At 41.6% G+C, this 72,089-nt stretch overlaps 1 protein-coding gene across 1 annotated transcript; it reads right to left on the minus strand.

Moving 5' to 3' along the window:
* Positions 1 to 4,263: 4,263 nt before the first annotated feature.
* Positions 4,264 to 57,024, minus strand: copz1 (COPI coat complex subunit zeta 1). Its single transcript, XM_039746692.1, has 9 exons — positions 56,906 to 57,024; positions 26,395 to 26,463; positions 24,564 to 24,645; positions 20,641 to 20,732; positions 19,348 to 19,403; positions 9,277 to 9,354; positions 9,135 to 9,186; positions 8,518 to 8,556; positions 4,264 to 4,848 (listed from the first exon to the last, which is right to left on the minus strand). Exons 1-9 carry the CDS (start codon positions 56,921 to 56,923, stop codon positions 4,801 to 4,803), a joined length of 534 nt encoding a protein of 177 aa, XP_039602626.1. The 5' UTR covers positions 56,924 to 57,024; the 3' UTR covers positions 4,264 to 4,800.
* Between the last annotated feature and the right edge of the window lie 15,065 nt (positions 57,025 to 72,089).

A 72,089-nucleotide genomic window follows, 5' to 3' on the forward strand; every position in this document is an offset into this window, starting at 1 on the left:
TCTGACATCATGTCACACAGAACTCCAAAAATGGGGCGGACAAAATTATTGGCGCCTTTTCCAAATTGTGGGTAAATCGTTTTATTTCAAGCATATGGTGCCCGTTTGAACTCACCTGTGCTGGCAATACAGCAGTCCCACCTGAGGCCAGTTAAAATGGAGACAAGTTGTGTTGTGTGTCTGACTGGACCACACTAAGCACGGAGAACAGAAAGAAGAGCAGAGAATTGTCTGAGGACTTGAGAACAAAACTTGTGGTAAAACATCAACAGTCTCAAGGCTACAAGTCCATCTCCAGAGATCTTCATGTTCCTTTGTCTGCTGTGTGCAACATAATCAAGAAGTTCACAACACATGGCACTGTAGCTCATCTCCCTGGACGTGGACGGAAGAGAAAAACTGATAAAAGACCGCAACGAAGGAGAGTCCGAATGGTGGATAAACAACCACAATCAACTTCAAAACGTATTCAAGCTGTTCTGCAGACTCAGGGTGCAACAGTGTCAGCTTGAACGATCTGAACGAAATGAAACGCTATGGCGGGAGAGCCAGGAGGACCCCACTGCTAACACAGAAACATAAAAAAGCCAGACTGGAGTTTGCCAAAATGTACTTGAGGAAGCCAAAATCCTTCTTGTGGACAGATGAGACCAAGGTGGAGCTTTTTGGTAAAGCTCATCATTCTACTGCTTACAGAAAACGGAGTGAGGCCTACGAAGAAAAGAACAACAGTACCTACAGTCAAACATGGTGGAGGGTCGAAGAGGTTTTGCTGCCTCTGGCACTGGAGGCCTTGACCGTGTGCAAAGTATCATAAAATCTGAAGACTAGCAAAAGATATTGGGGCACAATGTAGGGCCCAGTATCAGAAAGCTGGGTCTGCATCAGAGGTCATGGGTGTTCCAGCAGGACAATGACCCCAAACATACCTCTAGAAGCACCCAGAAATGGTTGAAGGCAAAGTGCTGGAGAGTTCTAAAGAGGCCAGCAATGAGTCCGGATCTAAATCTGATTGAACACTTATGGAGAGATCTCAAAACTGCTGTTGGGAGAAGGCGCCCTTCAAATCTGAGAGACCTTGAGCAGTTTGCGAAAGAAGAGTGGTGGGAACTTCAGCTGAGAGGCGTAACAAGCTTGCTGATGGTTATAGGAAGCGCCTGATTTCAGTTATTTCTTCCAAAGGGCGTGCAGCCAAATATTAAGTTGAGAGCCAATAATTGTGTCCAGCCCGGTTTTTGAGTTCTGTGTGACATGATGTCAGATTTGGCTTTTTTTTCTCTGTTTTTTGTGTTGTTCCAATGCACATAAAGGAAATAAAATGTGCATACCAAAGCATTTGGAATTACAACAATTGTCTGGGAGAAATGGTGCATTTTCGGGGAAAATTCCAGGGGTGCCGATAATTTCAGCCATGACTGTATATCCTGATTCATTAAGTGCACAGCTCTGTCTCATTGTGACACAAAAACTAAACTCCATAGTAGCTCTTTAACCATACTATAATTACTAAAACATACATATATATATATATATACACATATATATATATACATATATATATATATACACATATATATATATATATATATATATATATATATATATATATATACACATATATACATATATATATATATACACATATATACATATATATATACACATACACATATATATATATATATATATATATATATATATATATATATATATATATATATATATATATATATATATATATATATATATATACATATATATACATATACATATATATATACATATACATATACATATATATATACATATACATATATATATATATATATACACACATATATATATATATACACACATATATATACACACATATATACACACATATATATATATATATATATATATATATATATATGTGAACGCCCAGAAGGACCAGAGGAGGGTTTGTGCCTCCTCCAGACCGAGAGGGGGTGTCCGTCCTGGTTATGTTGGGGGCCTCGGGTAAAGGGCTTAGAAGCCCAGCCCTCTAGGGACCCATGGCCACCGCCAGGCGGCGCCCCAGTGCCTGATTATCCCGGGAACCCGGCACTTCCGCCACACCAGCAAGTGCCATGGACGGGGGGTTTAGACGACAGGGGGCACCCGGACGGCTTCCGGGTGCGCAGCTGGCACTTCCACCACATGGGGGTGTGTCCGTGGGAGATTGCCAGGAAGCAGCTGGAGCCCATCCGGGTTCCTATAAAAGGGGCCGCCTCCCTCTAGTCAGCAGTGGATGTCGGGCGGTAGTGGACAGAGCTGGAGTGAGGACTGGAGGCGGCCAGGAAGGAAAGGCACAAAAGACTGTGAAGCCTGGACAATTGGGGAATCGGTGCAAGAGGCACTGGGGTTTTGTGAGCACGTGACTTTTGTACATAATAGTTGTAAATAAACAGTGTGTGGTGACAATATGATGTCCATCTGTCTGTGTCCGGGTCAAAATAAAAAAATATATATATATATATATATATATATATATATATATATATATATATATATATATATATATATATATATATATATATATATATGTGTGTGTAAATGCTTTACTTTGTTTTGTATGTGATCTTCTATGTGCTCTGTGTGTGTCAATCACTATGTGCTTCCGTTCTTTCTCTTCCTCCGACAGGACACAGAATCCATTACATTCATGATATTACAGCTCTCTGAATAACTTAAATACCGAGATGTATACGTGATATCATTTTCATGACAATAGGAGTTAAAGCATGTTATTAAACATGGGAACATGGTGGCGCAGTGATTGTTCCTGCCTCACACAAGATGCTTGCTGCGCCGTGCGCGACCTTCGATGAAATGATTTATTGCAGCAGTCCTGTCTTTTTCAAACATACTAACTCCCAATTCCTGTCCTTCCTTTTCTTTCCCCAAATACCCAATCACCACACAATCAGCTCTGTAATGGACATTAAGCCATCTGTAAGCTTAGAACGGCGATTCTTCAAAACTTTTAAGGAACATTGAAATATCTTCATAGTACTTGTTTAATTATTCTGTCCTTCCAGTGTCGCGCCAGCATCAGCAAACATACAGCATGAGGCAGGAACAATCGGTGAAGTAACTAGCGCTGTGCCGTGTCCTCACATGTTTAATTATTAACAATATAGATTATTTAAATGAAGTTAAAGTTTTATCTGTATAATATAACCAACATATTTTGCTTCATTTCATCTTAAAAATGATATCGTCATCATATGTAAATACGCGCTTTATAAAGTGGCTCAGGTTGTGAGATATTATAACTGTAGTGCAAGTTTACAGTGAGGCGATTGTACTTATAAGACCTAACAGTTCTACAAGGAGCAATTGAGTGCATTTAAAGGGGGATGAAACTGTTTCTGAACCGCGAGGTCCGTACAGGAAAGGCTTTAAAACGTTTTGCCGTGGCTGAGACAGCGTATCCTTGAAGCTGTATCCTGATAATTCTCTTTCCGATCAGCTGCTGCTGTGATTCACACTCAGATACAGTGATATTAATACTCTGAGTGGTGCAGTGAGAGAAATATGGAAAAAGATGATCCGCTGTGGCAACTCCTAAAGCTAAAGCAGTTCTGGTATTTGGAATACTATGGCTGTTCCCTGGACCATTATATTGTTACAAGTTCATTACAATCAGATGTGTTACACTAATAAACAATATGTGGTTAGTTTCAGTGTATTTATAAAGCCGTGTCATGAAAATAATGAGTAATCACACAAGAACAGTAGCACTGCTTTGACGCTGGGTGCCGCCAGTCTGCAAAACCGAGCGGAGAACTTGCGTACGACAAGGTATGAGGTACCGTGGAAAAGTGTGTGGCTTTACACCAAGTGTAGGTTTTATACATCGCGATTTGAAAGTGGAAACGTTCTTATGCAACATTTCTGTGCGTGTGCACCGTTTATAGATGAGGCCCCAGGTTATAACAACATGAACAAGGTGAGGCTTTTAGTTAGGAAATGAGTTCAAACAAACAGCTGTTGTCTATGTGGCCTCCCAGGACTGAGACAGGGGACCACTAAAGGTTCACAGAACACAGTCTCTGATTATGGGCCAGTGACAGTGATGAGTAAGTTGGGTGTCAATTTAAAGGCTTTACGGCAGCCTGGTAAGTTTGTTACCCTGACACATGAGCTCCCCCTGCTGCCTGACTTCTACACACCCCATCGGACATGGAGTTTACCACCAGTCTTTTGAGAGTAAACCATTTTTAAAACATGCACACATTTTGGAGTTTCATAATCAAGATTTATTTCCTAGAAGTCAGGCTTCTCAGTTCAGTTCCTCCACAGGCTCCTGGTAAAGAGAGACTGGGTGATCCCAAGAGAGGAACTGACGTACACATTCAGAAAAGATGAAACAAGACTGGAGAACATGGCGAAGAGTGTGCTTACTGAACTATTGGTGACCAAAAGGAGAATGATAAAAAAAAAAAAAAAAAAAACAGTCCCATGCTGAAGCACCATCCGCCGCCTGTCACCAGGTCCACTGCAGTAGACAGCACCTCTGGGAAAGGAGGGCAGCCTGGCACAGTTTCATGTCAATCACAGGCCCCCTCCATCAAGACTGGAATGATTACTAGACAAACGGACATAAAAATCAAAAAAAGAAAGAAAGCAGGCCGGCAGGCAGCCAGACAAGGGTCTCCATGGTTTGGGAGTCTTGGGCGCTAGGAGGCCTCGCTAGCTGCTGCTCCATCAGTGCAGTGATTCACAGAGCCGCTGTTGCTCACCATGTCGATGAGGCTGCCGGCAAATCTCTTCCTATCGCAAGAGGGACCACTTGATCTGCTCCTTCGCCGACTGCAAAACCTGCAAAAGGGACAAAATTGAGTAGGTGAGAAGAAGAACAGCATCACTCCTTTAATACCCCCCATTTTCTTTTTAAAAATCCCCCATTCTCTTGCAGCAGATGCAAGTTAAAAGCAGGCAAGAAGTCAACATCCAACCACTGCTGTCACCCATGTCCTGACTGCAACTTGCATGTCAAGTACATGAAGTAGTGGGGTGTGGGGTCAGGAGCACAACTCACAGTGGCAATGTGCGCCATTATGAACAATGCTGCACATCCTGTCTCTGTGCACTAACACTGAGGACGTTCAGCCAACAAATCATTCGGTAGAAGCGTGCAAAGAAATGTGATGGGGGTTCTTTTAATGCCAACGGCAATACATCTGTAGAGTGCCACACGGGGACAGGGACAGCCAAGTCACAACTTTGCTTGCTTTTTAATTCTCTTGCTTTATAGTCTTTCAAGTGTGTGTTTATTCATTTACTGTATTTACACATCTACCCATTTATATATTTATTTAAAGAGCTTCTGTAAAAAGCCAAATCTTCTCCAGGACGACAAAGTTCCAAGTATTTATGTATATACATATACTGTACACACGTACACATATTCAGACTCCTTTTGTTTTTCACATTTTGCTATAAGCAGCCTTGTGCCTATCAAAGAAAACTTAATACATTTAAATGACAAAGCGAAAACGGGATATTCATTTTGGTACATTTGACAAAAAAAAAAACTGAAATGGCATGCCGACAGAGACCCTATTCAAGACCCTGTCATCAGCACTTAGTTGAAGCACCTTTAGAGTCTTCTTAGGTTTGACTTGACAAGCTTTGCACACCCCGATTTGGGGATTTTTCTGCCATTCATTTTCTGCAGGTTCTCTCATTCAGGTGGGATGGATAGCCATTTTCTGGTCTCTCTAGAGATGTTCAAATGGGTTCAGGTTCAGGCTCTGGATGGGCAACTTTGTGCCAAAGCCACTTCTGTGTTGCTTTTGTTTTGATCTGTTGGTAAAACTTTGTGCCAGTCAGATGTCCAGAGTGCTCTGGAGCAGGTTTTCATTCAGGATAATTCTATGCATTCATGTTTCCCCCTCAACTCTACTAATCTCCATGCTTAACTGCTGGAATAGTACTGAGCTTGTGATGAGTTGGAGCTATCAGCTTGTCGGTCACCTCTCTTACCAGGGTCGTTCGCCTACAACTGTTCAGTTTGGCAGAGTGCTTAGCTCTAAGAAGAGTCCCAAATGTCACCCTTATAAAATGGATGGAAACCACTGTGCTGTTGGAAATCTTGAAGGCTGAAGAAATTTCCCTGTGGCCTAAACACAGTCTTGTCTCTATAAGCTCTGCAGGCAGTACCTTCAACCACATGGCTTGTTTGCCTCTAGACTTTCTATAGATAGGTGTGTGTCTTTTCTGAACAGGCCAATTGACTGAAAACACCACCGAAGGATTCCAAACATCTCAGTTATGATCAAGAGAGAATTGGATACATTTGAGCCAAAGCAAAAGGTCCGATTACTTGTGTTAATGTAATATTTTTTTTTTATTAATACATAAGCAAAACCTTCTAAAATACTATCTTTGCCTTGTCATTCTAGGGTATTGAGTGCTGTTTGACAAGTCCAAAAAAGAAAAAGGCTGCAATATAACAAAATATTTCAAAAAGTGAAGGGATCTGACTACTTTGTGAATGTACTACACACACACACACACACACATACATACATTACATACACATATACACACATACATACACACACATAGAAACATGGACAAAAATTTGTATCAAAGAATAAATAAAGATTCTGATGATTTCAGTTGATACCTGTGAAAATGTACTTATACTGTGCATCCGGAAAGTATTCCAAAATGGATTAAATTCATTTTTTTCAGACAATTTTGTTTCTTATGGCCTGAGAGTCCTTCAGGTGCCTTTTGTCAAACTCCAGGCGGGCTGCCATGTGCCTTTTACTAAGGAGTGGCTTCCGTCTGGCCACTCTACCATACAGGTCTGATTGGTGGATTGCTGCAGAGATGGTTGTCCTTCTGGAAGGTTCTCCCCTCTCTCCACAGAGGACCTCTGGAGCTCTGACAGAGTGACCATCAGGTTCTTGTTCACCTCCCTGACTAAGGCCCTTCTCCCCCGATCGCTCAGTTTAGATGGCCGGCCAGCTCTAGGAAGAGTCCTGGTGGTTTCGAACTTCTTCCACTTACAGATGATGGAGGCCACTGTGCTCATTGGGACATTCAAAGCAGCAGACATTTTTCTGTAACCTTCCCCAGATTTGTGCCTCGAGACAATCCTGTCTCGGAGGTCTACAGACAATTCCTTTGACTTCATGCTTGGTTTGTGCTCTGACATGAACTGTCAACTGTGGGACCTTCTATAGACAGGTGTGTGCCTTTCCAAATCATGTCACATCAACTGAATTGACCACAGGTGGACTCCAATTAAGCTGCAGAAACATCTCAAGGATGATCAGGGGAAACAGGATGCACCGGAGCTCAATTTGGAGCTTCATGGCAAAGGCTGTGAATACTTCTGTACATGTGCTTTCTCAGTTTTTTTTATTTTTAATAAATTTGCAAAAACCTCAAGTAAACTTTTGTCATGTTTTCATTATGGGGTGTTGTGTGTAGAATTCTGAGGAAAAAAATGGATTTAATCCATTTTGGAATAAGGCTGTAACATAACAAAATGTGGAAAAGGTGATGCGCTGTGAATACTTTCTGGATGCACTGTATATACTTTTCAGAATGGAACATTTTATTAACAAACTAGGCAAAACACAAAATTGCACTTTACAGGATTTACGTTTTTAGACTATGTGTTGTAAGACTTGCCAAATATAAAGAAATTAACAAGAATATTCAAGCATTGATGGAAATCAGCCAGTGTTCTCATGAATCATGCAAACACTCAAAAACCGAACCAAGTTTTAAACCTACAGGTAATTATTTTTTACTGATGTCACACACGTACGCATGGGAGGCAGCTAAAGGGCTTGAATGAGGGAAAATCCGAATTAGACTGGAATGTGGCAGAGTGCACGGATTCATTTTCTTGCTTTCCTGCAGACCATTCATGGGGAATTCCGCCTGGCCCTGTTGACGTCACTTCTGGGTCCGAACCCATCGAGGAAGACCTTCCCAGTTCCGGCCCCCTTCATGTCATGTCCGGGCCCGAGCCTATGGTTGAAGACCCTTCTGGTCTTGGCCCCTTTGATGTCACTTCCTATATTGACCTTTAAAAGCCTTCACCCTTTTCCCTATTCCATCAGTTCTGTTTTGGACTCTGGTTTGTGCACATCAGTGCTATCATTTGTTTTTGCAATTTAGCAGCTAGGAAAACAATATACGGATGGCTGCCCCAAACCTTGCCATGGCTCTTGTGCGAGTTTGTGACAGTGACCAATCCCAAGTGTTATGCAATACTTGGCATAACAACAGACATTCTAAACTTGAAGATGAGAACTAAAAATCAGACCAGATGCAGTATGGTGTGACCGAGTTATTGTAGAACACACGTGCTACTTCTGAGGACTGTCTTGCCAGTTGAAGCCATTTAGTGGCAAGACACATTCATACTACAATTTAAAGAAATGAAGGACTTGATTAACAAAAACAATGTCCGCTAATGATTTTCCCAGTTCTCTCTCTCACGGAGGTGAAACCTCTTACCTGAGTGACTGTCTGTTCCGTTAGAGGTACGTCATCTCCCTGTAATTCAAAAGAAAAAGAAAACAGTGAGGACTTACATTATATATTACATTATGTGCCATATTACATTATACCTTGAGCAGGACATGTCAACACAGAGGCTTCATTATCTTCATAAATATTTTCAACAGACCAGATATGGTTAAAGCAAAGGAACACTCCACCCAGGCAGGCATGTCTGTCTTCAATTCAAAAGCTTGATTCGGTTTCAAAGCACTCTCCCAATTATTCCATAAGTGATTTAACAAACAATATTTTAGCAAAAATACATGTGTTTGGGATGTTGTGAGCCTATGAGTGACATACGACATAAGAGATTTTATTCATAGGTTTTTGGATATTGCTTGCTGGTTGTTCAGATTTGTTAACCATAGAAGGATAGGGTTTTTTATTATTGTGGTTCTTCATAAGAAAATGAGATTTAAAAATTGCCTTGGATAGTGCAACAAAAATATGAGGTAACAATATTTTTGGGTGAAGTATTTTCTTTAAACTGGCATCCAAATAGCCTAAACCATGTCACACTTCAGTGACAATCAGGTCTATGAAACACGCAAGAGCAGAAAAGCGTAACCTACCCGTAATGCAACACGATGGACTACTTGCTGGGCGTCACTCTCAAGTATCACCCTGTGCATCAGGAAAGAGAAAGAGTCATAAAGCAAGCCCAAACCACATGTGCCCATCATGCTGCTGCCAAATATTCTATGCAATACTTGCCCTCCATCTACAATTTCATCCACAGCCAGAAACAGTCCCTCCATGTTTTCCAGCAGCGCTCTCTTCTCCACATTTTTCCTGTGGTACAGGAGACAAGGTGTGTTAGGGGCTAAAAACAGTTTAATGAGCCTACTGCAGAAGCTTACAATCACAAAAGTGGAAACCTAGCTCAGTTAGTTTTATGAAGGGAAGGAACAAGTTACACACAAAAACAAAAAGCACAGAACACTCCTTTCTGCATAGTTGTTGTAAGAGACAATCTTAGAAAGGTAAAGTTTTCAGTTAAACTCATATTAATGTTTGCTTAATTTGAATAGAACTTAAAATTTCTTTCATAGTCATAACTTATGGTATAGTCTTTTCCCCCCTGTAAGTTAGCAGGAGATAGAACCTTCCTACTGTAACTGAGAAACAGTGTGATAATAAGCTCAGTTGTTATTTAGAACAGGTCCCAGTACACAGGGACTTAAATGACTCATTTTAAACTTAGAAATGGGATAAGCATACAGTTTTCTGACCGTTTTGAAATGGTTCAGAAATGTTAAGTAAATAGTAACGATCTGAGATGTAAAAAGGTTAAGCTTAGAATTGAACTTTTCTTAACATTAATTTTTCCTTTTTTGCGATTTTCATTTTCTTTGTTTTTTTGTGTGAACCGTCTTACTTTGAAACTTAACTAAACTTCTAAAAACAAAAGATATTTTGTCTGTGGAATCATTTCTGCGTGTCGGGCTTTTGTTGAATCCCATTTTTTGAGTTGAAACTGCTGAACTTTGGTAATTTGGGGAAAACGCAGCTACAGTTGTTGTGAGGCTGCATTTGCTTTCATACAGTGTCCCCATGATGGTGCCTACTGTGAAATTAATTAAAACAACAATTAAGCTATAAAATATTTGTGCAACCAACTAGGTTAAAAACTCTTAAGGGTCTCAGAAATGGCACATTTGCAGATACAAGTCAGCACATAGAGCCACTGTTTTCATCTTATGAATGAAGCAAACCAGTTTTGACATGGATGAAATACAGTGGGCATAGAAAATAATCCCCCCTTTGAAATATCCCCATTTGTTTTGCTTTACAACCTTAAATGAAAACACACAAACCAATATTTTTTCCAGCTTTATTTACTCAATGCAATCTATAAGATCCAAGTGAAAGATATCACAAAAGAATTATAAAAAATAAAAAACATACTGAGATTAATAAAGGTTCTCTCCCCATCCCTCCGCTTTATCTCACTCAGGTGTCAGTGCCCACCATTCCCATTGCAGACCCTGGTTACTGACTTCCTCCCACCTATGCTCAGTTGTAAGGAGTGTGATCAGTGAAGCTGTTCCTGGAGCCTGCATTCCCTTGCTTGGCAGTGCAACTGACAGAATAAGAACTGACTATGGGTGGCAAGCCATTTTTAAAAGATCTCAGGGATAGAGTTGTGGACAGACATAAGGCAGGAGATGGAGACCAAAAATATCTCAAAAGCTTTATCAATCCCAAGGAGCTCAGTAAAATCCATAATAAAGAAGTGGCAAGTGTTTGGTACTACAAGGTCCATGGATCTGGCCGTCCCTTCAAACTGGATGGAAGAGCAAGGAGGAAACTGGTAAGAGAGGCGACCAAGAGGCCAATAGCCACTTAAAAGGAGTTACAGGACTTTATAGCAAAGAGTAGTCAATGTGTTCATGTGACAACAGTTTCACAAGCACTCCACAATTGTGGCTTGTCTGGGAGGTTCACAAGGAAAAAGCCACTTCTCCAGAAAGGCCACATTAAGGCTCGTTTGAGCTTTGCCAGAATGCACCTTGAATATTCTGATGCCAAGTAGAAAAAGGTCTTATGGTCAGATGGGGCCAAAATCAAACTATTTGGCCTCAATAGCAAACGGTACACCAATGCAGCTCACCATCCACAACACACCATAGTGACAGTAAAGCATGGAGGGGGCAGCATCCTGTTGTGGGGGTGTTTCTCTGCTGCATGGTCTGAGGCACTCATTAGGGTAGAAGGAAAAATGGATGAGGCAAAATGTTCACCTTTTAACACGACAACAACCCGAAGCACACAGCAAAATGGACCACACAGTGGTTGAAGAAAAAAAAAAAAGCGAATGTCCTTGTGTGGCAAGTCAGAGCCCAGACCTAAATCCCACTGAAAATCTGTGGAAAGATTTGAAGACAGCAGACCACCAATGCTCACCATCCAATTGAACCGAACTTGAACAGTTCTGTAAAGAAGAGTGGGGGGCAAATATTGAGTGGGCTCAATCTAGATGGGCGAAGCTGATAGAGAAGAATCAACAGACTCAAGGATGTCATTACAGCAAAAGGTGGTGCAGCAAAATGACATTGACATTGGGGGGGTGATCCTTTATTAATCTCAGTAGGTCTTGTGTTTGATTTTTTATAATTTTTCTGAACTGTAGCTGTGATATCCTTCACTTCGAAGTTATCAGTTGCATTGAATAAGTACAGCTGGAAGAAATATTGGTTTGTGTATATTTTCATTTAAGGCTATAAAGCAAAAAAAAAAAGGGATTATTTCAAAGTGGGGGATTCTTTTCTATACCTACTGTACGCTGTACTTGACACAATGCTGAGGCATAGTACAGTACCATTTTCGATCACATTGTACTTGTTTTAACTGCATACTGCAATGTGATTTTAGTGAAACAATATTGCTTCACTGTCATTTTACTAATAAATCAGATGTTATTAAAAGTAAACGTCTGTGTGTCTGTCTGGTTACTATGTCTCTGTCATTTCAACAGATGGCACATCACAAACATTAAATACTGCTTCCACTAATCCCGCACACCAAATGGCAGTTAAGCAGAGACCTATGCATTGCGTTTCTCATTTCAACAGATGGTGCATTACAAACATTTGTAGTAATGCAGTTATTACTACAACTATTTGTGAAGTGCCGTCTGTTGGAAAGATTAATGGAATGTAATTTACTACTAAGTTCGTAAGTCAAGGGTCCACTGTATTGCGTATTTAAGTTAATCAAATTTATAAAGAGTCTCCAGAAATCCACCCGCCGATGTACCGTATTTGCGTAATATAGTTTCAACACAAAGGTTTCATTTTACCAAACTTCTCCACAATCACTTCCTGGTTTCCATCAAAAATGCCGGCAGTCTCAAATTCTCGCCGATAAACATAATAAATATACCTGACACTTTTAAGGAAATTTAGAAAATTTTGCTTGGAGAAGGGGGTCGGCTTAAATACCGGTCATCGGCAAATACATGTAATTTAGTAGGTAGAGAAGGGGGTCGGCTAATATACCGGGATTTACGGTACATGCATTACAAAACACATTTTTGGCAATACTAACGCTGAGGTCTAAGGTGATTACTTTGGTTTCAACCATTCTTAGATGGCTATCATAGCTAGTGCATAATAAAGCATTGTGATTTCCCATTAATGGATGTCCTTTTGTTTAAGTTCAAATCCAAAAACAAACTTGCAAATGTCTACTGGAATAGAACTCATTCAATCCCCAAGACCTGCCTAAATAATAACATTTTAATAGATTTTTTTCTCTTTTAGGTATGTTTGCATACAATACATGACTGCAATTGTCATGTTTCTCTATCTGCATCAATCAACCTGGCCCCTGTGGAATAATTTGAATTTTTTATTTTGACCCACCTGTTCTTCAAAGAAATTTGTTATGACTGTTCAAAGTTTAGAAATATCAAAATCTCCCAAATCATCTTCTTAAAATGAAGGAAAGCAAATCTGCGTACCTTCAACTACAAATTAGTTTACTGTTTCAGTTTTATAATGACAGTGGTTATTTTCCTTTTTTTACTTGTCCGACAGCTGCTTAGGATTCCCCAATACAATGCCAGGACAAGCAGCTCATATAGCAGCAGCACCGTCCTCCTGCTGCTTCAGGTAAATTAACCATAAAATTACATTAAGAAAAAAAAAAGAATGGAATTGTAGCAGCACTAAGTGATACAAACATAGGATGGGTTTAGAAAGGGAGGTGCAGAGACCAGAGCCTCTGGGCACGCAACAAAGACCATGCTGTGGTATACAGTTTCTCTGGTGCACAAAGAAGCTGATTCTGCAGCAAACAGTAAGGACGGGGCAGTATAACGTACAACAGAGTGAGCTGGGGTTACAGTTTATCTGGGCCCAAACAGCCCCTTCTGCTTCTGTGTTATCTTCAGATTGGAATTTAATTCTTTAAAATTATTACCTTGGTATTTTAATTAAACAAAAATCAGTTCTTAGTTATTTATATAATTTTAATTAAAGGGAAATTTCATTTTCATTTTTTTTTTTTTTTGTAATTTATTGGGTACTACTCTGTTGCATATACTTTCAAAAATGTTAAAGTGAGAAGTCAAGTAAAATGACCCCTTTTATTGGATAACTAAAGAGATTAGAGGGGCAGCACGGTGGCACAGTGGGTAGCAGGGCTGTGGAGTCGGTAGATCAATGCTCCGACTCCGACGTTTCTAAATCTTCCGACTCCGACTCCTCTGTATGTATATCTTATGCTAATGTATTTTCTACATCCATTGAAGGAAAGGAAGGCAACATACATGTCATTTCACCACAGAACTACTGGCTAGGAAGCCAACACTCTACTATAATGCCAGATTAAAGACAAACACAATGAAAACAAGGTTTTGTTTTGTTTTTTTTTAAACAAGTGTCTGGATAGTAATAGCAGGCATAAAAATCAGGAACAGGAAATGTATTGGTTCAAAAATACAAACCACATTCTTTGGTAGTTTTAACTTTTAAAACAAAAAAAAAAAAAGCTTAACTATATGAACTAAAAACAATATCTGGAAAACCTATATTAAACTTGGAATACAGTTATAGTTAAAGGAAAGGAAATAAATATGGCAGCCTCCATATTCCTCTGACCTCGGGTTCCCTTTAACTGCAATCTAAAATCAGTGGGCTTTAGGCTAGGTTCACAGTTCCCTGTAACAGTGGAACACGACACAATGGAAAGCGGTGCCGCACCTTACCTGTGCATTACATCCCATATAGTGACGCATACAGTCAATGAAAAGCATGCTTCATGGTTACTTGACATGTTCGTTTTGTGGTAACATTATGCACTGCATGCATTGGGCTTTATTCTTACAGCAGAGAAGTAGTTCATTATGACTGTTTGTGAATTGGGACATTTCAACTTACTTTTTTAATTCCCATTTAAATTTAGTAGGAGTCGGAGTCGGTTAACTTTTTGCCGACTCCGACTCCAGGTACCCAAAATTATCTCCGACTCCACAGCCCTGGTGGGTAGTGCAGCTGCCTCGCAGTTAGGAGACCCGGGTTCACTTCCAGGGTCCACCCTGCGTGGAGTTTGCATGTTCTCCCCGTGTCTGCGTGGGTTTCCTCCCACAGTCCAAAGACATGCAGGTTAGGTGGATTGGCAATTCTAAATTGGCCCTAGTGTGTTTGTGTGTGTTCTGTGGTGGGTTGGCACCCTGCCTGGGATTGTTTCCTGCCTTGTGCCCTGTGTTGGCTGGGATTGGCTCCAGCAGACCCCCGTGACGCCGAGTTCGGATTCAGCGGGTTGGAAAATGGATGGATGGATAAAGAGATGACAATATACAAGCTTTCGAGGAAACTCAGGCCCCTTCTTCAGGCAAGATGTACCCGAGTTGCCTGAAAAGCTTGCATATTGTAATCTTTTTAGTTAGCCAATAAAAGGTATCATTTTGCTTGACGTCTCACTATATTCATAATGGCTAACACGGTACAACACCCTAGTACTACAAAAATGTTTAAGAAATTTGAACATTTAGTTACGTCACAGACCCTCCAGTACTAACACACATCAATTGATGCCATTTGTACATCACTTGAGGGGGACTCTGCTGCCTAAAACACTACTGAGCCATCACAAGACAATTTAGGCTACATTTTTTAACTACATGACATTGTAAAGTGCTGTTAAAATGCACATATTTAATGTACAGTGCCTTGCAAAAGTATTCACTTCCCTCAGTGTTTGTCCTTTTTTTGCTACATTACAATCGGGAATTAAAATTGATTTACATTTTGATTTTATGCAATGAACTTAATATAGTCGAAATTATCTTTCGTGTAATGAAAATACCTTTCATATATATTAAAAAAAAACCATGTAAAACCTAGTTGCTAGTGTGTATGTATTCAGTGCCTTTGCTATGAAACTCCTAAATAGGATTTGGTCCAACCGTGTGCAATCAAAGTTTTTACATGATAGACCAGTTCTGAAAGGCCCTTGATGCTGCAACACCACTAAGCAAGAAACATGAAGACCAAGGAGCACTCCAAATAGGTCAGAGACAAAGTTGTGGGGCAGTACAGATCAGGATTGGGCTATAAAGAAAAATATCACAAACTGACTATCCCACAGAGCACCGTTAAATACATTATAACTTAATGGGAAGAATACGGCACCACTACAAACCTGACAAGAGAAGGCCGGCCACCAACATGACTCACAGACCGGGAAAGGAGCACATTAAAATCAGAGGTGCAACAAGGACACCAAGGGTAAAACTGAATGAGCTGCAAAGACCCACAGCAGAGAAGGGAGTGAGTGTCTCTAGGACCACTTTAAGCCGTACACTCCACAGAGCAGGGCTTTATGGAAGAGTGGCCAGAAAAAAAGTCATTGCTTAAATAAATTAAAAAAAAAAGAAGAAAAAACCATTTGGAGTTTGCCCAACAGACTCAACCAAATACATGGGAGAAAGTTCTCTGGTCAGATGAGAGTAAAATTGGAGTTTTTGTACATCATAGGAAAAACCTAACAATTCCCATCATCCCAAGAACATGATTCCCACAGTGAAACATGGCAATGGCAGCATCATGCTGTGGGGACAGAGAAACTGGTCAGGTTTGGAAGGAAAGATGGATGGCACTAAATACCAGGCATTTCTTGAGGAAAATCTGTTTCAGATTGCCACAGATTTGAGACTGGGATGAAGTTTCACTTTCCATTGGGACAATGAATGACCCTTAATATACTACTAAAGTGACACTGGAGTGATTTAAAGGAAAACATTAGCATGCCACGGAATGAACTTGTCAAAGCCCAGACCTCAATCCAATGGAGAATCTGTGGCATGACCTGCAAGTGGCTGGACACCAATGTAAACTAATCGAACTTGAAGGAGCTGGAGTAGTTCGGCTTTGAGGAATGGGCACAAATCCCAGTGACTACGTGTGCTAAGCTACTAGAGACGTTTCCCAAGAGACCTGCAGGTGGAATTGAAGCAAAAGGTTGGTCTACAAAGGGGAGTGAACATCTATTGTACACTCCTGGTTTCTGTTTTTTTTGGTCTTAATTATTGTTTATGTCACAATAAAAATATTTTGCACCTTTAAAGTGGTAGGCATGTTGTGTACATTAAATGGTGCTTAACTCTCAACAATCCATTTTAATTCCAGGTTGTAATGCCACAGAAATGGGACAAACACCAAGGGGGTGAATACTTTAACAAGGCACTGTAACTATATTCTAATATTGTTATCTTTAAATATTTAATAAATAATGTGGTACCTGACTCATGGATGGACTTTTATATCAGTTAACTGTTACCAAACACATCGAACGTTACGTCATGCATATGTTTTCTAACTAGTTTTATTTGCTCCCACTCTTGTGAGTAGTGTGTCCACTGAATATAGCCTCAACACAAAAAGTAACTGGGTGAAGGCACAGCGATTGAGTACCTTTAATTAAGTAGTTAATGACAGAGTACAATAAGATGACAACTGAACCAAAAGTGCTGTTGGTTGACAATTTTTGACAACAGGCCGATCCAAATTCACAGCTGAAAGGAACAATCATGTGAAATGGTACAGGATAGGACAGAGCAGAGCAAATTTTATGCATACATGCTGGATATATCTGATATACCGTGGGGCTGTATGCTCCAAAATCACCTCCAAAACACACTGCGAGCTGTAATTGTGTTTCCCTCCTTTGGCTCCAAAAATACTAAAAGTAAAATACTAAAGTAAAATTAACATAAGCCAATAAGCACAATGGCTACAAAGGGGTCTGGAGAACCACAGATCAGTAGTGTTATTGTGCTTCCCTTGTGATCATAACACACTGCTACTTGCAGGGACCCATGGCATACAGTACATACCATACACAGGCTCAAATGAAAAACGTTCTCACAATAAAGGGTAAAATTAGATTAGATATACTTATCCCCAAGAACAAATGAAAACTTTAAAGCAGCTCAAGAGAAAAAAAAAAAATGTATATAGTTCAGTAAACAAAACGAGGCTCAGTGCATCAAAAAGCCCACTTTGGAAAGCTGTTCCTGCATATTGATATATGTGCACATGCATATACTTTAATATTTTTGAGAGACTCCATTATTTTTTTTTTCATATAAATATGACCTTCTTTATTACCTCATTTCTACTGTACTGCCTGTGGTATAACGGGTACACAGCTTCAAATAAAAAAAAAAAAAAATTTGAACAGTTTTTAAAACCAGAAAGCCGTGTCAGCCTCCATGGGTGAAAGTGCACAACCGAGGGAGTTAATTAGGTAATTGGGGAGAGTCGCACCTGCACGTGCGGGCGCGATCTTTCTCAATTGCTTCATTGGCTTCCTCCGGCGTGTGATTAAGGCACTGCGCCCACTGAGACTTATATGTACGGGCCGGCACAAGGGGAGAAAGATATGAAAGAATGGATCAGAAGATGGAGGTTAAAAGACGTGAAAGGCAGACGATCCGGACACCTGCATGGAGAAGGCAGCACGAACTGGGGCTCTGTGAGGGAGTGCTGGATGAGATGCTGCAGGGGCTGGTTCGCCCAACTGAATAGTCGTGTAGAGTGGAACGAGCAGGACAGAAGACCTGCCAATGGATCTGAGGGGCGACTGTGTGAGCGTGAAAGACGACGGGAGGTGTGCCGACCTCGGACGGTCTGGCTCATCAGTGTGGAGCAGCCAAGATGGGGGTCAGCAGAAAGGAGTTCGTGCTGCAGAGTCTCCACCAGCAACACAAGTGATGGGTGAGCCAGGGAGACAGAAGGAGGTGGGCTGAGATCGCGTGAAGAGAAAGACTGCATTTTTAACAGATTTATTTATTACGGATTTTATCCCCACTTTTCACTGGTTTTAAGGATTTGTGCACTTTTTTTTTTGAGAATACTGCACAGTTTACACTTTTGGTTTTACTTTTGATTGTTTTCAATAAAAACACTCAAGCACTTTCCACCATCCCTCAGTTTCACTGAGATTTGTCCTCTTTTGTCAGCTCGTCTCGGTCATAACTATCAACGGTGTTGGTTCAACAGACTCCCAATTGGTAAGAGGGAGTCTGGAGGGGACCGGCATCGTCACACTGCCATGATAAACTTTTACTTACAGGACATGGTTCATGGTATCTGGATTAGAAAATACAGATTTTTCAATTTACTTTCACATCCCAGGAGTCGCAAATTTCCAAACCATTTTATCACAAAGGCATTGCCATGCTAAAGAGCTGAAGGCTCGTGTTTTACCTCCTGATCATTCTACCCCACAGATGTCTAATTGGCCCCATACCATCTTCAACAGGCTGACAGGTAAACGTGAAAAATTCACACGGTCAGCTGCTGTTAAAAATGAAGAAAAATCTAGCAGGAGAGACAGTGCCAAGATTCTGTGTTACAAATTATTTTAAAGTTCTTTTTTCTGTCACACCTCCATAAAATACCATACCTCCAAATTTAGTTTAAGTTTTAAGACTCTTGTTTTAGGCTTTCTCTGGTGCCTAACCAGACAGGACTGTAACATGCAAAGAGGAGACTTTGTTTTCTTTATTACATTAACAGTTTAACTTCACACTGCAAGGTTCTAGGACATGACAGACAGATACAATTGAGATAAAACCAACTCTGAAATGTGGCAAACGCACCCTTTAAAAACTTGACCAGAAAAAATGATAGGAAAACCGAAAGCAAAAAAAGTATACACTGATTCACCCATGTTTTCTATAGCGGCTTTTGCTTAAATTTATTGTTACCTGTACAGAGTACAGCAAAGTTCTTATTTTAATGTCTGAAAGGAACTGAAGTAGGTTTCTCTTACCTCAACATCTGACTCAGTGAATCGAAGAGGCAGTTGAGGACAGACATAAGCATTAACTGCGGAGGGAAACAAAGAGCTAACAGTTAAGATTTCATTTGAAAGACGTGCAAGCAAAAAAAAAAAAAACACCCACTCCCACCCACAACAAAACAAAACTACTAAGGGCACTATAGCAGTTACCCAAACTCGGTCCTGTGGCCTCCCAAGTGACTGCAGGTTTTTGTTCCAATATGATTCCTGATCAGTGACAACACCTGACATCACTGATCTCATTTTGTTAGCTGGTATTTTTTTTCTCTTATTCTACATTCAGAAAAGCACAGTGGCATGATTTTTACATTTATAAGACATTTTGAAATATTTCTGCTTTTGCTAGAGATTTAAATGCTTAACTCTCTTTTTTTGATTTCATCTTATTTTGCCCTTTCCCTCTTCATTGTATCTTACTAATGACGTTTAAAAACGAGCGGAGCAGACACTCAGGCAAACAACACTGAATAAGCCAAGGCTGCACCTACTTTAGTGTCAGACCCACTGATTAGTAAATAATGGATTAATGAAACAATTAGAACACCTGGAAAAGGTACAATGAAAATCAAGATGTAAATATTGTTAAAAAGAACAAAATACATTATTTCCCACATAACTGCTTGGAACATTGATATATATTGTTCCCAAAACACACAACTTGAGAAATAACAGTTCACTTAATGAGACCAGGAGTCCAATTAAAAACAGTAGCTGGTTGGAACAAAAACCTGCAGCCACAGGGGGTCCCCCAGGACTGAGTTTGGGAAGCACTGCACTATAGTATTCACTGTAATTGTCTTTATAGCCGATTCCTGGACTGGTGTTCCACTCACCACAGCAGGACATGCTGCCATACAATAATTATACACTATGGTTGGATACAGCCTGATTAGAACAATCTAGATGAGAACAGGCTATTCAGCCCAACAAAGTTTACAGTCCTCTACACTTATTTCTTCCAAAAAAACATCAAGTCGAGTTTTGAAAGTCCCTAAAGTCTTACTGTCTACCACACTACTTGGTAGCTTAATGCAAGTATTCTTTTTGTAAAGTGAAACTTCCTAATGTTTGGGAGAAATTTAATCTTAACAAGTTTCCAACTGTGTCCCCGTGTTCTTGATGAACTCATTTTAAAGTCACCATCTCGATCCACCGTACTAATTCCCTTCATAATTTTAAACACTTCTGTCAGGTCTCCTCTTAATCTCGGCCGAGTTGCTCTTTTCTGATGTGGGTGAAGAATCTGAATGGCTTTGGCCTTACCTCGTTTTCATGGGAGCTGCCAATCACATAGAAGTACAGGTCAATGTTGCTCTTGTAGACGACAGTCAGCCCATCCAGCAAAGCGATTTCACCTGTGCAAGAGTAAATAGCAGATCAGGTTATAGATCAACATAAAACAAATCTTGTTTGGATTTACACAAACCATTTAGCTTTGATCATATGACATTTTACTTGTATCATTGCTACTGTCATGCAGTATCCATATTACCAATTGCTCGTTTGTTCTATGAATTCATTTCCGAGTACGCCAAGACTGGCAGTGGCTCCTAGCCTAGACAAGCTCCTTTTTGTTATTTTATAATTTTAGTTTTTTTTTTTTTTTGAACTGACATTCGACCTGTTAAAACTTGCAGGTCAAAGTTCCCTCTTCACATCTGAAAGCAGCACTTGCCTGCTTTGACTACTGTTAACCTGCTGTACTGTAAGACATCCATCAAGCAAGCTGTTACGACTCTCAGAAACCTGTTTTCAGATTCTGTTGTGCCTTTGGGTCTGCTAGACCTACTCCTGTGCAAATTTCTTCCAGTTTTCAAGTTCTCCATAACAGTGAGACGGGTATTATGCTCACTGACACCTTGGCTTTCTTTGCAGGTTCTCTAAAGACCAGACCTCCACTTTAAGGGTTATAATGTTATTTCTAGTTATGTAAATTGAATTATGATAGCAATATACAACAACAACATTTATTTATATAGCACATTTTCATACAAACAGTAGCTCAAAGTGCTTTACATAATAAAGAATAGAAAAATAAAAGACACAATAAGAAAAGAAAATAAGTCAACATTAATTAACATAGAATAAGAGTAAGGTCCAATGGCCAGTGCATATATACAGTGCAATATTGTCCAAATAATGCTTCAGAGGCTGTAAAGAAACAGCTTGATCCAACACTGCTTTTAAACAGACTGTTTGTAAGCGATCAACAAAATTTGGAAGACCAGAAGGAATTATTTGTATCAACCTGGCCATGATCCTCCATAGGAAAAAGTTGGACTGCCTTCTCTGAATGGGAGGAGAGTTACTGCCTCGAGGGAAGGAGTTTAAGTACCTTGGGGTCTTGTTCATGAGTGAGGGGAAAACCGATGGTAAGATCTACAGATGTGTAGGGGCGGTGATGCTGTCACTGGTGAAGAAGGAGCCAAGTCAGAAGACAAAGCTTTCAATTTACCAAGCAATCTATGTCCCTACCCCTCACCTATGGCCATGAGCTTTGGATAATGATCAAAAGAATGAGATCACAGGCAAAAGCGGCAGAATTCAGCTTCTTCCGCAGGGTGGCTGGACTCTCTGTTAGAGACGGGGTGGGAAGCGCAGACATTCCAGGGGGCACTCCGAGTAGAGCCACTGATCCTCCGCATTGAGGTGGTTCAGGCATCTGATATGGATGCCTCCCAGACAACTCCCTGTGGAGATTTTGCAGGCACAACCAGCTGGAAGGAGATCCCGGGGGAAGACCCAAGACTCACTGTGGTGATTACATCTCCCAGATGGCGAGGGAATGCCTTGGGATCCCCACAGTATGAGTTGGCAAGTGTGGCTAGGGAAAGGGATTCTGAGTATCATTGCTAAGACTGTTTCATGACCCAGTTTTGGAAAAGTGGTGGAAAATCAATGAATTAAATAATGAACAGCGTTTTACCAGTTTCCTCTGTACCATTTCAGGTGATTTAATAAGATCAAACTGCTTATGTTTCAATAAAAAGTGGAACTTTTGACCAGTAGTGAATATTAATAAATATTGCCGGAGATGGTTGAGGAGGCGACCCGGCTGGGACGCCCAGGAGGACCGGAGGAGGGCTTGCGCCTTCCCCGGACATGTGGGGGCGACCGCCCTGGTTCCTTTGAGGGCCATGGGTACAGAGCTTTGAAGCACAACCTTGTAGGGGCCCGTGGTCACCGCCAGGGGACGCCCCTATGCCTTTGGACCCCTGGACTTCAACACTTCCGCCAAACCCGGAAGCGCTTCGGGTAGAGGAGCAGGGTCACCCAGAGTGCTTCCGGGGATGCAGCCGGCACTTCCGCCACACTGGGGAGTGTCGGTGGAAGATTGCCGGGACACACCTGGAGTACATCCGGGTGATTATAAAAGGGGCCGCCTCCCATCATACAGGGGCTAGAGTCGGGGGGAAGAGGACGAGGTCTTGGAGGAGGCAAGGAGGCGGCCTGAAGAGTAAGAAGGCAGTGTGTTGTGGCCAAGCACAAATATGATTAATAAACGTGTTGTGGGTGACATGAACGTGTCCGCCTGTCTGTGTCTGGGCCGGCTACCACAATATAAAAAAAAATATACAAAAACCTTTACAATTCATTAATTCATTGAGAGCTAGAATCTATAAGAGGTACCAGTAAGTGAATAAAGTACATCTTTTAATAACAAAAAAGGAACATTTACAAAGTTTTAACTGAATTAAAATAAAAGCACATCCATAAACATGCAAACAGGAAAATTTTAAATTAAATCACACTCACAAAAGTCATGCTTCAGTGAAGATCCCATTTTCTAACTTGTTATAATAAGTAGGTGAGGATGGCGGGAATGCATTTATTTTGAGGGGATCACATCACAGCCTAAAGGCTGTGTCAGATTTACGTCTCTAAACAACTCGCACCAATTTTTAGATGGAATTCACGTCACTTAAGAGTTGCAGTTGCTGGTAATTTGTCACTCCTCGGTCGCTGGAGCTGGCCATAAATATTTTAGACTGTTTGGCTTACACATTAATTGCAAGGTGGAATACTGTGCCATGCATGGAGTGCAGAGTCATTCTGGCAGCTACTTGCTGCCGCAATACTAACATGAGCACTGCAATAAAGACAAAACACACACCCTAGACAACTCAGTTGCAGTGTGGCCTTTTTGAAACTTCACAGTGATTTATTTAATTCATTTTGCTTCAAGACTGGATGCCAGAATACCTTTACCCTATCCTTGAATTGGTGCCTATCTATGTATTATTTGACAAGTGATTGAGATTTCTGGGTGGCCTGTTCACCACTTTTAACAGGAAGGAAAAAACTGGGGAGGACATCGTTTTGCATTTACAGTACAGGCCAAACGTTTGGCCACACCTCCTCATTCAATGTGTTTTCTTTATTTTCATGACCATTTACATTGGTAGATTCTCACTGAAGGCATCAAAACTATGAATGAACACATGTGGAGTTATGTACTTAACAAAAAAGGTGAAATAACTGAAAACATGTTTTATATTCTAGTTTCTTCAAAATAGCCACCCTTTGCTCGAATTACTGCTTTGCACACTCTTGGCATTCTCTCGATGAGCTTCAACAGGTAGTCACCTGCATTTCACACACACACTTGAGTTATTAATGTTTAACAATGTTGTTACTGCCGTCACTGTCCCGGCACTTCCTTGTGCGCTTGTAGCGTCAGCAGCGTTATGTTGGGCTGCAACCCAATGTATTGTTTGGTCCCATATAGTACCGTCTGCTACAAGAAGCACGCGATATGAAAAAATAAGTTCTCTGCGACATTAATGCGTGTCCACCAAAACTGTTCATCATGTATAGTCAAAAAAATGTGTTATGATAATGTACCCTAGGAAAGGAACTATTAAAAAATAAGTATGCTAGAAATTACATCTTGCCTGAAGAAGGGGCCCGAGTTGCCTCGAAAGCTTGCATACTGTAATCTTTTTAGTTAGCCAATAAAAGGGGTCATTTTGCTTGACTTTTCACTACATCCATAATGGCTAACACGGTACAACACCCTAGTACTATTACCTTGCAAAAGGCAAGTAAAAAGAGGCAAATCAGGAACATAAAGCAGGAAGGACTTTGGTGCATTTAGGTAGGCAAAGTTATCATGAGTCACCAGTTGGTTAGCGTGCTCACACACCCATACACACAGTCACTCAGTCACTCTCCCTCTTCCTTACTGTCAGTGCGGTGGGTTTTGTTGAAGATGTTCTTTTCAAATGCCTTTTGCTCTTTAACCGTGGGGTATGTGTCATCATAGTACTGCAAAGACAAAATGTGCACTGGGCATTAGCAGATGTGTACTGGGGCACAGAACAAACAGTGGTTTACACAGCTACAGTGGTGTGAAAAACTATTTGCTCCCTTCCTGATTTCTTATTCTTTTGCATGTTTGTCACACAATGTGTGTTTCTGATCATCAAACACATCTAACCATTAGTCAAATATAACACAAGTAAACACAAAATGCAGTTTTAAAATGATGGTTTTTATTATTTAGGGGAAAAAAAATCCAAACCTACATGGCCCTGTGTGAAAAAGTAATTGCCCCCTGAACCTAATAACTGGTTGGGCCACCCTTAGCACCAATAACTGCAATCAAGCGTTTGCGATAACTTGCAATGAGTCTTTTACAGCGCTCTGGAGGAATTTTGGCCCACTCATCTTTGCAGAATTGTTGTAATTCAGCTTTATTTGAGGGTTTTCTAGCATGAACCGCCTTTTTAAGGTCATGCCATAGCATCTCAATTGGATTCAGGTCAGGACTTTGACTAGGCCACTCCAAAGTCTTCATTTTGTTTTTCTTCAGCCATTCAGAGGTGGATTTGCTGGTGTGTTTTGGGTCATTGTCCTGTTGCAGCACCCAAGATCGCTTCAGCTTGAGTTGACGAACAGATGGCCGGACATTCTCCTTCAGGATTTTTGGTAGACAGTAGAATTCATGGTTCCATCTATCACAGCAAGCCTTCCAGGTCCTGAAGCAGCAAAACAACCCCAGACCAACACACTACCACCACCATATTTTACTGTTGGCATGATGTTCTTTTTCTGAAATGCTGTGTTTCCTTTTACGCCAGATGTAACGGGACATTTGCCTTCCAAAAAGTTCAACTTTTGTCTCATCAGTCCACAAGGTATTTTCCCAAAAGTCTTGGCAATCATTGAGACGTTTCTTAGCAAAATTGAGACGAGCCCTAATGTTCTTTTGCTTAACAGTGGTTTGCGCCTTGGAAATCCGCCATGCAGGCCGCTTTTGCCCAGTCTCTTTCTTATGGTGGAGTCGTGAACACTGACCTTAATTGAGGCAAGTGAGGCCTGCAGTTCTTCAGACGTTGTCCTGGGGTCTTTGTGACCTCTCGGATGAGTCGCCTCTGCGCCTTGGGGTAATTTTGGTCGGCCGCCACTCCTGGGAAGGTTCACCACTGTTCCATGTTTTGCCATTTGGGGATAATGGCTGTCACTGTGGTTCGCTGGAGTCCCAAAGCTTTAGAAATGGCTTTATAACCTTTACCAGACTGATAGATCTCAATTACTTCTGTTCTCATTTGTTCCTGAATTTCTTTGGATCTTGGCATGATGTCTAGCTTTTGAGGTGCTTTTGGTCTACTTCTCTGTGTCAGGCAGCTCCTATTGAAGTGATTTCTTGATTGAAACAGGTGTGGCAGTAATCAGGCCTGGGGTGGCTACAGAAATTGAATCAGGTGGGATACACCACAGTTAGGTTATTTTTGAACAAGGGGCAATTACTTTTTCACACAGGGCCATGTAGGTTTGGATTTTTTCTCCCTAAATAATAAAACCATCATTTAAAAACTGCATTTTGTGTTTACTTGTGTTATATTTGACTAATGGTTGAATGTGTTTGATGATCAGAAACATTTTTTGTGACAAACATGCAAAAGAATAAGAAATCAGGAAGGGGGCAAATAGTTTTTCACACCACTGTATATATTTAATAATAAAAAAAAAAAAAAAATAGGGGGGCCATGCAAGTCCCATTGCAGTCTTTACCTTGGCGTAAAGCCTCTCACCATCATTGTCCAGAATCAAGACAGCTTTCACTGTGTAGAGAGAGGGTTCCTGTGGTGGGGAAAAAACACAACACAGAAGGTGAAGCCACAGTTGTAACGTAGTTCATAAAACATGCCGAGATGGCTCCGAGGAACACAATTAGGGAAGGTGGAAGCGGGTAGCAGTGAAGATGAATAATACTGGGTATGTCACTGTGGTCTGTGTATTTAATCAGCTTTGAACTCATAAATTGCCTTCTTAGGAAACATTTTTTCATATACATTGTTTATTTTTTTTTACTATTTCTGCCTATTAATATGTTTGCTATGTTAAGTGCTTGCTTTTTCCTTTTATTATGCGTTGCTTGCTTTTTATTCTTGTGCTATATACATTTGTAAGAAAGCATTTCTTGGGCTGTGCCAGGAGAAAATTTTTTGGTCTGCAGAGAGTTCTAGAAATGAGACGATACAGTTCCAAAGTTAGACAATAATTGGTTTATGGCACCAATAGAACACCTTAATAAAATCCCAAAAAGTGTTACCACCACCAGAAGACAGACATGATGAGAGAACTGGGGACTTCTGCACGCTCAAAATGCACTGTACAGGACCACCGTGTACTGAGAGCACTCGGCTAACTGGCTGGGGGGGTTCGCGGACGGTAGACAAGGCAAGTGCATATCCATAATGCAAAATGACAATTCCTCCCTGCCATTATAGAAATTGAGTTTTCTTGCCTGAGCCTCACCTGAATTATATGCTAAAAAGAAACATGCTTTAATATAAGCGAAGTATAAAGACATTGTTATGACTTTTTTTTTTTTTTAGCACTGTTTTTGTGTTGCCGTTGTAGCTTTCAGGTGGCACTGCAAGTGGAACAACCTTGCCACCGCTGAACCTCATCCACTTGTGGAGCTAATACCTGCAGCTTGACACAAGGGGCCGTTTTCACATTAATCAACTATTTCATCAGAATCTGATCCCAACTAAATTAAAATGTTTACTGAACTGAACCAGTCAGTTTCCTCTTTTCACATGAAAGCCTCCAAGTACAGAGACAGATGAGTTCATACCGATGCTCACTCACACAAGGTTATTTAAGAGTCCAAATGAAGATGATTGCATAATTAGTCATTTATCATTGTGAGAGATCTTTAGCTTACAGCCTAAAACGTAAAAAGAACAAATAAGTCTGTGGGAAAAATACAGTAAGCATGAAACACACAAAACATACTTAAACAACGGAGAGACAGTCAAATAAGAACCTGAAGGCTGACAATTTGCCATTTAGTAAAAGAAACGGGCAAGTGCAAAATGCCTCTCTGAAATGGACTGCCTGCACCTCCAGGTCAGGATCAACTCTTAAGGATGAGATAGGCGTCAGATCACCTTGACTAAGGAAAAGACAGACTAGAAAATTAATGTATGGCTTCCGACAGATATCAGTTGGTTTACCTGCGATTAAGAAATAGGTCAGAATGAAAACAGTCACCACATTTGCTTATTTTCCCCAAACTAGGAGAACAGTGAGCCAAAGTAATACTAGTGAGGGTCTAGTCTCCCCTTTCTTAGGCTTAGTGCACACTAACACTGTTAAATGTGAAAGCACAATTTTCATTTAAAAAAAAAAAGAAAAAAAAAGAAAAAAGTGTTGGTGCACTTTTAGTGAATTTTCAGATTGTTTTCTAAAAGTTTATCATCCACACCAAAATGCCACAAACACGTAAATCTGTCTTCTTGGGCATGCACAACTCATCAGCCAAGAGTGACCAAATCCAAAATTTCTGAAAGAACCTGGGAAAAAAGAAATTGGACTTCTTTGATTTTTCATGATCTGTCCTCAATCAATCCAATATATTTATAAAGCACACTTAAAACCAACAGAAGAAGTTGCACCAAAGTGCTGTACACAAAGAAAAAAGTAAGGCTACTGTAAAACAACCAGTTTAACAACACAGTCAGTAAATATTCCTGAATATCTGTCCCTCCCCTCAACCACCATAAAATGCAGAGGATAAAAAGTGGGTTTTCTAACCGAGTCTTAAAAACCTCAATAGAAGAAGAAGATCTGATATGGAGTGGCAGATCTTTCCAAGGCAATAACTGAAAAAGCCCCGTTACCCTTAAAACTTTAGCCGGGACCTAGGAACTGCAAGGAGTAATTCGGCAGATGACCACAAAACTCTCGCTCCCGAGAGGGGATGAAGAAGATCGCAAACGTATTTACAGGTGACGCCATGCAAGGCCTTATAAACAAACAAACAAAACTTTCAAGTCAATGTGAAATCTCACTGGCAAACAATGGAGGGAGTCTAATACAGACAAGATATGCTCTCCTTTACTGGTGCTAGGCAGAAGTCTACCAACTGAAGGCACAACAGGGCAGATTTGGGCAATCCCACCTAAATACAACTGCATTTAAAGGTTACAAATGAGCATAAGAAAGAAAAAAAACCAACAACAGACTAGATGTTCACTGGATGTTCAAATTGTTCTTTATGCAGGCTCCAGTTAATCCAAAATGCTGCTGCAAGAACTGTTACAAGAACAAGAAAATATGAACACATAACCCCAGTTCTTAAATCCTTACACTCACTACCAGTTAAGTTTAGGGCAGATTTCAAAATCCTCCTTTTAACATATAAAGTCTTAAATGGCCCTGAAATGAAGCATCTAAAAACACAGCCTCCCCCAGAATAGGATTTCTCTGTGTGTACAAATTAACGTCACCAAAAGAAAAGTGCAACTGAACATGTGTAGCACTGCCGGTAACACTTATAGGACAGCCACATGAAATCGCTCATGATTGCTTACACCCGGCTTTTTGGACTTTGAGACCCCAGAAGACATGAAGTCACTGTCCATCTCACTTTTATATAAATGGAGGCACTGCGAGACTATTTGTGTCTCACAAATGAAGCAACTGAAAGTACTAAATGATGCATCACACTGATCTTTCAGGGTTCCTTATTGTGATTTTTAATTCGTAGATGTTTTCAAAGCAACCTAAAATCTGTAAAAAAAAAAAAAAAAAGTTGGGAGTTTTCACAAAGAAACTACAAACTATACAGAGAAAAATGTTGAAGAAAGTCACAAGACGTGTAGGATGTAGTTAGTTAAAATAATAATGATACAAAAATGTGACTGGTGCAAAGTAGAGCGTGCAGACTCCAACTTGCTAGGCAGGCAGCACTGAGCACCAGTCGAGCGTGGTATCCAGTGGTCAATGAATACCAGACGGGATTAAACTACATGGGAGTCTTGCTCCTCCTTCACAGAGGCAGCACACCGTTTTAGGCACCGTGTTTCAAGTAAGCAGCGAGACGCACGAGATGGAGACACCCTTTGTTGGTGTACATACAGTTGAAGTGGGGGGGGGGATTTACACACACTTAAGGTGAATTCTTTAAATAAGATAAAAAGTGAAATCGCTTGTCTGTGAACATTGCTGGAAAAAAATTAGATGTCTTAAATGATATGCCAAATGTAGAGTCCATTAGTATAAAATCTGTGGAGGGGTTGTAAAGTGAGTGTATATATAAACTTCTGACGTCAACTATAGCTAAATGTGCATTGGTGATGGAGATTTTAAATCCTTATAATGATAAAAGGAAAAATAGAATTTTGGCTATTTATTTTCACTTGTATTAATGAGAACGTCTCGGGGATCACCGGTTCAGGAAAGAATCGGGACACCATCACAAACATTTAGGATACTGGGGATGTGTTTAGAAAACTTTCCCCGTTAATCAAAAAAGCGGGATAGACAAAACCATCTGAAACTACTCTGTGGAGTGGTGTGCCAGTTTAGTTTTACAAATGAAGAGAACAAGCTGCCAATTCAACAATACGAAAAGGCCGACAAGCAAAAACAGATCTGCAATTGCATCTCATCTTTGGAGTATCACAATGCCGGAACTGGCGCAAGGTAAAACAAACATTCATTCTTCTACGATCAAACATCAAAATTCTTCAAATAAACTTTAATTACACTCGAAATAGTGAAGTTCTATCTGACTGCCCTCGCCTGTATGGAGGCTGTCCAGGATGGCGTATTCAGCCACAATCTTGGCCCTTTTATGGGTTCAATCATTTCATGACCGACACAAGATGTCAGACAGATGACCCTCTCTTCTCTCTGCAAGATCCACAACACCCGTGTTCCTTCCCTCCCTGTGGATGCCTTGTACTACTAGGTGAGAACTCACATACAGAGCACCGCCCGCTCCTACAACACAAGTCAAAATGAAACCCATTTGATTTAGGAGTGTGTTACAGGCCAGTCGGAGACACTGGGGATGTCAAAGCTACCAGGCAGGGGAGTGCATCCCAACTGCCTCTGGCTTGTCAATATAAATAACTAGAGCACAGGGAGATGGATGGAAATTTGTTAAGCTAAGATTTCACATACATTTACAAAGTTCTGCAAACAACCTTGGACAAGGAATAGTTTGTGGGTCTGCACTCTTACAAAGAAAAGGTGCCAGAATGGTTCTTCAGAGTGATGCCATAAGGGAACCACTCTTGGTTCTCAAAGGACCCCTCCTCATTTATTTGGATCTGTAACTGGCTCAATACAGTGAATAACCATAAATAGATGGTAACAGACTTATGAAACACCAATAAGTCATGATTCAAAAAGGTGTTAAATATTCACTAAAAACATCACCTCATTAATATTGGCCAATGAAACTAAAACTGTGATTAGTCAGAGCTAGCAATGTTTTATATACAAATCTCTACCTCGGTTTATGGGTTGGTGGGACATTCTTTTTATTGATAACCACTGTGTGCAATGTGTGCAATACTGGCATTATGCAGTGGAGCACAGCCCACTTGTCTTGGCCACTTTTTCCCAAAGATCAGTTTAAAATGCAGTAGATATCCCCACAAGGGAAAACCTATCAGACATAAAACCGACAGGAACATTACCACAGACATGACTGCAACCAAATAAATTTGATATGCAAATAATTGAAAAGGTCTCTTGCTTACAACAACACAGCCCAAGTCCAGGTTTACTTTAATCTGTTAGTGTCCTGCAAGGTAGCCTACCATCCATTAAATAATTCCTTTTTTTTTTTTTCCCTACGCATTGGGGAGCTTTTCAAAGCACAAAGAACCAATCAAACATCATATGCAAAGAACCCATCCCAAAATAGAATGGTGCTTGGCCAAGCAATAGTTCCCAACAAGGAGTCACACAACCCAGTATAAAAAAAAAACAAAACATTAAAATGCCATTAAAGAACCATTACTATTAAGAGTGTGGATGTTATTTTTTGTAAACTGGAGAGACAAGCTTTTTATGGTGAAAGGCCTGCTCTCTTCACAATTGTTCTAATGTTCTAAATGAGGGGTCCTAAACTCCGGTCCTGGAGGGCCAAAGTGGCTGCAGGTTTTCATTCCAACCCTTTTCTTAATTAGTGCGCTGTTTTTTCTGCTAACTAACCTCTTCCGATTTCATTTTAATTGCATTCTTTGTACAGATGTTTTGCCCTGAATTTCTTCATCCTTCCTCTGAATTGCTTCATATCTTTCCTTAAATGGCACCCAAACAGAAAATAAATGTAAAGTGAGTGAAACAACAGAAGACCAGCCAAGTCAGGGCCTCAAACTCCAATTTATTTCACTCCAACCAGTTGCTTAATCAGACGCAGAGTCTTGCCGTTAATTAAAATCGTTCTTTAATTCCATGGCTTGTTGCTGCTTTCATTGTGCAATAGCAGGCAATTCCAAAATTGATGATTTTCTCTTTTATAAGAGCTCTGGTCATATGTATTTGGGACCTGAGCAGATCAGCATTCCAGAGACCTTCACCTTTCTTTATTTTCAGATACTGTATGATGGTCACAGTTTGCTGGTCTTGTTTTGGCTCATTTTGTATCTCATTATTGTCAGTCATGGGGGGTCTGCTGGAGCCAACACAGGGCGCAAGGCAGGAACAAATCCTGGGCATGACGCCAGCCCACCACAGGACGGACACACACACACACCCACCAAGCACACACTAGGGACAATTTAGGATCGCCAATCCACCTAACCTGCAAGTCCTTTGGACTCTGGGAAGAAACCAGAGCACCAGAAGGAAACCCACACAGACACGGGGAGAACATAAAAAAACTCCACTCAGGGAGGACCCGGGAAGCAAACTGCGCCACCGTGCCGCCCTTCTCATTATTGTTTGGCTGCTAATTAAGGAAAAAGAAAGAAACAAGGGGTCTGAGTCTTCAAGAGCAAGTCAAATAAAATTAATTCAAAGTAAGTTAATTAGGAGCAAAAACAGGTCACAGATTAAGAAAGGGGTTGGAATGAAAACCTGCAGCCACTGGGGTCCTCCAGGACCAGAGTTGGGGACCCCTGTTTTGCGGCTGTCAAAAATCAAGCCTGTTTTGTCTAAACGCAACCTTCAAACAGTGATACATGCTTTTATAACATCTCGTCTAGATTACTGCAATGCGCTTCTTTTTGGAATTAGCCAGGCCTCCACTGCTCGCCTACAGCTGGTGCCAAACGCTGCTGCTCAATTTTTAACTGGCACAAGAAAGCATGAGCATGTTCCCCCCGATTTTGGCTTCCCTTCACTGGCTTCCAATTCGTTTTCGGATCCATTTTAAGATCCTCGTATTTGTTTTTAAATCTTTTAATGATTGTGCCACACTTTATTTGTCGGAACTGCTGCACCCTTACGTACCGTCTGTCTCGCTCTCTCAGGTCAGCAGACCAGAAGCTTTTACGTGTTCACGGTGCAAGCAAACTCCGCGGTGATAGAGCTTTTTCAGTTGCAGCTCCAAAACTCTGGAACGATTTGCCCGTTGCACATTTGGCAGGCTCCTTCGCTAGCGGTCTTTAAATGCTATTTAAAAATACATTTTTACTCTCTGGTTTTTAACCCAGTATGATACGTTGGCTATCTGTATACTTTTTATTAAGAATCTCTTCAGTTCTTATGTGGTTATGTGTTTCTGTTTCATTTACCCTTTGGTGTTGTGCGTCTGATACGTTGGGCTTTCTTTATTTTTTTTTAATTGTACAGCACTTTGGTCAGCCTTGATGTTGTTTTTAAAGTGCTTTATAAATAAATGATGTCTGTGACAGACAAATCACTAAAAGAGCTGTGTAGTGTGACAAGATGAACACACAGCCAAAGACGCACGGTTATGATGTCAGACAGACCAACTTACCTGGATTGTCCCTCCCTAACACACTCAAAGTTGGTCTTGCATTTTTACTAACACTAAACTTTCTCCCCACCCAGTTAGCTGGCAGCAGGTTGTCCAAGTGAGGCTCCAGCAAATTCCCAGATGCAGCTAAGCTCCCGAGACAAAGTTCTGTGATGCACTGACTTCCCCAGATTCACAGTCTGAGTGTATAACAGAACTTCACCTCAAACACTGCTCTCCGCAGGTGTCTGCCACCATCTTATCTTCTCCAACTTCATGGACGTCTTCAGCATTTTGTTTTCCCCCTCCATCCACCACTGAACCTACATGGAAGAGCCCGCTGTCTCCTGGAAACTGGATGAAACTGCAGTGTATTTGGTGGAGGGGAAAGGAGTATACCAACCTGCTTCAGTTTCAGCAATCTGGGCAATAGGCCAGCTGCTCTGGTAGTTGGTCTTTAATAAAAGCAAAAAAATCAATTTAAAACCCTGGAACAGAATACCCTGGACTTGGTCATTTGTATTCCTAATGCGGAAACAATGCAGGCCTTCAAAAAACACAAGTTTAGTTCAGGTTTGTAAAAATGAGCTCCTACAAAATCCCCAGCGACTCAAAGCCCCCACTTTGTTAAGGATTTGTCTTATCGGCACAGAGACCTCATTTTAGAAGAGGACTCGGGAAGCTCAGTTCTTGGGCATTGGTCTTTTATTTATCACTTTTACTCCGTTACTTTACAGAAATCATATGCAGCCACACTACAAAAAAAAAAACTCAATTATAAAGACTTGATTGTGTGCACCAGACATCAAACTTGCACGGCGCTTGGTAAGCATCTGCAGGAATGCACAAATGAGCAATGATTAAAAAGAAAGTAGCCGGAAACTTATCTTTGCAAGAGAACTACAGTAAGAGGAAGAATGTTGCAAGATTGGGATTTTCAAAAAAACAATGTTTGCTTATTTAAAGTAAGATTCCTTAAACAATTGAAAAACTGCCATTTCACAACTTGGCCATGAGAAATAAAAAAAAAAAAAATTTTTAAATTACTTGTGAATCATTAGGCACAGATGTCTGCCTGCATATTGAGCAAATAAATGTCTTACCACACCTAAAAACACCCACGTAAACAGCCACATTACTATTTCATAAACAGTTAATTATTAAAGCTTTAAAGATTGAATTTATGTGACACACACACACAACCAAAAATCTACAAGATGTATGGGTTCCAAAATGTTAAGCTTCTGATTGATTTCAATGATACATCTGTAAATGTCCAAAGACATTGCTCATGGTTAACTAAATAAGCGCGCCTGAATATAGTAACCATAAAGGAAAGTGCCAACAATATGCCCTAAGAATAAAGGGCACAGGAGCGACGGTGCACTAGAACGTTACGTTGCTGTCTTGCCCACATTCAAGATGTAAGTCAGCAGCAGATGTCATATTCTCACGTGCACAGGTGACAGTGACACTGTTTCTTGTATGTGCAAATCAATGTGCAACACGTTGCCAATCTAAAGCACTAACAATAGTACTTTAGAAAACTTCTCTGAAAATGAGTTTGTTTACTAGCAATAATACAGAACAACATTTTAAAGGAGTGACTGTGAAATAGTTTTGCTGAACGCTGACACTTATTATACAGTACTTGCCATTCCCTCGTGGCTCTGCCCACGTATTAGTGAAACAGGACAATCTTTAAAAAAAAAAAATCAATAAACAAAAAGGTATCACTAGCTACGTGGTGGCAAAGTTACGCTCCAAAAAACAGAGGCGGACCAACTTCCCACTCCTGACGTTACTCTTCCCTCAGCCTCTGTCTCAGACTAGCGCGAATATAATCGCTCCTGCAAGCAAAATATGATTCTTAGCGCAATGAAAGAAGTTGTGAAATCAACTGGAATGTTCCAAGCAAATTCTAGAAAAAACCCAAACTAAATCCATTACGTAGTTCTCTCGTGAAAAGCGGACACACATGTTGGATATTTCATATATATATATATATATATATATATATATATATAGTGATATAGGGGGGAACTGGTGTCCTCTCTCTCTCTCTATTGATATAGAGATATAGACAGATATAGCTATCTATAGATATCAGGGGTGCCCAACTCCACTCCTGGAGGGACGCAGTGGCTGCAGGTTTTCATTCGGACCCTTTTCTTAATTAGTGACCTGTTTTTGCTGCTAATTAACTTCTTTTGAATTTATTTTATTTGAGTTGCTCTTGAAGACCCGGACCCCTCAATTGTTTCATTTCTTTTTCCTTAATTAGCAGCCAAACAATAAAGAGATAAAAAATGAGCAAAAACAGGACCAGAAAACTATGACCATGATACAATATCTGAAAATAAAGAACGGTGAAGGTCTCAGGAATGCTGATCTGCTCTTAGAAAAGAGAAAATCCACAATTTCGGAAATGTTTGCTATTGCACAATGAGAGCAGCAACAAGCCATGGAATTAAACAACGGGTTTAATTAACAACAAAACTCAGCGCCTCATTAAGCAACTGGTTGGAGTGAAATTGCTTGGAGTTTGAGGCCCTGACTCAGTTGGTCTTCTGTTGGCTCCCTCACTTCACATTTGTTTGGGTACCATTTATGGAAAGAAATGAAGCAATTCAGAGACACGATGAAGAAATTTAGGGAAACGGTTCTTAAAAACCAAGTCAATTAAAATTCAAAAGAAGTTAATCAGTAGCAAAAACAGATCACTAATTAAGAAAAGGGTCCGAATGAAAACCCTGCAGCCACTGCGTCCCTCCAGGAGTGGAGTTGGGCACCCCGATATCTATAGATTGCTATATCTGTCTCTCTCTGTTATATTATATATATATATATATATATATATATATATACATACATAGATAGAGATAGAGAGGACACCAGTTCAAGTGCTGTAGTCAAGAACAGAACAATATGCAGAACTAATCTAAACAGAATTCCACTCCCACCCACTTTACAGCTACAACAGACAGACAAACACAGAGTTTGGGACCACAACAACTTTTTTTTCTTGATTTGCCCCTCTGCTCCTCAGTTTAAAATTGCAAATCAAACAATTCAGACATTGTGATTAAAGGGCACATTGCAGAATTTTGTTTAATTTTCTTTGCATATATTTTGGTCACAGCATGTAAAAACTACTTTTTTTTTTTAAATTAAGCCTAGTTTCAGATTAGATTCAGAAAAAAATTAACACGATGACAGCTTGTACCGTATATACTTGCATATAAGTTGTGCCTTGAAACCCAAAAAAATCGATCATAAAATCAGACTCCGACTTATACGCCTGTTCAAAACTGCAACACGTACATTTTTTTTTTTTAAAACATCTTCTTGCCTCCTACAATCTCGCAGCAGTTTCTCAGACACATCAAATTTTGTAGCAGCAGCGCAGTTTCCAATTTCTTTCACCACTTCAACAACTTAATTTAAAACCAGCTTCATATTTTCTTCTGATCGAATGCTCTATCGTAGATGAGGGATGCTCTTACGATAAAGGTGTATGAGGGTGTGAGATACAAAAAACACAAATCAGTGGAAATGTCAATTTGGAATAGTTTGGGTATTTCTGTGTGGTCACGTGGCACAATACATAGAAAAAAAAAAACAAAAAGCCCTGTGCTCCGTGGTTACTCTCTCAGGTGGGCGTTATTATATCATAATCTCATGGACCAATAGCGTGAGTTTTCTGCATTCGACTTATACAACCGATATTATAATATACTGGAAATTACACGGTATAATCAAGCTCCGACTTATCCGCGGGAGAACTTAAAAGTGAGTATATACACAGTAATTATGAGAAGCACTTTATTGTATGCCATATGTCTTATGGATACATACTTTTATTAGCTAAAGTATGTACTTCAAGGAAACTATTTTACCATTTTTATGGTCACTGAGCAATAAGCATACGGAATTTAATTTTGTTAATAAAAACATTAAAAGTCAACACCTGTGGTTTATAGTTTAATAATAAAATGCACTTTAAAATATGACATACAGCTTCTATGCATCTAGTTATTCAGGAGGTTAGTGTAAAAAGTTTTTTTAAAAGGAATAAAGGGGAAAAAGATATTTAAAAAATAAAATACAAATCGGAATCAACAGATCAAATAACGTGATTGGTATCAGCCTTAAAAGAAATGTGATCGGAGAATCCCTAGTAAAAGATTACTGTTGTTTGGTCTTTCGAGACGATTTCGTGTCCCTGGGTGTGAAAGGTTGTTGCAGAAGGAGGAAAGCGCAGAGTAAGTAAGCGCGCACACAGCTTGCCTTCTTTAAAATAACCAAATCTCATATCACCGCTTTTATGTTCGAAAATGTCATGTAGAAGCTATTTTGTGTGTGCAATCTGAAGACTGATCAATGCTCAAAAATTTTCTTGAAGAAAAAAATAAATAAATGGAATGCATTCAGTAAGTTTTTATACTTTATTTTTTTTATTATGCTCCATGGCTTACATTATAAAACACAAGGGCAGGCTATGCATTTTTTTTTTTTTTAAATGTATAGAAAATGTTTAACTTTAGAATGCAACTTTGCATTGAAAATGCATATATGGTATATCCTGTTTGTGAAGAAATAATTTTGACTTGAAAAATACCAAACATACCCTTTAACAGTCAAACCTTTTACTTGAACTGGGATATTTATATCTGCCATCACTGGGTTTCCAAAAAATTGACTTTTTAATCTTTTGAGTCTGCTGGGAATGTTTTAAAACAAAAGCAACTCTCAAACTTTTATTTTTTATTATTTTTTGTTAAAATTAAAAAGATATTAAATTTAGTACTTAATTGTATTTCACGTATTTTTTTTGCAATGGCATGCAATATTAATTTTTATAAAATCGTTTGGATTTGTTTAATTGAAATAAAAATATGTTTACAGAGCATTTCATTTAAGTGATGCACTACTGCTAACTTTTTTATTATTTTGCCACAAAAATGTTCAAATTAGGAAAGTCAGTTTTGAATGCTGAGAACAATTATTCACTTTATTTTTTCTAGAAACTTCCAACATTGGCAATCGGAAGGTTGCCAGTTCGAATTCCATAAATGCCAAAAGGGACTCTTGAGCAAGGCCCTTAACCTACAATTGCTGAGTGCTTTGAGTAGTGAGAAAAGCGCTATATAAATGCAAAGAATTATTATGAACACTCAAAACATCTGGGTGTGGGTATAAGAAGTTACTGGGGTGGGGGAGAAATATCATGGAGGTGAAATGTAGTGGGGTCGAAACGTGCTGGGGTGAAATGTGAGAGGTGAAATTTCCATAAACCGCATGAAAGAACACTTACACTTTTGATAGCCCTAATTAAAATACATACCTTCGTATAATCAGTACAAAACAGAATAGGGTGCACTCTCATACTATTGCCCAGATTTCACCACATTCAATGACATCTCAATGTGTGAATCTGGTGCTCATTAGTTATAAAGGCAAGGATGGATTCTTGTTGATGATAATAAAAGTGCCCGAGAACATCAATCCAGTCTCCCAGAGCTAGCAAATTGTCAGTAATGGAAGGTATGTGTTAGTCATCGGGTTAATTACACAAAGTACTATGAGGAGATCCTGGGTCGCCTCTGTGGGGAGTTTGCATATTCATGCAATATTCTCCTACAGATCAAAGACATGCGGGTTAGGTGGACTGGCAATACTAAACAAATAGGTCCTAGTGTGTGTTGTAAAAGATCCCTAAAATCTTCATACCTGACCCTCTTTTCAGTTTATCGATAGAATGCAAAAGGCACTCATGACTCCATTATATATAAGAAATCTATCAAAAACATCCCTGGTGATGCCAATCAAGATGCATTTCTTGCCCAGTAATCACAGATATGCTAACAAATTCTTTGTTCAGGCAAAGCTTTTATATATATTTTTTTTTTATACAGTACAGAAGAGGCAGTGATTGCTGAAATGGTCAGGTGACTACCTGTTGAAACTCATGGAGAGAATGCCAAGAGTGTGCAAAGCAGTAATCAGAGCAAAGGGTGGCTATTTTGAAGAAACTAGAATATAAAACATGTTTTCAGTTATTTCACCTTTTTTTTGTTAAGTACATAACTCCACATGTGTTCATTCATAGTTGTGATGCCTTCAGTGAGAATCTACCAATGTAAATGGTCATGAAAATAAAGAAAATACATTGAATGATGAGGTGTGGCCAAACTTTTGGCCTGTACTGTATATGCATTTTGTATGCCCCTACAAAATTAGTAAGCTACGTATAAAGCTATCTGCTTTTCACATACAGGTTTTGTGGAGTTGTCTTTTGATTTATAACATAAATTTTCTCCATGTAGTGTTTACTTTCTCGTATAAGTATTGGAGTCGTCCAAAAATTTGATTTTTGGAATTGTGTTTGTGTGTGTGTGCGCATGTAAACATGATAACTGGAGAAAAGTTTTACTTAGGTCAACCACATTTTGCATACAGGTATTAGATGCAAAACGCAGATTTTTGTCAACTTTAGGGCTATTTCCGCTAACAGGAAGTACTACTTTTTTATTCATGCAGCTGCACAGTCCGATTTATTCAACTTTTATAATAATTGTTCAATATATTATTAATTTGATTTGTTGTTGATGGTTCTTTAATGTACACAATATAAAAATATAATCATTGTCTTGAGGTTTACTCCTCAAATATCCATCCCTATATTTGAGTATATGAGAAAGTCGAGGGGAGACCACTCCCGATTTTTTCCTCTGGAACAATCAACGTGTTACTCACAAAGCAAAATCGCTACTCTTAAATGGTTTAATAACAATACTTTAGTGATTCACCATTTAGATAATCATTATCTGTCTATAGCATTGTCGGGCAACCAATGCGCAGTGCGCCGCGGAATTTTCTAGAGGCACCACGAAAACTTTTGTAAAATATATTTTTTAAACATTATCTTTTTAATCAACCGAAAGAACACTAGCAATTTTAAATATTTTATGTTGGAAACACAGATAACGGAACACTTACGGGAATGAAGTCTAAAGAAACGCGAGAGACTCCAAATGATCGACAAGGAAATGTGCGTCTGTCTTTCAAAAATTGATCCTCTCATCAATCTCATATGTGCTGAAAAACAATCTCAATGTACACATTAATTAAATTTAAAATTTATCCTTGGATTCCTTTATTAATAAAATGTCTTTCAGACTTGTAAAATTAACGGTTTTTATTGGTGATTGTCCATAGATTGTGTCGTCACGACTATTTATGAGCAGTCCCTCAGGTGCGCCGCAAAAGAAAATTTTTGGACTTTGTGCGCCACAACTCGAAAAAGATTGCCCTTCATTGGTCTATAGAGTAGAGGCTGAGAATCTGGAGTGTTGCAACCAGAACAACCACCTTGCACTCAATTCCAAGAAAACAAAGGAACCGACTCTGGATTTCAAGGGACTGAACTACAGTGGTCACCTTCCTATTAGCATTAACAGCGAGAGTAGTGGAGGCAGACCAGAGTCTCAGATTCTTGAGAGAGCACATCAGCCAAAACCTGACATGGACAACAAACACCACAGCAAAGGCCAAGAAAGATTTCACAGGGTTCACTTTCTGGCAGAGCCTGAAGAAAGAGCAACTCCCAAAACAGATGCTGCTTAACTTCTACGGGCGCACCATAGAGTGTCATCACGTACCACATTACAACTTGGTAGTCTGGCTGCACCTTTGAGAACATGAAGGTCTTCCAGCAGATCATCAAAGCGGCTTAGAGAATAACCGGAGCTCAGCTACCGTTATTGGAAGATACCGTCATTACCTGCTGCAGCAAAAAAGCAAAGAACATCTGTAAAGATCCAACCCACCACAGCCATGCACCTTAGAGCCCTGCATGCCTGCACTACCAGGCTGTTGAACAGCTTGAACACCAAAGCAATCAACCTAATAAATGCACAGCAATCACTGCCTCTTCCTATGCAGGACCACCACTGACTGAACTGAACTTCTGAATCATCCACATGTCACACACACTTACACATGACCCCTGTGGAACTCATGACCATTACATTGAATGTAATTCTCACTGGGACTTCATTTATTTATCTTCTTATATAATGCGTTACAATGGCCGTCCATTTGTCTGTCCAGGATTTTAAATCACCCGTAGCTAACAAACTGTTTGACCCATTGACCTGAAATTTGGTACACATACAGTGCATCCGGAAAGTATTCACAGCGTGTCACTTTTTCCACATTTTGTTATGTTACAGCCTTATTCCAAAATGGATTAAATAAATTTTTTTCCTCAGAATTCTACACACAACAACCCATAATGACAACGTGAAAAAAGTTTACTTGAGGTTTTTGGAAATTTACTAAAAATAAAAAAACGGAGAAATCACATAAGTATTCACAGCCTTTGCTCAATACTTTGCCGATGCAACTTTGGCACCAATTCCAGCCTCAAGTCTTTTTGAATATGATGCCACAAGCTTGGCACACCTATCCTTGGCCAGTGTCGCCCATTCCTCTTTGCAGCACCTCTCAAGCTCCATCAGGTTGGATGGGAAGCGTCGGTGCACAGCCATTTTAAGATCTCTCCAGAGATGTTCAATTGGATTCAAGTCTGGGCTCTGGCTGGGCCACTCAAGGACATTCACAGAGTTGTCCTGAAGCCACTCCTTTGATATCTTGGCTGTGTGCTTAGGGTCGTTGTCCTGCTGAAAGATGAACCGTCGCCCCAGTCTGAGGTCAAGAGCGCTCTGGAGCAGGTTTTCATCCAGGATGTCTCTGTACATTGCTGCAGTCATCTTTCCCTTTATCCTGACTAGTCTGCCAGTCCCTGCCGCTGGAAAACATCCCCACAGCATGATGCTGCCACCACCATGCTTCACTGTAGGGATGGTATTGGCCTGGTGATGAGCGGTGCCTGGTTTCCTCCATACATGATGCCTGGCATTCACACCAAAGACTTCAATCTTTGTCCCATCAGACCAGAGAATTTTGTTTCTCATGGTCTGAGAGTCCTTCAGGTGCCTTTTGGCAAACTCCAGGTGGGCTGCCATGTGCCTTTTACTAGGGAGTGGTTTCCGTCTGGCCACTCTACCATACAGGCCTGATTGGTGGATTGCTGCAGAGATGGTTGTCCTTCTGGAAGGTTCTCCTCTCTACACAGAGGACTTCTGGAGCTCTGACAGATTGACCATCGGGTTTTTGGTCACCTCCCTGACTTAAGGCCCTTCTCCCTCGATCGCTCAATTTAGATGGCCGGCCAGCTCTAGGAAGAGTCCTGGTGGTTTCGAACTTTTTACACTTACAGATGGAGGCCACTGTGCTCATTGGGACCTTCAAAGCAGCAGAAATTTTTCTGTAACCTTCTCCAGATTTGTACCACGAGACAATCCTGTCTCGGAGGTCTGCAGACAATTCCCTTGACTTCATGCTTGGTTTGTGCTCTGACATGAACTGTCAACTGTGGGACCTTCTATAGACAGGTGTGTGCCTTTCAAATCATGTCACATCAACTGAATTTACCACAGGTGGACTCCAATGAAGCTGCAGAAACATCTCAAGGATGATCAGGGGAAACAGGATGCACCGGAGCTCAATTTGGAGCTTCATGGCAAAGGCTGAGAATACTTATGGACATGTGCTTTCTCAGTTTTTATATTTTTAATAAATTCGCGAAAACCTCAAGTAAATTTAATTTTTTTCACATTGTCATTATGGGGTGTTGTGTGTAGAATTCTGAGGAAAAAAATGAATTTAATCCTTTTTGGAATAAGGCTGTAACATTAAAAAAAAAGGTGGAAAAAGTGATGCGCTGTGAATACTTTCCGGATGCACTGTATACTACATGACATCTACTGTCTGCTTTAGGGGAGATGATTTTAATTACTCTTTTTATTTTATTGTAGAATCAACTCTCGGCAGTAGTCAGCAGGCCAGCTGTGCTGCACGTGTACAAGTGCCGTTCTCATCTCTACCACCTTCACCGCCACTTCTCCTACCTCTTCATATCTTAAACCATTCGAGGTAGATTGAACACTTAAGTGCCAGCTTAAGTGAAAAATTAAGAAAAATGCACCAAGTAATTGCAACACAAACACTGACTTAATCAGTTTTAACACAAAAAGATGCTGACGAAAGAAGAGAAGAAGCAGGCTGCTAGGGTGCAGAAAATAAGAGCCGCTCAGGAAGCAGCAAGAGCATCAACCTCTGAGCAAACGAAGGCTAAATGTACAGAGAAAGAGGAGGAAAACTGTCAAGTGTATTCAGGTTATCGTGCAGTCCGCCGTTACTGGTGCTTACATATTTACCACTACTCTGTGCATATTTAGAACCGTTAATTGTACAGTCATATGAAAATGTTTGGGAACCCCTCTCAGCCTACATAATTGACTCTCCTTACAACAATAAAGATAACAGTGGTATGTCTTTCATTTCCTAGGAACATCGGAGTACTGGGGTGCTTTCCTAACAAAGATTTTTAGTGAAGCAGTATTTAGTTGTATGAAATTAAATCAAATGTGAAAAACTGGCTGTGCACAAATGTGGGTCCCCTTGTCATTGTGCTGATTTGAATGCCTGTCACTGCTCAATGCTGATTACTCGTAACACCAAATTGGTTGGATTGGCTCGTTAAGCCTTGAACTTCATAGACAGGAGTGTCCAATCATGAGTGGTAAAAGGTATTTAAGTTGGTCAATCGCAAGTTGTGCTTCCTTCCCTTTGACTCTCCTCTGAAGTGCAACAGACAGCATGGGATCCTCAAAGCAACTCTCCAAAGATCTGAAGAAAAAGACTGTTCAGTCTCCTGGTTTAGGGGAAGGCTACACAAAGCTCTCTCAGAGGTTTAAACTGTCAGCTTCAACTGTAAGGAATGGAATCAGGAAATGGAAGGCCACAGGCACAGTTGCTGTTAAACCCAGCAGGTCTGGCAGGCCAAGACAAATACAGGAGCAGCATATGAACAGGATTGTGAGAATGGTTACAGACAACCCATAGATCACCTCCAAAGACCTGCAAGAACATCTCACTGCAGATGGTGTATCTGTACATCGGTCTACAATTCAGTGCAATTTGCACAAAGAACATCTGTATGGCAGGTTGATGAGAGAGAAGCCCTTTCTGCACTCGCGCCACAAACAGAGTCACTTGTTGTATCAAATGCTCATTTAGACAAGCCAGATTCATTTTGGAACAAAGTGCTTTGGGCTGATGAGACAAAAATGGAGCTCTTTGGTCAGAACAAAAAGCGCTTTGCATGGCGGAAGAACAACACCTGTTACCTTCTGTCAAATTTGGTGGAGGTTCCATCCTGCTGTGGGCATTACCGCCGCCAGGATTTAATTCAGGGGGGTGCACATGGGCGCCGGCAGGGGTGCAAGTAGATGCACGTGCAATTCCTGCAACAACCTGCAGTATTGAAAGATCTTTTAGCACATTACGGCGCGTCAAAACTTGGAACCGATCTACAATGAGTGACGATAGATTAAGTGGATTATGTATGCTTAGTGTACACAAAAAAAGAATAAATAATTGTCCAAAATTTATCGACAAAGTTGTAGACAAGTTTGGACAACAAAAAAGAAGGCTTGAAATGCTCTTTTAGAAACAAAGTGAATGATTGTTTATGTATAGTTGTAAAATGTAAACGTCTAATTGTAATTTAAAAATTTAAAATAAAAACTATTTTTTCGCGTTTTTTCTTATTATTGAAAGATTTATTTTTTTTCTCCATTTCCTTTTTTTTTCAAAAGCTAGGGGGGTGCACGTGCACCTACTTGCACCCCCCTGCCGCCCATGGCTGTGGGGCTGTGTGGCTAGTTCAGGGACTGGGGCCCTTGTTAAAGTCGAGGGTCGGATAAATTCAACCCAATATCAACAAATTCTTCAGGATAATGTTCAAGCATCAGTCACAAAGTTGAAGTTACACAGGGGTTGGATATTCCAACAAGACAATGACCCAAAACACAGTTGGAAATCTACAAAGGCATTCATGCAGAAGTTTGTATTCCTATTCTCTCCGAAATTACCCATAAGCACAGTGACCCTCAAATCCTTTATGCTATAACTCTTGTCCAATAATTTATTGTTTCGAGTAAGTGAATAGCTACCATTATGTTTTGAGTACATCTTGCCTGAACAAGGGGTCTGAGTTGCCTCGAAAGCTTGCATATTGTAATCTTTTTAGTTACCCAATAAAAGGTCATTTTGCTTGACTTCTCACTACATTATGTTTTGATAATGCCTCCTTTAGCTCGGAGGAATACTATACAAATAAATTATTATACAGTGATCCCCCACTATATCGCGTATTTTTCTGTGGAACATATCTAATTTTCTATCACAGAAATGTCTGGTTTTATACTAATTGTTTTTTATGGGTTTTGACAACTTATGTTGAAATAAGCATTTTTCTATGCTATACTATTAATGTAATACTGCAATTATAACCTACATTTACCCGTACTGTATATACAGTGGGTACAGAAAGTATTCCGACCCCCTTCAATTTTTCACTCTTTGTTATATTGCAGCCATTTGCTAAAATCATTTAAATTCATTTTTCCTCATTAATGTACACACAGCACCCCATATTGACAGACAAAAAAGAATTTTTTAAATTGTTGCAGATTTATTAAAAGAAAAACTGAAATATCACATGGTCCTAAGTATTCAGACCCTTTGCTGTGACACTCATATATTTCACTCCGGTGCTTTCCATTTCTTCTGCTCATCCTTGAGATCTCCTTCATTTGAGTCCAGCTGTGTTTGACTCTACTGATTGGACTTGATTAGGAAAGCCACACACCTGTCTATACAAGACCTTACAGCTCACAATACACGTCCGAGCAAATGAGAATCATGAGGTCAAAGGAACTGCCTGAAGAGCTCAGAGACAGAACTGTGGCAAGGCACAGATCTGGCCAAGGATACAAAACTATTTCTGCTGCACATAAGGTTCCCAAGAGCACAGTGGCCTCCATAATCCTTAAATGGAAGACGTTTGTGACGACCAGAACCCTTCCTAGAGCTGGCCGTCCAGCCAAGCTGAGCTACCGGGGGAGAAGAGCCTTGGTGAGAGAGGTAAAGAAGAACCCAAAGATCACTTTGGCTGAGCTCCAGAGATGTAGTCAGGAGATGGGAGAAAGTTGTAGAAAGTCAACCATCACTGCAGCCCTCCACCAGTCAGGGCTTAATGACAGAGTGGCCTGTCGGAAGCCTCTCCTCAGTGCAAGACACATGACAGCCCGCATGGAGTTTGCCAAGAGACACCTGAAGGACTCTGAGATGGTGAGAAATAAGATTCTCTGGTCTGATGAGACCAAGATAGAACTTTTTGGCCTTAATTCTAAGCAGTATATGTGAAGACAACCAGGCACTGCTCATCACTTGTCCAATACAGTCCCCACAGTGAAGCATGGCGGTGGCAGCATCATGCTGTGGGGTGTTTTTCAGCTGCAGGGACAGGACGACTGGTTGCAAATGAGTGAAAGATGAATGCGGCCAAGTACAGAGATATCCTGGACAAAAACCTTCTCCAGAGTGCTACGGACCTCAGACTGGGCGAAGGTTTACCTTCCAACAAGACAATGACCCTAAGCACTCAGCTAAAATAACGAAGCAGTGGCTTCACAACAACTCTGTGACTGTTCTTGAATGGCCCAGCCAGAGCCCTGACTTAAACCCAATTGAGCATCTCTGGAGAGACCTAAAATGGCTGTCCACCAACGTTTACCATCCAACCTGACAGAACTGGAGAGGATCTGCAAGGAGGAATGGCAGAGGATCCCCAAATCCAGGTGTGAAAAACTTGTTGCATCTTTCCCAAGAAGACTCCTGGCTGTATGAGCTCAAAAGGGGGCTTCTACTAAATACTGAGCAAAGGGTCTGAATACTTAGGACCAGGTGATATTTCAGTTTTTCTTTTTTAATAAATCTGCAACAATTTCAAAAATTCTTTTTTTTGTCTGTCAATATGAGGTGCTGTGTGTACATTAATGAGGGAAAAAATTGATTTAAATGATTTTAGCAAATGGCTGCAATATAACAGAGTGAAAAATTGAACGGGGTCTGAATACTTTCCGTACCCACTGTAAATAAAAATATAGTAAAAATTCAATAAGTACATCCTACCTGTAGTGACTCTGCAGCCAATTCATAACAAAGCCTACAGTTTTCAGCAGTCACTACGTGTGCTAGAAAAAAGTTCATTAGAACAATATTAGGCTTCAATGACATGACGCACGATGACGTTAAATGACCTCATTGATAAACACTCAGATCCTCTAACAGACGAGGATTTGATTGAACTGACGAAGTCTGCAATTGAGGAGGAGGAAGAGCAGGGCCCAGGGAAGGAAGACGACGAAGGCCTATCACTTGAACAGCTGCCGTTAGTTGTGAGAATGGCCAAACAACTGCCGGCAATGACAGATGATTGGGATACCAAAATGCTTCGGGCATTGCAGTTTTACATCATTGAAGTCTATAAAGACCTCCTCGCCCAAAATAACAAGCAATGCCAGCAACTGCCTATAACGATGTTCTTTACCCCAACAAAGACGACACGCCTACACCTTCAGCGGGAGTTGCCATCCAGCAGCAGGAAGATACCCCTCTGAAACCACCTGAAGGCGAGCCTTCAGAAGAGCTGTAAATGCTCTGCTTTAGCCGTACATACTCATCACCTACATACATTGTGTACTGCACAGCTAATTCATTATCATCATCATTCAAGTTATGGAGTGTATCTTCACTGGTGAGCACCCATACTGAGCTTAAAATGTTTAATAACTTCTTGTCTAAGATTAAATCTTGTAAATACGATGCTATTGTTATTTCAGACCATGCTCCGATGATCTTGGAGCTGAAATTACTTAGCCCCATACACTCACCCCGCAGATGGCGTCTCAATCCGCTTCTATTAGCTGACGAGAATTGTACTGAATTTATATCCAAACAAATTGAATTCTTTCTAGAGACAAATACATCCCCTGAGATCTCTGCAGGAATACTCTGGGAAACTCTTAAGGCCTTCTTAAGAGGACAGATTATCTCATATCTTTCCCACAGAAATAAATCCGCGAAGAAAGTAGCAGAGATAAAAAGCGAAATTACTAAAATAGATGAAGAACATGCCAGACTACCAAGCGAGACTCTACATAAGAGGAGGCAGGCTCTACATTCAGAATTAAACCTCTTGACAACTAAAGAAACCGAACAACTAATTTACAAATCCAGACATCATTATTATGAACATGGAGAGAAAGCTAATAAGCTTTTAGCGCAACAAATTCACAAGCAAGATATGCAACGCAATCTCGTAATTACTAACACTAACGGAGATAAAATCATCGAACACAAAAATATAATGTACACTTTTAGAGACTACTATAAATCCCTATATACTACTGAGTTTAAAGAAGACAATATACAATCTAATGCATTTCTGGATAAATTACAGATACCACAAATTGACGCTATTAGTGTGGAGGAGCTCGATAAACCTCTGTCATTATCAGAATTACTGGATGCTATAAAGTCACTCCAAGGTGGAAAAGCAGCAGGCCCTGACGGCTACCCTGCAGAGTTTTACAAGAAATTCTCCGCTCAGCTAGCTCCCCTCCTATTAGCAACATTTACAGAAGCCAGAGATAACCAATCTCTTCCACAAACCTTTCGCCAAGCACTAATCACTGTCTTTCCAAAACAAAATAAGGACTTATTACAATGTGCATCATACAGACCAATTTCACTTCTGAATAACGACGTTAAAATACTCTCTAAAATCATAGCTAGAAGGATGGAGAAAGTGCTCCCTCAGTAATATCACAAGACCAAACTGGATTTATTAGGGGCCGACACTTATCTTCAAATCTTCGACGCCTGTTTAATGTAATATACTCACCAACTAAATCAAACACCCCAGAAATATTATTATCATTGGATGCAGAAAAGCATTCGACATGATTGAATGGAAATACCTTTTACTATTTTGGAGAAGTTTGGGTTTGGCCCAACATTTGTGCATGGATTAAATTACTGTATACTAACCCAGAAGCTTCAGTTTGCATCAATAACATTTGCTCAGACTACTTTAAACTAGAACGTGGCACAAGACAAGGATGCCCTTTGTCACCACTGCTGTTTGCAATTGCCATTGAACCACTGGCAATACATTGTCGAAATACTGATCAGATAAAGGGGATTAGCAGAGAAGGACTGGAACAGAAAATCTCATTATATGCAGATGACATGGTACTGTATATATCGGACCCAGAAAATTCTGTGCCTGCAGTCTTAGCAGCACTCACAGAATTTCAAAAGCTCTCTGGTCTCAGAATTAATCTGAATAAAAGTGTACTCTTTCCGTGAATTCGCAAGCATATAATATTAGATTAGACACCCTTCCTTTTATCATTGCAGAACAGTTTAAATACCTCGGGGTAAACATCACAAGTAAACATAAAGCTCTTTATCAACAAAATTTCGTGTCTGCATGGAAAAAATTAAACAAGACTTGCATAGATGGTCAACCCTTCATCTCACACTAGCTGGAAGAATTAACACTGTTAAGATGAATATTCTTCCTAAGCTCCTTTTTTTATTTCAAAACATACCAATATACATTAATAAATCGTTTTTTAAGCAATTAGATTCAACAATAACCTCATTTATTTGGAATTCTAAACATCCACGCATCAAAAGAGCGACCTACAAAGACAAAAGGCAGAAGGCGGCATGGCTCTACCTAACTTCCAGTTTTATTACTGGGGCAAATATACAGTCGATAAGAACCTGGACACAAATAGAAGAACATACACAGGCATGGACCGCAATAGAAGTAAAATCCTGCAGTACTTCTTTGTATTCCTTGCTTTGTGCTCCAATAAACACACGTTATCGGCAATACACTAATAACCCAATTGTGCTCCACTCACTTAGAATCTGGAACCAATGTAGAAAGCATTTTAAGACGGAGAAGCTTCTTTCTGTGGCACCCTGCAAAAGAACCACCTCTTTCAACCCTCACAAACATATGCAGTTTTAATATCTGGAAAAATTTGGAATTAACTTGCTTAGAGATCTTTATATAGACAACGTCTTTGCATCCTATGAACAATTACATTCCAAATTTAACATTCCAGCTACAAATTTCTTTCACTATCTTCAAATCAGGAACTTTGTTAAACAGAACCTTCCAGATTTTCCTCATCTTGCACCCTCATCCACGCTGGAAAAATTATTGCTCAATTTCAAGGAGTTAGACTCCATCTCTACAATATATAAAATCCTTTTACAATCCCTTCCTTTCAAAGATCCAAGAGGACACTGGGAAAATGACCTCTCAATTAATATATCAGAAAAGGAGTGGAAAGTAGCAATGCAGAGAATTCACTCAAGCTCCATATGCAAAGCATACAATTATACAACTCAAAATTATATATCGAGCACATCTGTCTCGACTAAAACTCTCAAAATGTTTCCAGGGCATGATCCAACCTGTGAACGCTGCAAAAGCCCCAGCCTCACTAGGTCACATGTTCTGGGCCTGCACCAAATTAACATTATTCTGGACAAAAATTTTTAATTACCTCTCAGACAGTCTTGGACTCACAATCCCTCCTAACCCATTAACAGCTGTGTTTGGGGTTCTTCCAGAGGGTCTTAAAGTGGAGAAAGACAAACAAATTGTGATTGCATTCACTACACTGTTGGCACGCAGACTTATTCTGATAAACTGGAAGAACCCAAACTCTCCTCTTTAAGTCAGTGGGAAACTGATGTGTTATATTATTTAAAATTGGAAAAATCAAATACTCAGTTAGAGGATCTGTGCAGACTTTTTCAAAACATGGCAGGATCTAATCAGTAATATTTTGAAATGTTTATAAAGCACAGAGAATTTGTTGATTTAGGTATTTTTAAAAGCCTTAAATTTTACACCGTTTGGCTTGCTCTCTCTCTCAAGGGTGGGGATCGATCTGTTCTTAGCATAATTCTTTTTTTTTTTTTTTGTTAAAACTTGATTGCTATGTATTGATTGTAATAAAATTAATAAAAAAAAAAAAAAATGTTTTTATTTCTGCATATTCCATTACGTATACAGAGAGAGAGAGAGAGTAATGTGTATATATACATAACATATTATTATGTTACTCATATCCTTAGCCCGACATCCACATATATGTGCTTACAAAGTGTGTTTTTAATAAGTTTACCTGTGTTTAAAGCGCGTGGGAGGGATATTTTAAGGTTTAAACCAAGAGTTCCCAAACCTTTTTCGGCCGCAGACCCCTTTACCAAAAACTTTTAAAACCGTCGACCCCCTAGTCACATGCAACGGTTTTTCATGTCTGCACTTGCTTTGATACGTTCGATAAGACAATGCACAGACATGTTTGTGCTACATGTATTTCTATGCGTTCTTATATGTGACTCTTTTAATAAAGACACATTTTACCTTTTCGCTCGCAAGTTTGGTATGTAATGTGTTTTATCAAAAAAAACTTTTTTTTAATTATTTTACTTCTTAATTAGGTACCTATTGGAATCATAGATATTTTGAAGCAAACAAATAGCAGTAGTAAGGGGGTCTATGTTTACTGTCGTTGACCCCCAAATTTTTTTATTGAAACTATCGACCCCTAGAAAGTTCAAATCAACCCCTTTGGGAACTCTTGGTTTAAACTATAAAAAAAATATTTATATGGTCTTTCTATATCGCGGATTTTCACCTATCGCTGATGGCTCTGGAACATAACTTCCACGACAGGCGGGGGATCACTGTGCTAGCTAAGAAAATGAGGCTCTCCAGAAGGATATCAACATTTATCTCTTTTGAACGCACCGATTTATTTCATTTTAAAACTAAATTAGCAAGTTTGCGATCCTGATAAAACAAAATGTTGGATAAGGTTATTACTCTGTTAAGGCTTTAAACATTTTGGGACTGATTTTTAGGCTTTTTTTGATCCTGTATGTAAAAAAGGAAGAATATGTGTGTTATATATATATTTTTGGAATTTGCAAAACATTTAATAAAAATGGTTTATACATATTATACATATAAAAAGGGACTACCAGGAGATCCATATTAGGCACCATCTTTCTACAAGCGGGCTGCTCGTTGGTGTAAAGAGGCCAGGCAGGGTTCATGTCCCTCTGTGGAGTTTGCATGTTCTCCACATTTCTGTGTGGGTCTCCTGCGGGTGCTCAGGTTTACTCCCACTGTGCAAAAACATAAATTGGGTCTGGAGAGTGTGTGTGTGTGTCTGCCCTGCAATGGACTGGCACCCTGTCTGGAGTTTGTTCCTGCCTTGCACCCTCTGCTAGCTGGGATACGCTGCTGCCAACTGATCTGACTTAAGCGGGCTAGAAAATGACACGACTGTCCAGGGGTTGTTCCTGCCTTGCACCCTCCGCTAGCTGGGATGGGCTCCAGCACCCCCCACCCGCAACCCTGACCGGGATAAAGTGGGATAGAAAAATATCACGACAATCTGCAAGCACATAGCGCAAGCCAGTTTGACAGCTTATGGCGTTGCCGAGTCAAATTCTTCTCAAGAGGAGTAGAAGCCTCACAAGTCAGCATCACCATACGGACACCCTGCATGTCTGATAGAACAAATTCATCTAGCAGAGCATTAGGCCTCAAAGAACACCAACGACTCTCAACTCCGACATGTACTTCTGTGAAAGAAAGACATTGTACAATACAATTTATTTTTGTATAGCCGAAAATCTGAATTTCCCCTTGGGATTAATAAAGTATCTATCAATCAATCAATCACACAAGGAGTGCCGCAATGGGCTTTAACAGGCCCTGCCTCTTGACAGCCCCCCAGCCTTGACTCTCTAAGACGACAAAGAAATGGTCACTGCATATTGAAAAGCTGCCCCAGTACGACACTTTAGGTCACCCCTCAGATTATGCTTTCATGACACCCCCAAATAGTGCTGGAAGGTATACCGGTTTATACCGAAAACCATTTTTTAGTTTTGTTATGATATGGATTTTTCTTATACCGCAACACCACTTTAAATAGCCCAAACAACGTTCGGAACGTGGCGCAGCAGGAAACTGTTTAAGGGGGGCCCGTTTTCACTGCTACACCGCTGAACATGCATGCAATGGAGTACATGCGTTAGTGGAGGTACTGAGCGGTGAAAAAGGACAGAGAACATTCCAAAACTTCAGCTGTAGCAGACGATAAAGTTGAACCATGATGACACAGAAGAACTTTTGCCAAAAAAAGGAGCCGTGTCCGTTGTCTGGAGTTTTAAAAGGTCGGATGTGGACCAAACAACTATTTACTGCAAATGCTGTCGAGCTAAAGTTGTTGCCGGATGCGACAACACAAGCACTTTGCTGCACCAGCTTAGCCACAGACATGCTTTGGAGTACCACGAATGTATGGAACTAAGACTGGCACCTTCCACGTCCTCGGGTAAAACTGAAAAAGCAAGAGGACACTCGAGTCAGTCGTCACTTGTAGACGCGTTTGCCAGAGGTGCTGCCTACAACAAATAAACCAATCCATATAGCGAACGTGTCAGTGGACAGAGATTAACATTAACAGAAAGTGTAGTTGGTTTACAAAACATATTTACTATTTATTCCTTTTCTAAGGCATGTTCAGTGCAATACAACTTTTGATAAGCACCTCTGGATATTTTATAAGGATGGCTGAAAATATGTTATCAAAATTATAGTTTAAGTTGTTTGCAAAATTTGTTCAATAAAAAAGTTCTATATTTTGACTGCAACTGTCATTCCTTCTCTTCATTAGTGCCACCCCCTTAAAAACGGTCACTTTATGGGACCATGCAGACCTGTAGTAATACTTGTGTGCACATTAAAATATTTTCTGTACAATGTACAGTTCTCGTGACAGTGGAATAGGTTATTCTTCACCAGTCTACTGCAGTAATTACAGTGGAAAATGTGGTTAACATCCACTCCATGCAAATACTGTCGAATACCGTGAAACCAGGATAATTTTGGTCATACCGCCCAGCACTACCCCCATCCATAAAACACAAAGACCTGCAAGGTCACTTGTGAGTGGGGTGGAAAAGACCAAGGGCCCTTCTGACCTCCATGTAGATTTTAAACAAACTGAACAGCAGCATTTGGGAGCAACATCCTGAAGGTTGCCAGTTCGAATCCCCGACACTGCCAAGAGATCCTACTCTGTTGGGCCCTTGACCTTCAATTGCTCCTGGGGCACTGTACAATGGTTGGACCCTGCACTCTGACCTCAAGGGGTATGCAAAAACAAACAAATTCCTAATACAAGAAATTGTATAAGGCAAAATAAAGAAAAGAAAACTTTAAGTTACTGGTAGACAACTTAAACCACACCAGCTTACAAAAGCCAAATATGTACAACTGTTCAAACAGACCTGACAGCAACACATAAAGAACAGTTGTGGCCAAAAGTTCTGAGAATGATCACAAAGTCTGCAGCCTCACTTTTTAGGATGACAATTTGCATCGACTCCTGAATGTTCTGACGAGTGAGCAGATGAAGTGCAGTGAACTGCCAAGTCCCTCACTGCCATGAAAATGAACTTCATCCCAAAACACCACTGCATGTCAGCCCTGCCACCAAAAAGACCTGCTGATGTCACCTCAGTGATTCTCTCATTCACACAGGTGACAGTGACGAGGACATAGCTGGTGGTCACTCTGTCACGTCGAGTTACAATAGAGAGGTGAAGGCGGCTTCAGGGCGCCCAAGAGAGTCCAGGAAGAGCCAGGAGCGTCTCCTAAAGTTTACTCAGCTGTGTGCACCACCAGGGCAGAGCTGGCACAGGAATGGCAGAAGGTGCGTGTGAGGCAAAGACTTTTGGAGGATGGCATGGTGGGTGTCAAGAAGGGCAGCAAAAAAGCCAAGAAAAACCATCAGGGGCAGACCGATATTCTGGGGTCGAGTCATTTGTCTCTGATGGTTTGGGGCATCCGGAAAAAAGAAAACGTGAGCGGCGCTACCATCAGTTCTGTGTCAGGCCGACAGTAAAGCATCCCAAGACAATTCATGTCAGCCAAGGCAGTGGGCTCACTCACAATCTGGCATAAGAACACAGCCAGGAATAAAGAATGGGACCAAAATACCCTTCGAGAACAACTTCTGCCAAAAAAAAAAATCAAGAACAGTTCGGTGACCAACAATGAACAATCCAGCTTGACGGAGCACCAGGCCAGAAGTGCACAAGTGACAACTAAGTGGCTCGGGGAACAAAACATCGACATTTGGGGTCCATGGCCAGGAAACTCCCCATTGAGAACTTTGTGGTCAATCCTCAAGAGGCGGGTGGACAAACCAAACCCCCTGCCCAAATTCTGACAAACTCCAAACATTGATTCTGCAAGAATGGGCGGCCATCATTCAGGATTGGACCCAGAAGTTGACCGACAGCCTGTCAGGGCGAATTGCAACGGTCTTGAAAATGAAAGAATGGCCAACACTGCAAATATGGACTCTGGGCATAAGCTTCATGTCATTGTCAATAAAAGCCTTTGAAACTTCTGAAACGCTTGTAATTCTACTTCAGTGTACCAGAGAAACATCTGACAAAAATACCTAAACACTCTGAAGCAGCAAATTTTGTGAAAACCAACACTTTTGGCCATCACTGTATGCAGTAAAGTGATTTCAGAAACTGGAAATGATCAAAGTAAGGTTGGGAATTAAAGTCCAACATACTCATAAACTTTTATCTGTGCCAATACGTGGGGCAAGGCACTGCATGCGCCCAATCACTCCAACTTTTAAGAAATTTACATATATGCACTAAGCGTTAGTTGATAAGAATCGTGTACATAATCAAAATAAAGTTTTTTAAATACTGACCCCCGAGAGGATGATTCTTTACAAGAACGGAAAGTCGCACATTTTAAACATCATGTTAAAATAAAGTAAAAATGAAATTGTGTTTGCAAGACGAACCTAAAGACACAACACTGTTGCTGAGAAAATACAAGTAGAAAAAACTGAGAAAAATATCTACATCTTAATTTATCGCCTTATACCATTTCAGGCTACATTCAAATACTCTCAAAACACGTGCAACTGTCGCTGTCGTTCGTAGCTCATAAACCGCTAAAAGTGCTGACAGCGTCCGCCTCTCGTGCACTTTTACTCGGCTACTCTTCCTAATTTAGGCCTCGGCTTCAAAGAAACAGCGGGCCCGACTGTCATACCGCCTTTTTAAGTTCAGCCTTTGTCAACAACAAAAAACACTATACGAAAACACAAGACAGTTCCAGTGGGCTTACTTCAATGCTCTTAACCGCTTCACGAATTGAAAGAAAAAAAAACGACCCCAGACACTTTCTCTCCCACTAACACGCCAATGGTGCCGTACCAGTATTAAAGCGTCCATCTTCCACTCTTGCCGACGTGGACTTGGTCAAAAAGGTAAGCCACTCTGATTGGTTGGTACTACCTGTCATTCGAAAAGCGCATCCGTTGAATTTGCTTAGAGGGAAAGGGCGGTCAACACTGAAAGTCCCGCCTTAAACGACGAGGTTGAGGCATCCGATTGGCTGAATGTTAGCATTAATCGTCTTACTATTGGTTTTTATTTTGAAGACCCACCCATCTGGTTAACATTATTAGTGACTGTTACTGCCAGTTACCTGACAGATTTTTTTTTTTGTTAACTAAACATTATTTTTTTACTCCAACACAAGCAAAAGTTTACATAGAGGACAAATGGGTTATATTAAAATCACCATTAAATCAATAACAAAAAAGAACAGTATTTACAGTATTTTTACTGTAACCAGAAAAAATATATTCAAATTTGAATAACCCCCTGATCAGGCACTCCATTGAAACCACCAACAGGTGAAGTGAAGAATATGGATGACCTCGTTTCAGTGACACCTGTCAAGGGGTGGCACATATTAGGCAGCAAATGAATAGCCAGTTCTTGAAGATGATGTGTTTGGAAGCAGGAAAAATGTTCAAGCGTAAGGATCTGAGATCTGAGCGACTTTGGCAAGGCTGGATGGCTAGTTAGTACCTACCAAAGGGGGCCCAAGGAAGGATGACCGGTGACAGGGTCATGGGCACCCACAGCTTACGGATGAGCAAGGAGAGCGATGGGAAGCCTGTCTGGTCCAATCCCAAAGAGGAGCCACTGTTGCCCAGATCGCTGGAAAACATAATGATGGCCATGAGAGCAAGATGTCAGAACACACCGTGTGTGGCTACTTGCTGTGTAGCTGAAGATTGGTCAGAGTGCCCGCGCTGAACCCTGTCAATTGCTAAAAATGCCTACAGTGGGCACGATGATGGAGCAATGGTGGCCTGGTCTGATGAATAAAACTTTCTTTTAGATCATGTGGATGGCCGGCTGTGTGTGTGTGTGTGTGAGTGCGTCATTCATCTGGGGAAGAGATGGCAGCAGGATGCATTGTGGGACAAAGGCAAACCAGTGGAGGTAATGCGATGCTCTGTGAAATGTTCTGCTGACTTTGTCTATTTTAACTTTTAGTTATTAATTGTTTGTAAAGCCCTGTGGTCGATGGAACGATTGCAGGTCCACAAGTAGAAATGCTGGGACGCCCCGTTTAATCAAATGAAACAAAATATGCTCTTGATGGTGGCAAAAAAGGGGGTATCCTTGACTTAAGGAATCTCTCTCGAGTTGCAAAGGGTGCTTTAGTCACTGTAGCTTGGAGCTCCATCCTGCGGTGCGCTCTTGTATCGAATGACGCCTTCATTCGGGGACCGCGGGGTATATAGTTGTGGGACTGGAAGGGGCGGAGTCAAATGCCCTCACTGGGTGTCTTCTCAGTACTGTGAAGGGAGGATGAGGTTAGTGCCAGTGCCCACTCTTGACCCGGGATGGTAGTACATACCTCAGAAGATCTGGTAGGATGAACCTCTGACGTGCTAATACCTGTGCCTGAAGATTAGTGCTGCCATCTATATACAGCAGGGGTCCAAGACCTCCGGTCCTGGATGGCCACAGTGGCAGCAGGTTTTCATTCTAACCCTTTTCTTAATTAGTGCACTGTTTGTGCTGTTAACTAACTTCTTTTGAGTTAGTTTGAAGCCCAGCCTCGCATGTGGCACATCATTAAATGCTTTCTCAAAGTCCAGATCAATAACATCATCTGCTCCACTTTGGTCGTATCCTTTTGTTGCTTCCTCATAGAATTCCAGCATGTTGGTAAAGCATGACCTCCTCATCTGAACCCACGCTGACTGTTCAGTAAAACACCTGTACTTGCCATGTGTTGCTTAATCATATCCTTAATAATTCCTTCCATTAATTTTCCTGCGATAGACATTAAGCTTGCTGGCCTATATTTGTCTGAACCTGCCTTCGAGGCTAGGAGGCTAGTGAGCACACATATAAACCCATCCATCCATCCATCCATTATCCAACCCACTATATCCTAACACAGGGGGTCTGCTGGAGCCAATCCTAGCCAACGCAGTGCGCAAGGCAGGAACAAACCCCGGGCAGGGCACCAGCCCACCACAGGGCACTCACACACTAGGGACAATTTTAGGATCGTCAATGCACCTCACCTGCATGTCTTTGGACTGTGGGAAGAAACCCACACAGACATGGGGAGAACATGCAAACTCCATGCAGGGAGGACCCAGGAAGTGAACCTAGGTCTCCTTACTGCGAGGCAGCAGCGCTATGACTGCGCCACTGTGCCGCCCTACATATATAAACCCTTGACACATATTTTTAGGAAGTCACTGTGCACTGGAGAGATTCTGAAGGACTAGAAAATGGCAAATAGCATCCCGTTATATGAAAAGGGTGACAGGGCAGATCCGAGCAACTATAGGCCAGCAAGTTTAACAGGCATCACAGGAAAATTAATGGAAGGAATTATTAAGGATAAGATTGAGCAACACATGGCAAGGACAGGAGTTATTAGGAACAGTCAGCCTGGGGTCAGAAGAGGGAGGTCGTGTTTAACTAACATGCTGGAATTCTATGAGGAGGCAACAAAAGGATACGATCAAAGTGGAGCAGATGAGATTATTGATCTGGACTTTCAGAAAACATTTGATGAGGTGCCACATAGGAGATTGGGCATCAAATTAAAAGAAGTGGCAGTTCAGGATGTGGTGGGCGCAGAATTGGCTCAGACACAGGAAGCAGAGAGTGATGGTGTGAGGAACCAAATCAGAATTGGCCGATGTTAAGAGTGGTGACCTGCAGGGGGCAGTGCTGGGGTGCTGCTATTTTTAATAAAGATAAATGATTTAGATAGGAATATAAGTAACAGGCTGGTTAAGTTTGCAGATGATACCAAGATGGGTGGATTAGCAGATAATTTGGAATCTGTTATATCATCACAGAAGGACTTGGATAGCAGACAAGCTTGGGCTGATTTGTGGCAGATGAAGTCTAATGTCAGTAAATGTAAAGTATTACACATAGGACGTAAAAATTGAGAGTCCACCTTATGAGAAGGATTTAGGAGTCATTGTGGACTCTAAGCTATCAACTGCCAGTCAGTGTTCAGAAGCCATTAAGAAGGCTAACAGAATGTCACGTTATATAGCGCCTTGATGTGTGCAGTACAAGTCACAGGAGGTTCTGTTCAGGCTTTATAACACACTGGTGAGGCCTCATCTGGAGTCTGGTGGTCAGTTTATGAGTCCATAAAGACACAGCAGCACTGGAGAAAGTGCAGAGAAGAGCGATGAGGCTGATTGAGGGGCTACAGGGGATGAGTTATGAAGATTACAAGAGCTGAGCCTTTACAGAGATGAAGAGGAGACCTGACTGAAGTGCTTAAAACGATGAAGGGAATTAGCACAGTAGATCAGACGGTGACTTTAAAATGAGTTCATCAAGAACACGGGGACACCGCTGGAAACTTGTGAAGGGTGAATGTCACACAAACATTAGGATGTTAGAACCACAGACATGTGAAGTAAGTGACCAAGTGGTGTGGCGGACAGGAGGACTCAACTTGATATTATTTTGGAAGAAATAAGTGGACAGGACTGGTGAGCTTTGTTGGGCAGAATGGCCTTTTCTCGTCTAGAGTGTTCTAATGTTCTAATGCCCAGTTTGTATATATTGGGATAATATTTGCCATTTTCCAGTCCTTCAGAATTTCCTCAGTAAGCAGTGACTTCCTAAAAATGTACATCAAAGGTTTCTATCTGTACTCACAAGCCTCCTTGACAACTCTTTGGTAAATCGTATCTGCTCCTGGTGATTTGTTTGATTTCAGCCATTTTAATCGCAGCAGCTCTTTTCTCTCTACGATTTCTAAATCACTCAGAACCTCCATAGTAGTCCCTGTTATCACTGGGATGTTATCCACTTCCTCACATGTGAAGGTTAGAGTGTCTGCTATTTCACTGTCTGTGTCTTTTAATTCCCCTTTACTATTCCTGATGCACTTCACCTCCTCCTTGACTGTTGTGTTGGGATGGTAATACATACCTCAGAAGATCCTGGAGGATGAACCTCTGATGCTCTAATACCTGTTCCTGAAGATTAGTGCAGCCACCTTATACAGCTGGGGTCCCCAACTCCAGTCCTGGAGGGCCACAGTGGCTGCAGGTTTTCATTCTAACCCTTTTCTTAATTAGTGCAGTGTGTTTGCTGCTAATTAACTTCTTTTGAGTTAGTTTGAAGCCCACCTCTCATGTGGCACCTCATTAAATGTTTTCTCAAAGTCCAGATCAATAACATCATCTGCTCCACTCTGGTCGTATCCTTTTGTTGCCTCCTCATAGAATCCCAGCATGTTAGTAAAACACGACCTCCCTCTTCTGACCCCATGCTGACTGTTCCTAATAACTCCTGTCCTGGCCATGTGTTGCTCAATCTTATCCTTAATAATTCCTTCCATTAATTTTCCTGGGATGCCTGTTAAACTTGCTGGCCTATAGTTGCTCGGATCTGCCCTGTCACTCTTTTCATATAACGGGATGCTATTTGCCATTTTCCAGTCCTTCAGAATCTCCCCAGTGCACAGTGACTTCCTAAAAATATGTGTCAAGGGTTTATATATGTAGGGCGGCACAGTGGCGCAGTCATAGCGCTGCTGCCTCGCAGTAAGGAGACCTAGGTTCACTTCCTGGGTCCTCCCTGCATGGAGTTTGCATGTTCTCCCCATGTCTGTGTGGGTTTCTTCCCACAGTCCAAAGACATGCAGGTGAGGTGCATTGACGATCCTAAAATTGTCCCTAGTGTGTGAGTGCCCTGTGGTGGGCTGTTGTTTGAATCTGCCTGTTTTTTATATATTAGGATAATATTTGCCATTTTCCAGTCCTTCAGAATTTCCTCAGTGAGCAGTGACTTCTTAGGGTTTATATCCAGTGTTGTGCAAGTTCACACCTCACAAGAACTCGCTCCAAGTTCAGTTCATACAGATTAAAATGAATACATTCACGTTCACAGGTCACCATTTCAAATTTGAACTATAGTTCATGTTCAGTTCATTTTGTATTTTTTAAGGAGTGAGAATAAATGACCCATGAAGATCAATTTTGCATGCCTTGTATTAGGCTTATACAGTGTTCCGGAATAAAATACAATAATTATGAAGACTTTTTTTTATTTAAATACACTTTATTGAGTTACACCTAGCAACAAACACGTATATCGATATATGCAAATATCCTCCCGGTCAAAAAAGAAATTAAATAGATGCAAGTACACCTCTCTATTTCCAACTGTGTGACACAAATGACTTCGGTCGGCTGGCGCCCTGCCCGGGGTTTGTTTCCTGCCTTGCGCCCTGTGCTGGCTGGGATTGGCTCCAGCAGACCCCCGTGACCCTGTAGTTAGGATATAGTGGGTTGGATAATGAATGGATGGATGACACAAATGGTGACAGTGGAGCCCACGTGAAGGTGAACTAACCTGTTACACTGCCGGTCAACATTCGAGTCACATATTGCATGTATAAAATATAAAGTGGCCTCGCAAATGTTTTCCTAAAAGTGTAAGCGGAGCTTCACCGCGTGCTCGTGTCAGCAGGGGTGCAGCTTAAGACACAGACAGCACCGATTTGATTTGACGCTATTTTCTTCCGAATACAAATAACTGGCAAAACATGCGTACAAAATAAACATTCGTAAAATTCCACTATTTCTGCTTATCCAAATACCGTATTCAGTGTCGGCTCCACCCCGACATTGAAGGCAAAACGTTTCATTGGGACCTAAACCATATCGAGAATGTCACATAACGCTGAACTCACTCACGTTTCGAGTTCTTCGCTTGCAAATACGTTACGTTAACTGTTTGAGTTATTTTTTCCAACAAACAATGGTTTCACTCAGAAATCAACATAAAATGTCTGTTGCTGCATGCTGTGGCTGTGAAGAATGCCAAGAATGTGCGGCTCGCTTGCTGCCAGGCTGTCTTCGCTTGGCTGGGACAGCAGCAGTGGTCACGGTCGCAGTGCATTAAAATCTGGTTTCTAACTCATTGTTAAGTGTTAAGTAGTCAGTACCACGACTAGCTGGGGACCGATCAGCTGAAGCTGGAACCTCACATTCGATTTCGATCACTTGTATCAAAAACTCAGTCCGACAAGTCATAGTCCAGTTCAGAGATAATAGGCAAAAACGTCGTCCACAGAGTATTTTGCTTTACACATTCACTTTGATCTCTCGCCAGATGTCAGTGCCATTTTTGCCATTGTGTGTGCCTTGCTACTCACGAGAGGGCAGGGAATCTCGGTCACACCGATGAATCTAACTTTCCTTCTAGCAATGAGAGTCCAACTAAAACATAACGGTTGGTTTTGTCACAGTTTGCAGTTGATTACAATCATCAACTCCTCCTTTTGAAAAAAGTCGACATCAGCCCTGAAAGAGTTAAGTTCACCATTCTTAGAAAAATGAGCTTGTTCAATGAAGGCGCTCTTTTGAACTCGTTTATAATCTGAGCAGCTCGTGTCTCTCTCTACAATTTCCAAACCACTCAGCACCTCCTTACTATTCCCTGTCACCACTGGGAGGTTATCCACTTCCTCACATATGAAAAACGAAACTTTAGAGCGTCCACTATTTCAATGTCTGTATCTTTTAGTTCCCCTTTACTATACTGATGCACTTCACCTCCTCCTTGACTGTTCTTTTACTGCTAAAGTACTTAAAGAATCTCTTTGGGTTGTCTTTCACCTATAGTTCTTTAAACTTTGAGTTTGGGATTTAGAGGACTATTTCACAATGTTATAATTAGGCCTTTTGGAAGCCATTATGTCCAGACTTGGGAGCCACCATTTTGATGCTCCTGTTTCTGTAATGCTAGTTGGTTTACCAGGGATGTGGCCTCAGAAGTCGTAACTCCCAGCATCACTTACAGAAAGGAGCTCAAAAGTCATCCAAAGCAGCCCTTTTCTATTTGAGTTTGATGGATGAATCCTGAAGCACCTTCTCATGCCTGAATTTGATTCTTAGGCTACATTTTTGTTTGGAGTTTGTTTCTTGTAGATTTATAACAGAGAATTAGTGGGGAATCCTCACTGTTTTAAGCAGTTTGTTACAAAGACATAATGTCAAAGAACGGGGAGGAGACCTCCTGTCAGTTCAAGACGTAATAACACAGAACAAGTGGGGTCCCTTCAGAGTTTCAAGCACGATATTACACAGCTTCAATAGCATTAAATGAATGTGTATCGAGCACAATGGACACACTCAGGACAGGGTGACACCTGGGATTTGTGAAGGTCAAACTAGAACTAAACCATGTGTGACATTATGTCACCCTGGAGAAGTCAGCAGTCGTATGAGCTGGCATTCCATCATTCAAATTAGCAGCTTCAGCACCAGCTACAGGGGAACCTAGAAAAAGGAAAAACCTGCCAAAGTCACATGATCACTAAATAGTGTGGCTACAGTCAGCTGGGCAACTAGAGTGAGCTACCAGAAAACAGTAAGAATCCAAAGAGTGAGAGCTGACAGAGTGCAACAATGAGCCACATCTCCTCCTGGGGACAAATATCTATCTATCTATCTATCTATCTATCTATTATATAGTGTCTTTCATATCTATCTATCTATTATATAGTGTCTTTCATTTCTATCTATCTATCTATTGTCACAAAAATGAGACATGAACAGATAAAGGTTTGGGGCAGCCACCTGTGTAATCTGGTATCCCGGCTGCAAAAGTCGTTTTTATCAAAATAACCAGCACTGATGTGCATACAACGGAGTCCAAAACAAGACTGAGGGAAAAGGGGCAGGTTTTTAAAGGAGGAGACTGGAAGTGAGGTCATAAGGATTGAGCATGTGGTCTTCAATTATTGGATCACAGCCGGACATGACATCAGAGGGGCCGGAGCTGGTGAGGCTGACTTCCATTGGCTCTGTCCCGGAAGTGATGTCAAGAGAGCCAGGTGGAATCCCTCGGGAATGAATGGTCTACAGGCAAGGGAGAAAAAGAGTCAGTGTACTCTGCCACATCCCGGCATGCCTCCAAACTGCCTTCACTCAAGCCTTTTAGCTGCCTCCCATGCGCGCGTGTGTGACAAGGCCCCCCCTTAGCCCAGACCCGTCGGGTCAGGCGACCCTAACCGAGAGGTCGTGAACCCGAGAAAGAGCATCAGCGTTGGCATGGAGACTTAACTTATACGGCTGTAGGTCAAGAAACCACCGGGTGACCCGCGGATTCGACTCCTTGGGCAGGGCCATCCACTGTAGAGGCGCATGGTCCGTGACAAGGGTGAATTCCCAGCCCAACAGGTAGTACCTAAGCTGAGTAATCGCCCATTTAATCGCCAGAGCCTCCCTTTCCACCGCTGCATACCTGGTCTCCCGGTCCAACAGTTTCCGGCTCAGGAACATGATGGGGTGTTCCACACCATCGACACTTTGGCTCAGCACGGCACCCAGGCCTGTGTCCGAAGCGTCCGTCTGGAGGATGAAAGGCAAAGAAAAGTTAGGTGCCATCAAAATAGGTGCGGACGTAAGGGCCTGCTTTAAGTCACCAAATGCAGCCTGTCTTTCAGTCCATACCACAATGTTCGGGGCCCTCTTCTTTGTTAAATCAGTCAAGGGCGCCGCTCTCTCCAAGAACCAGGGTACAAACCGGCGGTAGTAACCGGCTAACCCGAGAAAGGCTTGGACCTGCCGCTTGGTTCGCGGATGGGGCCATTTCAAAATGACATCAACTTTGGAGCACTATGGCCTTACGGTACCCCGACCCACCAGGTAGCCTAAATATTTGGCCTCGCTTAATCCAAAGAAGCATTTCTTGGGATTAATCCGGAGCCCGCCTCACCAAGTGTCCGCAATACCGCTGGGACATGCTGTAGGTGTTCCCTCCATGTGCTGGAATAGATGACTACGTCATCCAGGTAAGCAGCACTGTATGAGTTATGAGGCCGGAGCACTTTGTTCACCAGACGCTGGAAGGTTGCTGGAGACCCGTGTAACCCAAATGGAAGGGCACAATACTGCCAGTGTCCGCTAGGGGTACTAAATCGCTTTTTCCTTCGCGGAGTCCGTTAAAGGAACCTGCCAGTACCCTTTGTCATGTCAAGTGTGGTCAGGTATTGAGCCTGTCCAAGCCTCTCGAGGAGGTCGTCCCACATGGCATTGGATAGGCATCAAATTGGGAGACTTGATTAAGCCGACGGTAGTCATTGCAGAACCTCCAACTCCCGTCAGGCTTACCAACGAGCACAAGGGGGCTGGATCAGGGACTATAACTTTCCTCAATCACACCTAGTTCCAGCATGCGCTTGATCTCAAGCTCCACTTCAGCCTTTTTTGTCTCAGGAAGACGATACGGGCGTTCTCGGACAATAACCCCGGGCTCTGTCACAATGTTGTGCTCAACCAGAGAGGTCTTTCCGGGGTTTTCACTGACTACCTCCCGAACGGCCCGGATAACTGTTTCCAGCTCCGTACCGAAGTTAAGGTTGTGTGTGTGATCGAAGAGTGAGCGGGGCTGGCCAGAGGAGGGAGCGGGGTCCCTGTCCTTCCACAGTTTCAGCAGGTTCACATGATAAACCCACTCCTTCGGCCGACAATTGGGTTGACTCACCAAATAGTCGACCAGTCCCTTCCTCTCCTTAACCTCGTATGGGCCTTGCCAATGGGCAAGCAACTTAGAGTGGGAGGTAGGCACTAGGACTATGACCCGATCTCCCGGGTGGAACTCCCGAAGAGACGGCCTGTGTTGCTTGAGCCTCTTCCATGTGACTTTCAAGGAGAGGCCGAATCTTTCCAAATCTATCGCGTAACTGCGCGATATACTCTAATATGTTTGTAGAGGGAAGAGCCTCTTCTTCCCATACTTCTTTTAAAATACTTTACTATGCCCCGAGGTTGTTGCCCATACAGTAATTCAAAAGGGGAGAACCCCGTGGAGGCTTGTGGGACTTCCCGATAGGCAAAAAGGACGAGGAGGAGGTGCTGGTCCCAGTTCCTTCCATCCTCGCTGACCACCTTACGCAGCATTTGTTTGAGAGTTTGATTAAACCTCTCCACTAACCCGTCGGTTTGAGGATGATACACGAGGTCTTTAAATGCTTTATTTTCAGTAACTTGGCAGTCTCCTTGAACGTTTCCGAGGTGAAAGAGGTCCCCTAGTCCGTCAAGACTTCCTTGGGGATCCCCACGCGCGCAAAGACCCCTAGTAATTCCCGTGCGATGGCTTTAGAGGCAGCTGAGCGCAACGGAACAGCTTCGGGGTATTTTGTAGCATTATCCACGAGGACTAAAATGTACTTGTGTCCTCGGGCTGAGGGCTCTAGGGGTCCGACCAAATCGAACCCAATTCTGTGGAAGGGAATGTCAATTAAAGGTATAGGAATGAGAGGAGTACGGTCCCTTCTAGGAATTTGTCGCAGTTGACACTCCCGGCAGGAAGCGCAAAAGCGACGAACCTCCTCATTGATTCCCGGCCAGTAGCAACGGAGCTTGATCCGCTCCAGAGTTTTCTCGGTGCCCAAGTGGCCACCTAGGAGGTGGGCGTGTGCTAGCTCGCAGACCTGCCGCCGGAAGGTACGCGGAATTAGCAGTAGCTTTCTCTCCTGCCCATCATGCATTGCTACACGATAAAGAAGGTCATTGTCTAAGACAAAGTGAGGGCCCTGTGGCATCTACTGATCGGTGCGCTGGCCATTGACAAGGACCACTGCATTTTTAGCAAACTTCAGGGAGTCGTCATTCCATTGCTCCCTTCTAAAAGAACCCGTTAACGATCACCGCGCCTGTGTGTGGGACCGCCAACGGGTTTATCAGAGCACACCAAGCATTTCACCTTATTCTCAAGCGGTTTTGCGCGCTCGCGGCCCCGGGGACGCCGGCACAAGCTCTGGGTTGTACAGGGGGGGCTAGGTTTTGGGACATTCCCCGGTTGAGTTTGGCTAAAGGACGGTTCAGCTCCCCCAGATTGTGAGGCCATCCTTTGTCTTTCTATGAGCTCTATTAGCTCTGCCATATTTTAAAATTCTCTACCCCGACTGGCATGGTGAAGCCCCAGGGTAGCGTGTCCAGGAGCAGGTAGCAAGCCACCTGCTCTACTATTTGAGTGGGCTTCAGTTCTTGTGGCCAGAGCCACCGCCCTACCTTTGCCCATAGGGACCATGGTTGTTGAGGGGTCGGCCGCTCTGGGTCGAACCACCAGTTTTTTAGGATACTCACCTGCCAGTCTGGGCCACCCCTAGGTGGAAATCGGGGCTCTGGCTTTACAGGGAGGTGGGCACTCTCCTCCGAGAGAGCATAAACAGCCCTCTTTGCCTCCCACTTCCGAAGCAGCCCAAGTCTGTGAGCCCCTCCCGAACACTCCCTGGCCTGTCTAGGTGGATTGTAGAACATGCCAGGAGCAGAGCCTGTACCAGGCCACTCCGAAACACGGGACACCCTCCCCGCCTGAAAACTCGTCCCCAGTACGCTCCCACCTTTACTTGTTGCAGGTCCTGTCCCCTTCTCTTACAAGACTTCTCCATCCTGCCGGCTACGCCAATGTCACAAAAACGAGACATGAACAGATAAAGGTTTGGGGCAGCCGGCTGCAAAAGTCGTTTTTATCAAAATAACCAGCACTGAAGTGCATACAACGGAGTCCAAAACAAGACTGAGGGAAAAGGGGCAGGTTTTTAAAGGGGGAGACTGGAAGTGAGGTCATAAGGATCGAGCACATGGTCTTCAATCATTGGATCACAGCCGGACGTGACATTAGAGGGGCCGGAGCTGGTGAGGTCGACTTCCATTGGCTCAGTCCTGGAAGTGATGTCAAGAGAGCCAGGTGGAATCCCCCGGGAATGGTCTACAGGCAAGGGAGAAAAAGAGTCAGTGTACTCTGCCACATCCCGGCATGCCTCCGAACTGCCTTCACTCAAGCCCTTTAGCTGCCTCCCATGCGCACGTGTGTGACACTATCTATCTATCTATCTATCTATCTATCTTTTATACAGTGCCTTTCACATCTATCTATCTATCTATCTTTTATATAGTGCATTTCACATCTATCCATCTATCTATCTATCTATCTATTATATAGTGCCTTTTATTTATATCTATCTATCTATCTATCTATTATATAGCAACTTTCACATCTACCTATTTTACCTTATCTTATCTTATTATGTTTCTGGACTTCTCTAGCGCCTTCAACACCAACCAACCTCTGCTCCTCAGGGACAAGCTGACAGAGATGGCAGTAGATTCACACCTGGTGTCATGGATCATGGACTATCTTACAGACTGACCTCAGTATGTGTGTCTTGAGAACTGCAGGTCTGACACTGTGGTCAACAGCACAGGAGCGCCACAGGGGACTGGACTTTCTCTGGTCCTGTTCAGCCAACATACATCAGACTCCCAATACAACTCGGAGTCCTGCCATGTGCAAAAGTTCGCTGACGACACTGCTATGGTGGGCTGCATCAGGAGTGGGCAGGAGGAGGAGTATAGGAACCTAATCAAGGACTTTGTTAAATGGTGCGACTCAAACCACCTACAACTGAACACCAGCAAAACCAAGGAGCTGGTGGTGGATTTTAGGAGGCCCAGGCCCCTCATGGACCCCGTGATCATCTGAGGTGACTGTGCAGAGGGTACAGACCTATAAATACCTGGGAGTGCAGCTGAATGATAAACTGGACTGGACTGCCAATACTGATGATCTGTACAAGAGAGGACAGAGCCGACTATACTTCATTTGAAGGCTGGCGTCCTTCAACATCTGCAATAAGATGCTGCAGATGTTCTGTCAGACAGTTGTGGTGAGCGCCCTCTTCTACACGGTGGTGTGCTGGGGAGGCAGCATAAAGCAGAGGGACGCCTCACACCTGGACAAACCGATGAGGAAGGCAGGCTCTATTGTAGGCACGGAGCTGGACAGTTTGACATCCGTGGCAGAGCGACGGGCGCTGAGCAGAGTCCTGTCAATCATGGAGAATCCACTGCATCCACTGAACAGGATCATCTCCAGACAGAGGAGCAGCTTCAGAGACAGACTGCTGTCACCGTCCTGCTGCATTGACAGACTGAGGAGACCCCACACTATGCGACTCTTCAATTCCACCTGGGGGGGGGTAAACGTTAACATCATACAAAGTTATTGTCTGTTAAACCTGCATTGTTATCACTCTGATATTTAATATTGTTTATTATCCGTAAACTGCTGCTGGAGTATGGGAATTTCACCTTGGGATTAATAAAGTATCTATCTATCTATCTATCTATCTATCTATCTATCTAGTGCCTTTCACATCTATCTATCTATCTATCTACACAACTGAAGAAACATCCAGCAATGAGCAAACAGGAAAGGCAGCCATCCCAAACCTGAAGGTCTTCACAGACTGATTTACTCTTGTGATCAATCAGACATTCAGCTCCATTACCTCTTAACTAATGGACGCCATTATAAAGCTCACAAACGTATGCATTTTTTAAACACCACCTTTGTAGAAAGCGCTGAGGGGTTTGGGTTTGTGGAGTTCTAGTTTATCGTCTACACATACAGACCTGCTCATTGGGCCTGACGTCAGTTCTAAGGTGATCAAAGGGCCATTGCAGTCCAAGTTGGGTGGCACACACACACACACAAACACACACACACACAAACCCACACACACACAAACACACACACCTTGTTTTCCATGGAAAGGGGATGTTGCTGTGCTGAAGGGCAGGCGAAGGTACTGTGGTTTTGAAGAGACAGTTTGGCATTGCAAAACAGAGCAGGAAGCGCAACAAGAGCTTCCGAGGCAGATGTTTCACAATGAAGAGCGCCCGGTTCTCAGGGTGCCAGCGACAAACAAGATGGGAAGCCTTGAGTTTCACGAGGACATGCACTTTCCCTTTGTGTGACACTCTGCCAGTTGAGCAGGCTTCATGTCATGTAGCACTGTGGACAAAGCCAGCCACACACTGTCTTATATAGCGCCTTTTTAAACTAACCTTCACGTAAAGCATCCCTTTGTCAGATGCACTTAATTTGATTTCTTTGCTCTAAGGATCTGATTTGGGCAGCATTGGGGCAGGAAGCAGCACATCAGGTGGTTACTCGGGGGGCTGTTGGCTCTCAGGCTTAGTCTTGAATTTCTTCAAGAAACTGGTGCCTATAAAAAGCCTTCATCCCACCTTGGAATTTGTCACATTTTTTTTTATTATACAACTTTGAATCACAGAGGATTTAATTCAGCTTTTTTGACATTGATGAAAATACAAACATGAAAAAATAGATCTGTGCATTAAATAAAATGGAATAAATTAACAGCAAATATAAAACACAAGATAACTGATGGCCTAAATAAATGGCTGAGCTGATAGACTGAGACCTGTGCACTCACACTCAAGGCTATCATGGCTGACATTTATTAAATACTGACCTGAAGGGGTGAACACTTATGCCCCTTGAGAGGCTGGTCCTGGACTACGAGGTGTGGCAGAAAAGTAACGAGACGGGCAACACTGCAAGCGATCTGGCAACGCTGCGCTGTTGTCCTTGATAGAGCTGCGTGTATCAATACCCTCCCATAGCTCAGTGCGAGTTTCAACTCCTTCCGTTAACTACGTGATTTTTGTGACTGCTATTAGCGAAGTTGTGTTTTTGGTTGTGCGTCACGCAAAATGGAACAGCGGAATTTGGAGCAACGTTGTGCCATTAAACGGCAAGTGTGACGTTTGAAAAGTTAAAACAGGCCTATGGGGAACATTCTTGATCCCGAGCTCAAGTTTTTCGCTGGCACAAATCATTTTTGGAAGGCAGAAAACACGTTGAAGATGAACACCGTTCAGGGAGGACTTCAACCGAAAACCAATGAAAACATCGAACGTGTGAACACTCTTGTGAGATCAGACCGTCGTTTAACATCACGAATGTTGAGTGAACAATTCAATTTGAACAGATTTACCGTTCATCAAATTTTGACTGAACATTTGCACATGCGAAAGGTCGGTGCCGAAATGGTGCCCAAAAACTGCCCTCTCCATAACAGAATTCTTGACCTCAAAAGGCATTCCTGTGGTTCCCCAGCCCCCTTATTCACCTGACCCCAGTCCGTGTGACTTTTTCCTTTTTCCTAAACTGAAAAATGTCCTCAAAGGACGTCATTTCGGGACTTTAG

Source organism: Polypterus senegalus, chromosome 3 (genome assembly GCF_016835505.1).
Source record: "Polypterus senegalus isolate Bchr_013 chromosome 3, ASM1683550v1, whole genome shotgun sequence".
NCBI classification, from domain to species: Eukaryota; Metazoa; Chordata; class Cladistia; order Polypteriformes; family Polypteridae; genus Polypterus; species Polypterus senegalus.

Coding starts and splice junctions, on each gene's coding strand:
- copz1 (XM_039746692.1), bottom strand. Junction 24,646..26,394: donor GTGAGAGGCTTTACGCCAAG/GTAAAGACTGCA, acceptor TTGTCTTTGCAG/TACTATGATGACACATACCC. Junction 8,557..9,134: donor TCCATCGTGTTGCATTACGG/GTAGGTTACGCT, acceptor TTTGAATTACAG/GGAGATGACGTACCTCTAAC.